Here is a 72,089-nt window from a genome sequence, read left to right on the forward strand (position 1 = left end):
AGTCCTCTGTCCCTCCCCAACCTTGTGCTCCTGGGTCCTGAGGTCTGTTTCCCCACCCCCCTCTAACTAGGGCAGTTCATTCCTTCACAAATACTCCTTCAATCCCTACTACCTGCTTGCCATTCTTCTAGGCCCTGGGAGGTAATGGCGAAGGAGTCTGATTTTAAGTGGGGAAAGTCTGAGGAAGTGACATTTGAGCAGGGCCCTAATGTTCAGGAGGGGGGACTAGAACAACAGAAGTGCAGGTGCAAAGGGCGTGGGGCAGGCTGCGATGCACTTAATCTGTGAAGGGAAGCCCAGGGATGGGGCAGAATGAGCTAGGAAAGAATGGGAGGGAAGCAGGTCAGATTACACACAGTTGGCAGAAGGTGAGGTACAAGGGTAAGAACAGGGAGACGGACCACAAGCCTGTGCAACAGTCCAGGTGTGTGACAGTTTTGACTTAGACTGGGATGGTGAGGAGTGGTCTTTCTTAGAGTTTATATTTCAGATACTCTGAACTCAGCTCTCACCACCTCCCTTAGCTATGGCTCCCCACCCCTAAAGCGATGCTGGACCCATCATTTCACATGCCCTCATTCCAAATATCTTCCTCATGTGGCTGAGGCTCACACACATGCAACCAGCCACCATCATCAAGGCTGCCAGGCCATCCTCGGGACGGGGGTCCAACCCTGCAGTGAGGCTGTCTGCCCCTCCTTACCACTTCTTTACATATTTAACTCAAATGATGCTTACAGAAAGCAATCCGAAACTGTGTCAGCATGGGGCTACCGTTATAGAAGAAGACATCGCAGTTTACCTGTGACAATGAAGAGTAGGAGGTGAACTCTGTGGCACTGAACTAGACGGTTGTATTAAACAGATCATACCACTTTTTTCCAATTATTTAGACTTTTTAAGCAGTGAGCAGGAACTGGATGGTGGCAGAACTCCTGAGGTGCCCACGGGCAGCCTCGCTTCTGGTTGTAGAGGAACTAGGAAGCCCAACTGGAGGACTCAGATCCTTTGTGTGTGTGCCAGGCCCCCCAGCCAGACGCCAGGCTCCTGGGCTCCCACCGCACCCTTCATCTCCGCGTCCTCAGCACCTGCCATAGGCAATGTTCTCACAGTGCCTGCCAAACCAGTGGAGGAATAAATGGACAGATGACATGAGCGCTGCCTTGCGCCCCCACCCCAGAACAGTGCCAGGAACACAGGATAAAGTGAATTGAGGATGGTTCCACTCTTTCAACGCTCTCCTCTCTGCTTCCAAAGGTGAGAGCCAACCAACCAATCAGGGAGGGGAAGGAGGCTCAGGTGTCAGGGCCTGAGAAGATGTCACTATTACCCCTTTAAGGCAACAGACTACCATGCTTTAATAGGTCCATTGTGGGGAGGCAAGCTTTGCTGGGCCAGGCATAATTTGGGCACTTTTCAAATCATAGGGTGACCGCCCTCCTGGCTTGAGCACAGATCTGCCCCTCCTGCAGGACCCCCAGCCCTTGGGCAAGGAGACCGGTGGGAAGCAGGCCTGTGGGGGCTTCTCTGTTCCAATAACAATGCAACAGTAACTACTAACATTCAACTGGCCCTCCTGGGCCTAAGACACTGTTATATACATTCTTTCTTTTGCCTCTCATTGCACCCTGGAGGGAGACAGACAGTGTGGATTGCCCCCAAGGTCCTGCAAGAAGTAAGAGCCAAGACCAGGTTTGAGCTCTGGTTTTCTGAATCCACATTCTCAGCTCTCTTCCCCACACCACACAGCTCCCCAGTAACAGTGTGGAGTTCAGAGCAGCAGGAACCATCAGTGATCATTGACTGTGGGCTCATCATTGCACAGTGGGGGCCCAGGAAGGAATGGGGCCTCCTGCACTTGGACCCACCTTTCACACACCAGGCTACCTATGCCTATTTTCCCAGGGGTTTTTGGTCTCTTGAGATTCTGTCCTGCTATCACCATTTTACTTTCTAGACTATTTCTTCTTCACCTCTAAGACAGCTGAGGCAGTTTACAGCTATTTACTAGCAGTCAGATAGAGGAGGAACTTAAGTGGAATATAAACTATTGAATTAAATTATCCTCTTCAAATGCCACCCGGTACTCGCTCTACCTGAGAATTTCAATCAATGCTGGTAACTTCCTTCTCTTTAATGGAATGCACCAGACAAGTTTTTTTGCCTGCCATTTGAGCTGGGCTGCTGCTGTGGCAGATGCTGTTATAGGGGACAGAGATGTTCATGCAGACATGCATGACAATGCATCACCTGAAAGCATAGCTTTCTTGAGCTCCCAGCAGTGCCATTAGCAGGTTGGGAAATTGTTTCACTCTTCGAGCCTGGGTGTTAGACAGAGGCATCCACAGGAGGGTCAGTGAGGCCCTCCAGGAGATGGGGTGTGGAGTTCTGTCCTTCAGGACACCTTTTAGAGACTCAGGGAAACAGTGGTGTGGGAGAGGAAGGGTAGCGGGGGAGGAAGACGGATTCCCTCCTAGCACCAAAAAATATGGGTAAAGCTCATAGCCATACAAACAACACCCACTAATTACAAGTCAAAGGGATGGAATGTTGTGCCCTCTGTATTTATAAAACAGAATGTCCCTGGGCTGGGAGTTCCTGGGTTCGAGTCCTGGTTCCAACATTTGTTAGCCATGCTGTTGGAAGCAGGCCTCTTCTCTGCGGCTCCATTTCCCTTTTCTGTAAAATAGCTTCCCTGCCTACATTATGGGGAATGCAAAAGCATTGACATCTTCCAAGTGCTGTACAATTGTGAGTTCCAATATATTGGGCGGTGGGAGGGGCCCTTTGAGAGATATCCCTCTGGACCCCCACAGACCTCTTAAGTGGCCTCTGGGCCAGGTGAAGAGGGGCCAAGGCCATTTGCATCTTGGAAGGAGGGCTCGGCTGGGACGGCCATCCTGGAAGTGACCTCTGGGAGGCAGCAGAGGAGGTGCTATGGAGCCGCCACAACTGGAGTTCCCAGCCGGGGATCCTCAGGGGACAGGGAAGGGGAAGGAAGCACTGAGACTGAGTGACTGGCACTGTTTCATAGATAGGGAAGTCAATGTGGGAGTTCCAAAGGGCCTGCTGGGCCCATGGTTGGGGGTCACCACCACCAAGCTGTGTCCTGATGCCATTCCTTCCCCAGGGGTTGGGCCCCTTCCTTTCTGCCCTGACCCTGGAAATAATGATCCTTCCAAGTTCACTCCTCAGCAAAATTTTCCATCCTCAGAACGGGTTTTCCAGACAGGACAAAATATGCTTTTAAGACTCTCTTCTCAAGGGCAATAGAAACTTACTTACTTACAGCACAAGGAAAAACGAGGCAAAAATAATTACTGAGCGCCTACTATGTGTCAGCGTTGTGCCTGCCGGTTTATGCACACTAATCTCATTTACACCACATACTAACTGGCTGAAGTGGGTTAGCCCATTTTACAGATGAGGAAACTGAGGCATGGGGAGTTAAATGACTTTGACAGGATCACACAGGTGGGTAAGTGATAATGCTGGGACTCAAACCTAGAGTTCTCTGACTCCAATGTGCATGTTCTTTCTACCATGTTAACTACATAAACATAACAGAATGGTCAAGGAGGCAGAGTAGACTCCACAAAGACAAAATGACAAAATATTTGCCATTTCTTCATGCTAGAAACATTTGAATTGCTAAGAAACAGCAACGATACAGAAGAGTTACAGGACCCAGACTTCTTACCAGTTTCCACCTCCATTTTGGATCTCTCTATAATCAGCTTCCTGTGGCCAGTCTCTTCTTCATTGAGAATCCTTTTGTTTTTGTTTTTGTGCTGTTGCCTTTGTTGAGAGCTCTTACAGAGCTCTTCCCAAGATGGTTCTCTGCTGATCTTTCACAATCTGGTCTATGCTGACTCCCTTAACTCTTGGCAAGCGCATGCTCCTCCAGGTTTTTTTCACTAGCAAAATTATTTTCCCTTCTTCATTCAAACCATGATGCTAGAGCTCCAATCTTGAGCTGGATGCTAGACAACGACCTTGGGACGACAGTGATTACCACTTAGCAAGCACTTGCTACTGGACAGGATTCATATATGCTGACTGTTAGCATGCAGTATCTCATTTAATTGTCTGGACGTCCTTAGGGTAGGTGTTAGTATCTCTGTTTGATGGATCGGGTAGCTAAGGCACAAAGTCACTGAGTAAGCTGCCCAACATCACAGACAGTCAGTTCTCAACCTCAGCTCTGTGTGGCCCAGAATCTCTGGCATTAACCCCACCCACAGGGGATGGTCAGGAAGATAACCCGCTTCCCCATCCTCTCTACTGTGGATCTTGATTCTTACTATAAGTTAATATAGATTCTCAATATAATTTAATATACCAAATAGATGACAGTGGGACTCTGCTGGGATAGAAGAGAAATATGTGATACGTCTGCTAGGATCTGCAGTCCATTTGAAGAGACTAACACATGAAATGCATTCCATGACCTCCCTTGGGTCCTGGGACATTCTTGTGTGTTCCTTCCCACCTCCCTAACATTCCCTTTGATCTCCTGCTCAAGCTGCCCTGTTAATGCTGGTGTTCTACAGGGCTCCATCTTCAACCTATCTCTCTTCTCACACCACATGAGGGCTTAGAGATTTGAATAACCACGAGGAGTGTGCAGAAATTCACCCAGCAGGCTGAGCATTAAACAATAGCTGCTTGCACAGCAACCAAACAAAACCTTTGCCTGGCTACAGGCCTTGAACCATACCCAGCCTGACAAAGCTTCCAAACAAAACAGAACATTTTGGCAACCCAAGCCATGCTCAGAGCTGCAGGGTTGTTGCTCTTATTTCTATTTTCCCGGGACAATTTCATCTATCTCAAGTATTTATCTATTATCTACTTCCTCCATGATGATAACATCTGCATCTGCTGTCTTCAGCCCAGGTCTCTCTCCTGGCTTCCAACTCTGTGCATGTGACGGTCTGCTGACATCTCCAGCTGCCTCTAGACCCAACTTGGCCAAACTTGAATGCACCATCCCCCATTTCTCTCCATCCTCCTACCTGTGTTTATCTCCCCCCTTTCCCTTTCCCATCCCAGTTTCTCTCTTTCTTGCTCGCTCTGTCTCTCTCTCTCCAGCCCTCCAGTACCTGCCCTAGTTCAGGCTGTTGCCCTAGTCCCCTTGAATATTGCTGTAGCCTCCTACCTAGGTCCCACCGCCCCCCATCCATCCTTCTCACTGCAGCCTGAGTCACTGACCAAAAATAAAAATCTAAGGCTACCTCCAGCTTGAAATTCATAGCCTGTGGGAAAAGACACAAACCCCTTAGCTCGGTATCCAAGCCCTCCCCAGCCGGGCAGCACATACGTCTAGAGCCACCCCTGGTTCTCACTTCACTCTCTGGGCACAACCAATTGTGTGCACTTGTCCTACATACACAACAGAGCACCATGCTCCAGCATCTCTAGGCCCACTGCTGCCTCTGCCTGGAGAACCTTCCTTTCCCACCCACCCACACTCTGCCTTTGCCGAGCCACTGCTATATATTTTGAAATTCTACATCGGTGCCACCGCCTCTGAGAAGCCTTCTCTGACATCCCCCAAGTCTGGACCAGGCACCCCTCCTTTTGAGGGGAGCGGTGCACAGTATCTGGTACCATGGCACAAGATTTCAATATTGCTTGTTTACTTGTCTGTGAACCAGAAGGCAACCGCACCTGGCAGGCACTGGAGTTGCCTACCCAACACCTAGGACCTTTTCCTGATTTTATTCAGGCAAGAAATTGCTCAGTCTTGAGGATGATGGTTATTTTTTTTTTAACTTTTAAAAATTTTATTTTTTATTGATACATAATAGTTGTGCATACATTGGGGATACATGTGATAATTTAACACATTTGAATAACTTGTAAAGATCAAATCATTATACTCGGGATATATATTGCCTTAAATATTTGTCTTTTCTTCACACTAGAAACATTTGAATTGCTATCTTCTAGCTCCTTTGAAATATACAATAGATAATTAGTAGTTAACCTTTACTAGGAGCCAAGTGCTGTGCTAAGCACCTTATGTACATTAAACATTTAATCCTTACATCAACCTGTGAAGTATCATTATCACCATTTTACAAATGAGAAAACTGAGGAACAAAAGCTTAAGCTCCTTGCCCAGGGTTATATAACTCAGAAGTGATGAAGCCATGATTTGAACTGTGGCCATCAGGCTCCAGAGCCTGGGATCTTAGTGGACATGATAGACGCACTGCTTTTCCCATGAACAGTACATCACAATTGGCCCAAGGTAGCCAGTTATGGCATCCCATTCTGGTTTGCCTGTGACTGGTCTAGAAACAGACATGTGATCCAGATACGGTCACTGGGTTATAATGAGAAGGCAGCAAGGCACTTCTAGGAAAGGTGTTCTTCCCCTATGAAAAAAAAAAAAGGAGCAAAGTGAAGGTCCCTGTTCTGTCTTTGAGCATTAGGATATTAGGATGTTGTTGGGGGCTGTGATGGCCATCTTGCCATCTGAGGAGAGATATCACTGATGCACCAAGAATGGTTCTTGATGGCACTGCTGAGCTGTGGAACCTACAGCCCCTAAGGACCACAGCCCTGGACTTCTTTCTTATTTTAGATGAGATAATGAATATCTGCATTGTTTTGTCAGAGGTGTTTAAACTGGAGCAACTCCATCTTGAATAGGGGCTGGATAAAATAAGGCTGAGACCTACTGGGTGGCATTCCCAGACAGGCATTCTAAGTCACAGGATGAGATAGGAGGTCAGCACAGATACAAGTAACAAAGACCTTGTTGATAAAACAGGTTGTAGGAAAGAAGCCGGCTAAAACCCACCAAAAGCAAGATGGCAATGAGAGTGACCTTAGGTCATCCTCACTGCTACCACTCCTACCAGCGCCATGACAGTTTACAAATGCCAAGGCAACGTCAGGAAGTTACCCTATATGGTCTAAAAAGGGGATGTGTCAATAATCCACCCCTTGGTAGCATGTAATCAAGAAATAACCATAAAAATGGGCCACCAACAGTCCTCAGGACTGTTCTGCCTGTGGAGTAGCCATTCTTTATTCCTTTACTTTCTTAATAAACTAGCTTTCACTTTACTCTGTAGATTTGCCTCGAATTCTTTATTGCACAAGATCCAAGAACCCCCTCTTGGGGTCTGGATTGGGACCCCTTTCTGGTAAGAGTTTAGGCCACTACTGGCTGAGTATTGCTACTTGCAGCCAAACCCATACACCCATCCAATGCCTAGAACAGGGCCTGGCACATTGTAGGCCCTTCATAAAGAGCTGTCTAATGAAGGAAATGGAAAACCATGTGAGCATATGTGGCGAAACAGGATAAACTCAAAGCACTACATGAATATGAAGAAAGATTCATTTTCTTGAGCCTCAGTTTCCTCATTGAGGGGGCTAGGCTCAGTGGGTTCACTTAGGCTCCCACTTTCTCTATTTTGAGTACAAGAAAAGATGAAGTTTCAGGTGTGCAGGACGGACAATAAACATTATGGGAGAAGAGACCCAGGGAATCCCTCACAACTGCTCACTGCTTATCCTTGGCAAGCTGAGGGAGCCTGTCAAAGGGCATCACTTTCTGTGGGAAGGCTCAAAGAAACACATCTAAATAGAAGAGAGTATGATAAGGGACTCGCCCAGGGGCCAGCCTCTGAAACAAAGAACTGCAAAGACCTCTGCTCTCTTGGCCTTTGATTTAACTCAATACAATCTGGAAACATCTGAATGACTTTCTTTGTTCACTGTAGAGTCCTGAGGGCCGCCCAGAGGCCTGCCTGTTTATCCACCACAGGAAGCTGGCAGTAACTCAGCAGGTGCAAAGCACACACCTTGCTCTACCTGTCAGATCAGCCACTAAGATAAGGCCACAGGGGTCACTCATGAGTCCAGGGGCATTGGCATGGGATCTAAGGCACCTGATGCAGTAGGCCAGCTGTTGGCCAAGTAACAAGGACCCTGAGTTCTACTCTGAGGCTTCCCTGGCTCCCTTTTGCTGTCCCTAGTCATCCTTTGTGGGACACTTTAGGAAATTATACATTAGTTCAATGTTCACTTCAATTTATCAACTAAAAATCTGTGTTCTGCACTCAGAAACATCTTAGTCAATTGCATGTGAGTATGAACTGAAGTCTTTCTCAGGGCTATTTGCTAACTAAATTCTTATCTCCCCTAAGATGCCTTTGATGTGTTCATCTTGCAAGCTTTGTACCAGTTTGTAACCATTGTTTTGCACCACTTATCTCTTATATTACTTAACGTTTTACCTATTTTCTAGTTCCCAACTCGACTATAAATACCTAAAAGACAGAGCCCACATCTTCTATCCATACTTAGGATTCAATTATTCATTAATTCATTCATTTATTCAACAAACATCTACTAAGAGGTGGGCTTTGTGGTAGGTCTAAGCTTTCAAAAATGAGTAAGACATAGCCCCTACTTTCAAGATCTGAAAGTCTATTTAGGGGAGACAGACTGTAGAAACAGATAGTTAGGTCCCCTCCTCATCTTCATCCTGGGGTTCATGTTCTGAGTGTCACAACCCCACTCAACCAGCCTTTATTTGAGCTACTCTGAGTAACTATGTTTCTTGCAATCAAGAGAAACCAATTACGGCATCCTCTAGGGTAAGAAATGCCTAAACTGACTCTTAAAGGATCAGTATAAGGGAAATGAGGGCATGGGGAGGATATTCCTGGCAGAGGGCACAGCACGAGCAACAGCATGAAGGCCAAGAACAGCTTGTTATGGGCAATGCCAAACACATGTGCATTCATTTCTATTTTTGATCCTTCATTGTGGAATGAAAGGCTTTGTCCACAGTAAAGCAATCCCAAACACCAAAAGACTGATAAAGGAGGTATTTTGGGACTTGCGTAGGGAGGAAAGTCCCTTCCCTGAGCCTGCAAAAATCACACTGTGTACGCAGCTGTCTCCAAACGCCAATGCTTAAAACCAATCCTGCTGATTCACAGCAGCTTCTTTGGTGGCCAAAGATACACGAGAGAGAAGGAGCAGCCCAATTGCAATGGCCAAAGTACTGGGAATGAGAGAAATGTCTCAAAAGAGAGAATGGCGAGGTTGAAAGGGACACTAAGAGATTACTTCATCCAGCTGAGTCCTGAAGGCCTCACACCAAGATGAGAGAAATGTAGAACCAGAATCCAGCCTCCCATCTCTGGAAAATCCCATGGAAGGTATTTCCTTCTATGCAGAGAAATACCATTTCCCCTGCAATTTGGTACTTACACATAAGAGGAATACAGACTCCCAAAGCTTAGGAGAATGGGGAATATTATTATGATACAAGGCTGTGTTCAGTCTACCCTTTAGCTTCCCAGAAAAGGCTGGCTCCAGCATACACAGCCAATGACACATGCTCTAAAAAAATCCAGAGCATCTAAACAAGGCAATGTTATCCCCCTTCCTCTGCCAGGGCTCCACTGGGCTCCAACTAGTCCTTCATCTCTCAAGATCCATTTCCAGGAGCCCACATCTTGAAAAATGACTGGTAAGAGTCATTTAATCCCACAGAAATTAAGTGACCTACTGTGTGTAAGGCCTTGTCATTGGAGAAGTGTGAAAAGCTCAGATTTTCTTACTTGGGACCTATCCCAATCCCCCAACGCCAAGGGATCAGATGTGGTTAGCAAGGACACCCTTGACCCATAAGGACATTCACTCCAAGCTCTGGCTTCCATCCAGCTCAGGGGATTGTCTTTCCATGACCTAAAGTGGCATCCTGCTTGCCTCTCATCTATCAGGAGCCACAGACCTGCTTTGCTTTCTAAAAAACTGGTGCCCCTGTGCTTACCTTCAACTTTAAAGATGGCTACTTAAGGGCAAAACATACTCAAATGCAAGTTCAGTGAGGGCAGTGGCTTTATCTTGTTCATTATTGAACCCCCAGAATCTAGAACAGTGTCTGGCACATTGTTATGGTTCAATAAATGTTGAATGAGTGAAAGCATTTGTTGGATGCCTTCACCACTAGACTGTAGCCTTGTTGTTTACCACTATATCCTCTGTTTAGAACAGCATCCAGCATGTTGTAGGAACTCAACAAGTATTTCTTAAATGAATAAGTATTAGGTTACTGATTTTTTTGACAAGTAATTTTTCTTACAATGTATTCAGTATTTATTCAACTAATTATTGAGTTTCTTCCTCATGTCAAGCCCTGGGCCAGGCCTGGAGATCCAAAGATGCCCAAGATAGAGTCCCTGCCTCTAGATAGTCACAGTCTAGTGGAACAGATAAATATGAAAACAAATAAAGTAGAGGCCAGGCGCAGTGGCTCACACCCGTAATCACAGCACTTTGGGAGGCCAAGGCAGGAGGATCACTTGAGCCCACAAGTTCGAGACCAGCCTGGGAAATATAGCAAGACCTTGTCTTTACAATAAAATAAAATAAATTAGTTAGATGTGGTGGCACATGCCTATAGCCCCAGCTACTCAGTTCGGCTGAACCCAGGATATTGAGGCCACAGTAAACCATATTCACACCACTGCGCTCCAGCCTGGTTGACAGAACAAGACTGTCTCAAAAAACAAAAAGTAACAAAGTAGAAGCCCTTGAATCTGGCAGGACTTAAACTCACAGTTTGTCAGAAAATCGAAAATATCAAAGTGGAGAATCATAAAAATTCCTACCATGCTAGACAACTTCCACTTGCCCCCGATCCGCTCTTCTCCACTCTGTCTGCTTTCTACACTGGGGGTTTCAACTCTATGGACTGCATCAACGGACTCCTGTTCCTTCTTCCTTCCTGTTGGGTTTGTACAATAAGAGACACTGGTAGAAGCTTACAGGAAGAAAGAAGGGAGAGGCCAGGGCATTTAATTCCGTTTCCCCCCTGCAGCACCTTGGCACACTGGCTGCCTCCCTCATCCCGAAGCTCAGCTACTGTCAGGAGTCCTTCTGCATTCCCCCAACTTGAGGTCCTATCCTATAGTTTTCCTAATTTCTACCCACAGTTTTATAAGCAATCCTTTTATTTTATTAAACCCTCTTCAAAGTATCTAATTTGAGCATGTAATTTTTTCCCTGCTGTGATTCTACTAACATACACCCCTTAAACATTTTTTCAACTTAAAAAATACACACACACACACACACACACACACGTACTAATTCACCTGTTCCTTAAAAGGCCAAGATCTTTTCTTTGGTTGTGGGTCTGCTAGTTGAATTTCCATGTCCTCTTTCATTCATAAACAACATCCATAACGTATAGACTGTGAGTTGCCTATTTCTTTTTCTTTAAATTGGAGTGAGAATTTAAGGACACTTGCTAATGCAATTCAAGTGCAGAAAACCTTGAGATTTTTACAGGTTGTTTTCTAATCTTTTACAGTTGTTTCACCCACACCTAATTTTCCAGCAGTTTGTTTTCATGACTCACATTTAGGGAGCCTTTTCTCCCTTTTAAAATCTCAACATTGATTTATTCATTTATTTCTTGATCAACATCCATTCATTAACTCCTACTCTGTCTCAGGCCGTGGGTTGGAACATGAGGCACAAAGGCGGGGCCACCATGGTCTCTGTCTTTGAGTTCAGTCTTGAGAAGATACACACATGACCACATAATAGCATCTCATGAAAATGAGCTTTCTCAAACTCCTTCAAGCATCAGCTTTTCCATGTGTCTTCCTGAAGCATTCAACTTTTAAGTTGTATAAAAACAACTCTCACTCTTTTTCCCCTGTATTTCATTGGTCTGTGCCGCACTCAGTTAGACTGTGCAACTACTATAACAGGTGGAATGAGGCTAGGCAGGTTTGGGAGCTCATGGTATGTGTCTAACTCAATAGGTGAGAGCAGAAGTGATAGCTAGAAGCCGGTCAACCGTAAAGGTTCACTGGGCTTCAGACATTGATTAGCATGCATCAGAGGGTGAGCAGAGAGCTTGCCTTAAGCCAGAAGTTTGGGCTTTAAGCAGATGCTATGGTATATGTGTGTGTCCCTACAAATTCATATGTTGAAATCCTAACCCCTTTAAGTGATGGTACTAGGATGTGGGGCTTTTGGAAGTGATTAGGTTATGGGGCCAGAACCCTCATGAATGGTATTCATGATCTTATAAAAGAGGCTCAAGAGAAACCTCCTCACCCCTTCTCCTTGTGAGAACACAGCAGGAAGGCACCATCTATGAGCCAGAAAGTAGGTCCTCACCAGACACTGAATCTGCTGGCACCTTGATCTTGGACTTCCCAGCCTCCAGATTGTGAGAAATAAATCTCTATTGCTTGTAAGCCACCTAATCTATGTTATTTTGTTACAGCAGCCTAAATGGAATAATAGCAGCAGAGGTTACTTAAGAGAAATACACTACACTTAATGTACAGAGGTATGAGAGAGAGGTATGCTAGGATGCATCACATACAAGTGCTAAAATGTATGGATGGCCATTGTTTTGGACTGAGCTCCTGCACTAAGCCCCAGGAGACCAGACCAAATCACAATGGACCACTCATGCTAGGTACCTTTAAAATGGGCTGGTAGTAAGAAAAAGAAGAAAGAGAGAGAGAGAAAGAGAAAGAAAGAGAGAAAGAGGAAAGGAAACGAAACGAAACGAAATGAAAGGAAAAGAGAGGAGAAAGAGAAAGAAAGAGAGAGAGAGAGAGAGAGGGAGGGAGGGAGGGAGGAAGGAAGGAAGGAAGGAAGGTTGATTTACAGCAACCAGGCGGTCTACTTGAGCAGGCATGATAAAGAAGTCCTCTCTGTGAACCCCACAGCTTTGAAAAAGTCTGCTTTTTGTTCCTTGGTTTTGGTTTCTTCAGCATTTTCTGCCTGTAAAGCCAACTCCCTCTACTCAGGTCATCAGAGCTGATGTATGTTTTCTAGAAGGGATGCTGCCTGATTCATGAATTGCTAATACAAGCCAATCACACCTTTAAACTCAATGTGTTGAAATTGTATCTTTTGACAAATGGTAAGTTTCAAGACATAGAGAGGAAGGCTTCTCAAAAAAGATGACATGAGAGTTGGTCTTAAAATACCAGCAGGAGTTTGGCAGAGAAGGAAGAGATTCCAAGCTTAGTAACAAGCATATATAAAGGTAGTGACAAAAGGCATGTAGATAATGTGTACACCTATGACTTAAGTGCATGTGGGCACATGAGTCCTAGGACACACATCCAAAGACAAAATGTTCATAGTGGCCCAGTTTGAACAGAAAAAAAAACAACTAGAAGCTACGGTGGGAGAATGTCTTTTTAAATGAGGTACAATTACATACTGGAATACTATACAGTAGTGAAAATGAATGAATTATAGCTACATACAATATCATGGATGAATCTTCAGAATATGAAATTGATTAAGATAGCAGAATTTATACAGCACGACTGCACTTCTAAAAAGTTCAAAAAGTTCTAAAAAGTTCAAAAAAACTGAATGGATTTTGTTGTTGTGGGTTTAATAAAAAATGGTAAACAGCAAAAAGGCCAGTGTGGCTGGAGCAGAGAGAAAGGCAGTGAGAGTGGTAGGATATGGCATCGGAAACATGGTGAGGCAGGCACATGGTGAGGCACCCACTGGCCATCATAGGCCTTGGGGTTTCCCCTGAGCGGAGTGGGGAGCCGTTACAGGCTTTTGAGCAGAGGAGTGACCTGATTCAACTAATGTTTTCAAAGTCTGTATGTATGTCTAAATTGTGTCCACCTATGAAACAAATATATTGCCTACATGATAAAACATATGTAACAAATTAGACATATCACACACTAATACACCAAGCCATAAACCATTCTTAGAGTGAAGTTCTTTGTTAATGACGGTGGATATACATTCACATTTCATATAGCTTTACTGATAGTTTTGAAATGTAGAAGCTGGCTCTACCACTGCTGTTGTAGTTTCCTCACACTGCTGACCAAGAGTTTGTCATGGGAGTAAGAAAATGCCAGTTCAGCTATATCTCACCACCCACTTGGGCTTGACTTACAGATATTATTTTGTTGTAGGGATATCTTTAAGCAGTTTGTTCTTTTGTGGGGGTTAGTTTAGGTGACACTTGATAAGGTAATCTGCAGATCTTCATCAGGGCACCCATATAACAGCAACGCACATGACTGGAAGCAAAGCCACAGGCGCCCTTCCTCTCCCTGATCTTCCACCCCTGTCTGCATCTCTGAGGATTCTATGGGATAGAAGGTGAAGTCCTCGGACTGGCTGGTTCCTATGGTACCTACAGGCCTGTGAACATCAGGTCTGGAAGAGAAAGGCATGTGCAGACAATGCTTGGTCAGAGGGATAGGTAGAGAATCCTCCTAAAGGGATGGTTTAGAGCTGCCATTCAATACAGAGGTCACTAGTCACATGTGCTATTATTGAACTCTGGAAGTGGCTAGTGCAAATTAAGATGAGCTTTAAATGTAAAAGACACCTGCATTTCAAAGATCTTGTTAAAAAAAAAAAAAAGCAAAATATCTCATTAATTTTTTTAAAAGTGTATTTTTTAGAGTGCATGTTAAAATAGTATTTTTATAATATTGGGTTGAGTTTAATAAATTATTAACATTAATTTTACCTGCTTTGTTTTTTCCCTTTTTTCCCTATTATTTGCTTAATGTGACTACTAGACAGTTTTTTATTGCATACATGGCTCATGTTTGTCGCTCACATTATATTTCCATTGAATAGCACTGGTCTAGACAGAAAACCAGTTCCCTAAGTTATGGAAAAGTCCAGATTTATCAACATTATCAGTACCTTTTGTTCCAATTGGTCTTGCCCATCATGTTCCCAATAACGGCCCCATTAGGTGAAGAAGCCTGTGGTGAATGCCTTTAGGGCACATTGTGAAGGTGGTGCCCTGTGATTCAGGTAGGCGATGACTGATGAACCAGGGCTCTGCCATGTACTTGCCAGGTGACCTCAGAAACATCACCGGCACATGGCTTTCCTTCCTTGTCTGTAAAAATATGAAGGGAATTCATCATATAATACCCCATCTTTCTGGCTCTGGGTGCCTCCTTCCAGAAGTATTTGCACTTTCAAAAGGGAGTCTCTAGAAGGCAATGCTCAACCCAAATTAAGAAATGCCAATGGCAAAACTTCAGGCCCCAGTGGAGGAGGAGTTTTGGAGTAGAGAGATCCCCCTGGGTCCCTGCAAATCACAGCTCAGATTCTATGTGAAACTGATAAACACATAGGAACTCACAGGACAGACTGGCCCTGTGAGAAGTAGTAGGCTGGGATGGAGATTCCAGATGGGTCTTCATTTGTACCACCAAGCATATGCTGTCGATTTAAGCTGCATGGTCAGGCTATTATTTCATGAGCACATCCTCCTCTGGCACATACACACACACTTTCATAAGTGCAAACATCCACATGCACACACAATGAGACAGCAGAAGGTGCTTAAGAAAGCAGCCTCCCAGTCCAAGAGAGGAAAGCATCCCTCACTTAGAGAGACAGAAGGACAGGAAGGGGTCTCCAGGAGCCTCAGGAAGCAGGTGGCATGCTGCCAGGTCATGCATAGGAGCCTGATCCAAGGCCAGTGAGACAGAGCAGCAGAGGCTGCAGGGCATCCAGAGACAAACAAATAATGAGCTGGCAGCTCCCAGAGAAGTGGCGAAGCTAATTGCGTACCTGACAATGGTAAGCAGTTAGGCAAAATGGAGAGTTCCAGCAGAGGAAAATCTAGTTATCACAGATGGCCTGGCTCTGAAAAGTGAGGGGAAAGGGCACTTAAGAAAGGAGAGATTCTTCCCCAAAAATGGCAGCTGTGAGATGGAGAAGGGAGGGGTGCCCACATTTATGCATTCACTTCATTCGATGCCATGTGAACAAACAGGTCATTTACATGCTTTGAACACAGAGAGATAAACTAAAATGGAGCTCCTCTTAAACCACCCTTATCCATCCAAGCTTTATCCAACTCCAAATTCTACCTCCTCCAGGAAGCCTTCTTTTCCCAGCAACTGCAGTCATAAATGGTCTTGCTATGAATTTCCAAAGTAATTTAAAGCAAATAGTCAGGGCCAGATCTAGGGGGAGAAATCAACTCAACACCTCACACACAAAAAGTCAACTTAATTTAAAACTGTTTATTTTTTGTTAAGAAAACATTCACTTCGTTTTTAAATTAAAAACAGTAAGCATCTAATTGTATGAAATTAGTACTAGATAGAATATATTAAAGAGTGGGAGAAAGAGAAAAAGCAATGAGATGGGAGGAAAAGGAAGAGAGTAACAAAATAAGTTAAGTGGAAAAGGGAGCAGTAGATGGGGGAGAGAGAAAGAGACAGGAAGAGAGAAATAATTATATGAATGAAGAGCTAAAGAAGAAAGAAAGGCTGGAAGGACCTGTTGTACACTCAGAATGTCACTTTTAAAAAGAATGTGTATTCTGCTATGGACTTTGTCTAAAAATGTTCATTAGGTCAAGTTGGTTACTAGAGTTGTTTAGATCTTCTATAACCTTATTGATTTTGTATTGTATCAATCATTGATACAATCATTGAGTTGTATCAATCACTGAGAGAGGCATGTCGGAGTCTCCAACTATGATGTGTTTTCTATTTCATCCTCCAGTTCTGTCAATTTTTGCTTTACTTATTCTCAGGTTTTATGGTAGGATTCATACATGTTTAGAATTGTAATGTCTTTTGGTGAATTGACTCTTTTGCTCTTCTGTAGTGTTCTTCTTATCCCTGGTAACTTTCCACGTTATGAAGTCTATCTTTTCTGATATTAATCTAACCACTTCAGCTATGTTTTTAAATTATGGTAAACTACACATGAAATTTACCATCGGCCGGGCGCGGTGGCTCACGCCTGTAATCCCAGCACTTTGGGAGGCCGAGGCGGGCGGATCACAAGGTCAGGAGATCGAGACCATGGTGAAACCCCGTCTCTACTAAAAATACAAAAAATTAGCCGGGCGCGGTGGCAGGTGCCTGTAGTCCCAGCTACTTGGGAGGCTGAGGCAGGAGAATGGCAGGAACCCAGGAGGCGGAGCTTGCAGTGAGCCGAGATCGTGCCACTGCACTCCAGCCAGAGGGACAGAGCAAGACTCCGTCACAAAAAAAAAAAAAACAAAAACAAAAACAAAAAGAAATTTACCATCTTAGTCATTTTTAAGTGTTCAATAGTGTTTAGTGGTGTTAAGTATATTCACATAGCTGCGCAACCCATCTCCAGAACGTTTTTATCTCGCAAAACTGAAACTCTGTACTCATTAAGCAACGTTTCACCCATTTTCTCCTCCCCACAGCCCCGTCAACCATTCTACTTTCTTCTTCTATAAATTTGACCATTCTAGACACCGTATACAAATGGAATTATACTGCATTTGTCTTTTTTGACTGGCTGATGTCACTTAGCATAATTTCCTCAAGAGTCATCCATGTTGTAGCATGTGTCAGAATTCCCCTCCCTTTTAAGGCTGAATAATAGTCCACTGTGTGGCTAGGCCATATTTCATGTATCCATCCAGCTGTCTATGCACATTTGGGTTGCTTCTACCTCTTGGCTATTGTACATAATGTTATGAACATGAGTGTACAAATATCTCTTGGGAAAACTGGCTTTCAATTCTTTTGGATCTATACCCAGAAGTCAAATTGCTAGATAATAATTCTATTTTAAATAGAACCACCAGACTTTTTCCATATTGGCCACGCCACTTTATATCACTTCAGTTATTTCTTGATTACTGTTTGAATGGTACATATTTTCCATTATTTACTTTTAACCTAAACCTATTTGTATTTTTATATCTAAAGTCTGTCTCATAGACAACATAGAGGTGGGATGTTGTTTTCTTGTTACTTTCCACTCTGACACTCTCGGTGTGTTAAGAGCATTTATATTTCATGAGATTCTATGTAATTTAACTGACATGATTGAATTTAGATCTATTGTTTCATTAGTTTTTCCCCTGTTTCTTGCTCCTGTTTCCCCTTTCCTGCTCTCTCTTGCACTATTTGAATATTTTTAGTATTATATTTTAATATACCTTTTAACTTTTTAGCTATATCTCTTCATATTATTTTTAATGGTTTCTCTATAAAGTATAATATACATGGATATTTTTTCACATTCCATTTAGAATTAACAGTTTACCACCTCAGGCAAAATATAAAAGCTAGGAATGTCCATTTTAAAGTGGCATCCAAGTGTAAAGGCAAGGTAAAGTAGAGTGTGTACTGTTTGTTTAGTGTTGAAGTGGTAAATATGAATGCGTACATGTTTGAACATGCATATAGTATTTCTGGAAGCCCACACAAGAAATCCTTAGTAGTGACTGGCCCTGGGGAGGGCAAGGGTAGGAGGGAGGACAGGGATGGGAGCAGAGTTGTTTCTCATGGTAAATCTCCTTATATCTTCATTTTCTTTTACCAAGTTTATCTATTGCCTTCTCAGAAAATAATCTACAGAAAGCTTTATCCATTTCTTACTCAAAAATATCTCTATAAATGTCAATAGTGACCTAATTGTTGAAGATTTTATGAAAGCTCAAATTTTTAAAAATTTAGGAGTTCTGCTTTTAAAAGAATAATCTAAAGCAATTGAAATTATACATCAGTGGCCACAGAAGTCACTTTTAAAGAGTAAGATGAAGTTCAATTAAAGGCCCCAGAATCTCTTTGTAGGGTCACTTCCAGCCTTTCTCATTTCAGTGGATGACACAACATCTAAGCTCCAGTGATTGGTCTTAGTGAATCAGGACTAACCTATTCTTCTTGCCAGTGATTGATTTACAGCTAAGCATGGGGCCAATGAAACCTGACAGAAGTTCCACTGGAGCCCTTATGAGAAAGTTTTCTTGCCCTTAAGACAAAGACCCCATTAAAGACAGCCCTATTTCTGCCTTTGGACATGACTGTGTTAGAATGTGTGGCCTAAAACTGCTGTAAAGAGCTGGAGGCAGAATCCTACCACGTACTATCTCTTTGTTGTGTGACTAATATATTCCCTTTCTGTTTGAGGTTTAAGAGTTTTTTAATTACTTGCAACTGATAGCTTTCTAACCAATATACCATCACTTTTTTTCATGTATTCATTATTCACATCCACATAAGCCCTTCTACATGTGAGAGCAGGCACACAGTATTGATAAATGCATGAGCCCTCGCTGCCTTCAAGGAGCCTATAGTCAAGTATTCCTGCATCTGTCATGTCCTTTGCTTGCACTTGTCTCTCATGATCATTTCTGACCCTTTATGGGTCACCTCTACAATATACACACCTAATTGTTTACCTTCCCTGTGAACTGCCATGACTGACAACCCTTCCTCAATGTCATACATACCCTATACTTTTGTTATAGCGCTTTTTAGACTGCCTTGCAATCGCCTCTTCATTAGCCTGTGAGCTCCTATTGTGAACCCCCAAGGCAGTCACAGGGACTGGATACTAATAATGCTTGGTCAGGCATCTGCTAACTAGCCACCCTAAGGACTGGGGGCACTGTGAAGGCAAGTTCAAATGTTAGGGAGAAGTCACCAGCTATTGCTTAGAAGCCAGAACAGGGGATGCATGCAGGTCCTGAACTACAAGTCAAAAGAGGAGAGAACAGAGAGAGGAAGGAGTGCCATAGAGGCAAAGGACAAAAACCCCTGCCCCTGTGGGCCCTTCCTCCAAGCCCCAAACTCCTTGACTTCTCCTCCCAGAGGTCACTGCACAACCAGGAATCCACCCAAAAGAAATATGAAGCTTTCATCTGTTTAGCTGTTTGGCTGGATGGGCCCTTGTTTTTATACTCACAGGTCTAGTTAGGTAACACTCTTCCCTTCCACCAAAGTTCTGCACCCCTCCACCTCCACCCTCCTTGATCTTCAGACATGGCTCATCATGTTTCTGGCCCTGCCTGCCTCCTTTCTAACCCATCCTTCTTAGCCAGTTCACCAGTAAGTGGTTTCCTGATCGATTCTTCTCAATGGGTTTTCTCAAAAGCCCTTTTAAATTAAATTCTATTATTTGTTCCAAGGTTACTAAAGCCAACATAAGCCAGCCCAGGTTCCAGTGCAGCTCAAACAGGTGACTTCTCATATGACACAAAAGTTCTTAATTGCAGACTACAGAATTCACTCTAGTGGATTTAAACACAAGGGTTTTTATTAGAGGTAAAAATAGTGAAGAAGGCTGAAGAAACAAAACTAGACGAATACTTCTCAACCCTTGCTTTACATTAGAATTGCCAAGAGAGCGTACAAAAATAAAATGCTCATGTCTTCGTTCAAGCCAATTAAATCAGAATTTGTAGTATTTTTTAAAATGTTCAAGTGATTCTAGTGTATAACCAAGATGCAGAGTTCTTACTCCAGGCCAATGGGTCTCAACCTTGGCTACATACTGGAATCACCTGCGGAGTTTTAAAGATGTTGATCCCAGGCACCACCCTTAGAGATTATGACATAATATGGGGTGTGGCCTTGGCACCTGCAGTGTTCAAGGCTTCCCAGGTGATTCTAATTAGAGCCTTGGCAGAGCTCCAGTAAAGTCTAAGCCAGTACTTCTCAACCTTGAATGGGTGTGTGAATCACCTGGAGATGATTCCCTAGGAGTAGCCTGGCACCTGGGATTCTACTCCTGATCTGTGGACAACAGTTTGGGATGCTAGACATTAAACTGAACTTCCAGGATTGGCTCCCAAAATTACAGCACAGAATTGGGCCACCTAAGGAGCTGCAGCCTCCCCTGCAACCAGGAAGCTGCAGTATCTGATATCTGCCACCAACAGCTGTCAGCAACAAAACCGGCACTCCTGTGGTGACGCCCACTGGCCAAGTAAATATCCACACACTCCACCTCTCTGCTCAGTGACTTAGATCCAAATCCAAATCTCACCTGACTACAGCTGCTTGGTGAATCCTAAGGTGACACCCTGAATCTACCTGCAAAGATTCCTGGGAAACACATTTGCCAGCTCTTCAGTCTCAGCACAGTAGACAGGGATTGAAAAAAGTGTTGAATAAACCAATCAGCAGTTACCGGAACAGTGCCAGGAGAGTCACCCTGTCTACCTTACTGAAGCCTGAAATTCTACCATTTGAAAATAATTTCTCAAAATGAAGCACTGTTGGCCGGGCGTGGTGTCTCACGCCTGTAATCCCAGCACTTTGGGAGGCTGAGGCGGGTGGATCACGAGGTCAAGAGATCGAGACCAGCTTGGCCAACATGGTGAAACCCTGTCTCTACTAAAAATACAAAAAATTAGCCGGATGTGGTGGCGCGTGCCTGTAGTCCCAGCTACTCAGGAGACTGACGCAGGAGAATCACTTGAACCCGGGAGGTAGAGGTTGCAGTGAGCCGAGATCACGCCACTGCACTCCAGCCTGGGCAACAGAGCGAGACTCTGTCTCAAAAAAAAGAAAAAAAAGTAAGCACTGTTGATAAATGCACAAGGTTATCCATGCCAGCAAAGGATGACCAAAGAATTCAAAACAGCCTTAGAAGACTGGCTAAGCCTGAAGCACCCTTATAGTAGAATAATACTATGCAGCTAATGAAACAAAAAATAAAAATAAAAATAAGGCAACTCTCAGTGGGCTGATATTGAAGGATCTACAAGGCATATTAAAAAGTAAAATGTAAAAAAGCAAGATGCTATAATTTGTGCAAAAGGGATACAAGAAATGTGTGTACCTTTAAGTTAATATGGACCCTCTGGAAGGATGCATACCAAATAGGACTCAGATATTGATTTCAGAGAAGGGAACTGGGTGGTTAGAGGATGGAGATGGACCACAGGCTTGGCACAATACATCTGTTCTACGTTTTGGATTTTGCAGCTATTATATAAATGAATACAATCTCCTTTATAAATGAATTAAAATCTGCTCTATGAAAACGCCCTGCAAATTGTGACAGATGCATGCATGCATTTATTCAACGCAGATGTATCTAACCCTCTCCCCATTCTGAGCCCTGTCTCAGTTCTGTGGAAGGGCCATGGCATGGTCCCCAAGATTGTAAGACCCCATGCCACAATATAGTGGGTGCAACAGCAGAGGTGGACACACAGAGCCCCAGAGCACAGAGGAGGGGGTGATTGGTTTAGTCTAAGGGACCCCAGGTATGTGGACTATAGAAGACATCATTTGAAGGGAGACTTAAGGAAGATGTAAAATTGTGCTTGGTGAAGAACATTCCAGACAGAGAGAATAGCTTGTGCAATGTGTGGCTTGACAGAAGGCACAGTATGCTCTGAGCAGTATGAGCAAATAAGATGGTCAGATCAGACGTCAGTGTGTCGGGGGTGTATACCCACATGCATCTCCCTGAGCTCCCCACAACTCCCTGTGTGCATGAGGATGTACAGAGCAAATCATCACTGGATAGACTTTGAGGCTGGGAAGCTTTCAGTGTGAGATTCCCAGCTGTAGAGTGGTTCTCTTCTCCTGACCAAGTCCATCTGAAAAATACCAAACAACAGGAACTACTAGGCTCAGAGGTAGACCTAGCTGCACTTGATTATTGGTGCACTCAAAAACACCTTGAACTAGGCTGGGTGCGGTGGTTCATGCCTGTAATCCCTGCACTTTGGGAGGCCAGAGTGGGCAGATCATGAGGTCAAGAGTTTGAGACCAGCCTGGGCAATATAGTGAAACCCTGTCTCTACTAAAAATACAAAAATTAGCCAGGTGTGGTGGCGCGTGCCTGTAGTCTCAGCTACTCAGGAGGCTAAGGCAGGAGAATCGCTTGAACCTGGGAGGCGGAGGTTCCAGTGAGCCAAGATTGTGTCACTACACTCCAGCCTGGACAACAGAGTGAGATGCTGTCTCAAAAAAAAAAATTAATTTAAAAAAGAAACACCTTGAACTGAGGCAAAGAAGAAGCTAGAAAACCTCTGCTCTTAAAAACACTATTGTTTTTCTGTTCTTGCGATAGTTTGCTGAGAATGATGGTTTCCAGCACCACATGTTCTCACTCATAGGTGGGAATTGAACAATAAGATCACTTGGACTCTAGAAGGGGAACATCACACACTGGAGCCTATTATGGGGAGGATGGGGGGAGGGATTGCATTGGGAGTTATACCTGATGTAAATGACGAGTTGATGGGTGCTGACGAGTTGATGGGTGCAGCACGCCAACATGGCACAAGTATACATATGTAACAAACCTTCACACTGTGCACATGTACCCTAGAACTTAAAGTATAATAAAAAAATTTTTTAAATTTAAAAAAACATTATTGTGCATGTATACATATGTAACAAACCTGCACGTTGTGCACATGTACCCTAGAACTTAAAGTATAATAAAAATTTTAAAAAATTTTAAAAACACTATTGTGCATGTATACATATGCAACAAACCTGCACATTGTGCACATGTACTCTAGAACTTAAAGTATAGTAAAAAAGAAAACAATAATAATAATAAACACTATTGTGAAATTTTAGGACCTTTATCTGAAGAAACTGCTTCATGCTTTGAAGGAGTAATGGGTCCTCCCACCACTGCCCACCGCCCACTCCCAGCTACTGCTGCGATGAACAAAGGCAGAATGCTGAAGCCCACAGAGATGTCTTTGTCTGCATTCTCTCTCACCTTCCTCTTCTTGGGACCCCCCTCTGCTGTGGGAGTTTAGACAGAGATACAAGCATTGAGAACACTGCAGCAGGCCAGAAAAGGGCAAAGGCGTATTGGACAGGATCATGAAAGACGTCATAGAAGAGGGCCATTTAGGCTGCACCTGATGGGCAAGAAGGACTCAGGTGGGGAATAGGAGGAGGACGTCAGGGACAGGGAGAGATGACACCACAAGAGCGTGAGAAAGGGAGATGGGAAACACAGAGACAAGAGACAATTTCCAGAGATGGTAGATTCACCTCCCAGGCTGCCATAGCAACGTACCATATTGGGTGGCTTAGAACAACAGAAACTAATTCTCTCATACTTCTGGAGGCACAAAGTCTAAAATCAAGGTGCCATCAGGGCCATGCTCTCTCTGAAGACGCTAAGGAAAGATCCTTTCTTGCTTCTTTCTAGATCCTGGTATTCCTGAGCTTATAGAGACATCACTGCAAACTCTACCTGTGTCATCACTTGGAAATCTCCTTGTGTGTCAAAATGTCCCTCTTCTTATAAGGATGCCAGTTATTAGATTTAGGACCCACCCTAATCCAGTATGACCTCATCTTCACATGATTGCATCGGCCAAGACTATTTCCAAATAAGGTCATACATACGGGTACCAGGGATTGGGACTTCAACATATCTTTTGGGAGACACAATTCAATACACAACAGATATTATTAAATAAGTATCCTCTTCTGAGAAAACTGTGGAAGTTTAGTTAAGAATTCTAAGGCTGTCTCCAAGCTCAGAGATAGAAAGTAATGGATCTGCAGGGCTCTCCATAGTCACTGCAGGGGAGTTCTGCCAAGCGCCAGCCCTGCTCAGTTTAGACTTGGATTGCAAGCAATGAAAAACAGGTGAATTTAATCAAAGAGCAGCTCTTGTCCCTTTGCAGAGTCCTTCAGACTATTATCAGGATGCTCCCAGCTCCAAAATTCCCCATCTGTACTGGAAGCTGGCCTGTCTTTCCCAGCTCATCCACTCGGTGTATCTTCTCCCTCCTACTCCCTCAACCGCCATCACCAGTCCTGTGTGCCATAAACTCAGGCTGAATTTCCTGGCTAATAAACTAGTCATTGCCAACAGCACACATAGTTTCGTGTGCCAGTTGGCCATTTGCTTCTTAATAAATGGGAACTTCTTGGAGACAAAATTCCTTAACACAGAGGACAGATTTAGCCCAGTGGGGCTTTATCATGTTCCTTAACCCACTAAGCATCAAGGAGAAGTGGGACCTAATCCTTAGAGTAATCCAGTGCTTTGGGGATTTGCTCCCCAACTCAGTGTTAACTGTGTGGCCTAGACAGACCTTGAGGGTGACATGGTGGAGATGGAAAAGTGTATAACCTACTTATGAAAAAGAAAAAATGCAATAACCCAGGAATCATCAGGCCCGAGCTTTAGTCCCAACTCTGCTCTCAGTTGCTGTGTGATCTGCAGTGAGCTCTCATGTCTGCAAAACTCATTCTAGTAATTACCCGTGTGACCAGCAGCAGATCCCTTCTCCCTGGGCCTTAGCTCTTGCTCCTCTCAGTGGCGGAATGAACAGAGGTCTCCTCTGGTTATGACATTTATTAGTGATTTTTACAAGATGGTTTGACTCAAATAATATTTTAAAAATTCTTGTCTGTGCTTGAACACTTCAAATGTTTTATTACTAGGTCTACAGTACATAACAAAGTAATTGTGTAATTAAGAGATAATGTCAATGCTGTAGAACAATGTTGACAAGATAATAGCCTTCTGAAACCACATAAATGCCAAAGCAAGTGTACAGACTGATAGGTAGAAAAATAGAAAAACAAGTGGCAAATGGCCCAGAAGCTGTTTGTAGTCCATGTTGGTTTATGTGCCTCTTTCCCCAGCTTCTGTCATGACATTCAAGTTCTGATCTCCATCATGCCCCAGTTCCCAGGCACGTGGGTCAAGACTGAGGAGAACAGGATTCATCTGCGACAGCTGGTCCCCATCGTCCCTTTACATGCAGACTCACAGAAAATGAGTCCCATTGGCCCCCACCTTTGGAGAGGCTAGAGGTCATGTAGTTCAGACTCCCCTAGTGCCTGCCATTGCCAGATAAAGATGAGACCAGAGTCAAGAAGGATTTGCTCTGGGGAACTTCTGAGCTGATTTATGGAAAAGGACTGGAGCCCTGGATTCCTTCCCAGTTTGCCACTTCTCCTTACTCTAGCCAGAATGCCTCACTTAGATGCAGTTTCTCAGCAGAGAGAAGGAAGCTGCAGGAAGTGGAAAAGGGATGGTTCACATGACCTGGAGGCCCAGAAGCATTTCCCTAAAAGCAGAAGGAGGGGATCAGGCATTGTCCTAACCAGGCAGCCTAGAAAGAGGAAAGTCATGGAGTGATACAACTATGAAGGCCATGAGTGTGGAGGAGAGCTTGTCAGCTACATGTTACAGTATTTGGTTTTCTGTTTGTTTGTTTGTATTGAGAAGGAGTCTCACTTTGTTGCCAGGCTGGAGTGTAGTGGCCCGATTTCAGCTCACTGCAACCTCCGCCTCCCGGGTTCAAGGGATTCTCCTGCCTCAGCCTCCTGAGTAGCTGGGACTACAGGCACGCACCACCATGCCCAGCTAATTTTTGTATTTTTAGTAGAGACAGGGTTTCACCATGTTGGCCAGCATGGTCTCAATCTCTTGACCTCATGATCTGCCTGCCTCAGCCTCCCAAAGTGCTGGGATTACAGGCATGAGCCACTGTGCCTTGCCTATGTGTTACAGTATTAAGAAGGGCTGTGCACCCTTGAATTTGAGGAGAGGTAAGAACGGAGCAAAGAGGGATGTGCTCCTGGTTCATGGGCATGGAAAGAGGCTAGACCACCCTCTTTTGGAAAAAGAGACCTCATGTGCTACAAAGACTACTGGGTTTAGAGCCAGAAGAACTGAGTAGAAGCTAGTTATTTGTTCAGTGACTTTGAATGAATCATGGACTTCCCCTTTCTAGGCTATAGCTTCCTTAGCTCTGAAATGAGGACAATGAACCCAATCAATAGTGCCCACATATGCTGAACTGAGGCTGACTTCCATTTCCAGCTGTTCCCTGGGTGGCTAGCATGATCAGGGGGCTAGCTACTCCTTGAAGCTTCTCCCAACTCTATCATCCATAGATTCTAGGAAAATATCAATTGATTCACAGTGGTTTTGATAAATTCCTGGATGCCAGAGCTATAACAGGGTCCTAAGTATAGTTGTGGGATTGAGTTGCACCAGAACTATGAGAATAACATCAGGTAGACATGCAATTCGTTGATCTCCCTGTTGGACACAGAAGCCGGGATAAATGGCCCACAGGTCCAAAGAGGTTTCAGCTCTGTCCTCCCACTCCTCCATGCCTTTGAGCATGCTCTTCCCTCCTCCCCACCTTGTCCCCCAACCCAACCCTCCTCTCCTCCCCTTCCTATTCAACTCGGGATACCGGGATACCGACTGGGGAAGCTCTGCTGACTTCTCTGAGCTGAGTTAATTACTTTCTTTGTCACATTGAATTATTTATATTCAGACCTGTCAGGATTGTTTGTTTTCAGATTTGTCTTGCAGGTTAGACATCTTGAGGGCAGAAACTGTCTTTTTGTCTCTCTAAATTGGGTGATGATCATAGTGTCCGCACAGAGTAGGAGCCCAGTAAACTGCTGTTAAATGACAGTGACACGGAAGGGGGCAGGGAAGTGCTGGGTAGAGAACGGCGGGTCCCTGGCAAGGGCTCCACCCCTGGTCCTGTGCCCACGGACCTAGGTGACGACAGACACTCCTGCCTTGGTGCACAGATGTTGCATTTTCCAAGACCACCCTGGCCCGCCACGCCCCCATCTTGTGCCTATAAAAACCACGAGACCCTAGCGAGCACACACACAAGCGGCTGGATGTCAAGAGGAATATGTCGGCGGAAGAAGACACAAGTGTCTGGACATTGAGGGGACATAGAGGGGAGCACATCGGTGGAAGTGCACACGACAGATGCCAGCACACCAGCAGGCCACTGACCAGCAGAAGGACGCGGAGTTTGGCCAGGGCGATCAGAGAAGAGTCCAGCCAGCCAGTGGCCGACTTCAGAGGAAAACCATCTCCTTTCTGGCTCCCCCATCTGCTGAGAGCTACTTCCACTCAATAAAACCTTGTGCTCATTCTCCAAGCCCATGTGTGACCTGATTCTTCCAGCACACCAAGGCAAGAACACTGGGATACAGAAATTCCTCTGTCCTTGTGATAAGTCAGGGTTCTAACTGAGCTGACTGCCACAAGTTGCCTACGGATGGCTAAACTAAAAGAGCACCCTGTGACACATGCCCACTGGGGCTTCAGCTGTAAACATTCAGCCCTAGACACTGCCATGGGGTCAGAGCCCCACAACCTGCCTGTCTGTATGCTCTCCTAGAGGTTTGACGGGGCACTGAAGAAGCGAGCCACACCCCCATCACATGCCCTGCCAGGGGACAAGGAAACTTTTCCCGTTTCAACAAGGAGGAGAGAAAAAAAGTAGAAGGGAAAAAAAGGAGGGGGCAGGCAATGGAAGGGAATGAAAGGAAGGAAGAAAAACGGTGGTTCCAAACTCCTTTCCCCCTGTAAGGTCAGTAGAGAAACTTCAACCCTCTTCTGTACCTGCATGCTTTAGTTTGCATCCAGCACTCAGCCTCGTGCTGCCCAAGGCCTTTCAGGTCTCTCTTCTCCTGGGTGTGTGGGAGCACATGTCCCTGCTCCCTGTGTCTGCCTCTACCCCTCAGGCGGGAGGGAAGCAAAACATTAAGCCCCCACTTAAGTCTCTGTCCCTAATTCCCCCTCCTGCCTCCCTCCCAGCACAGAAGCCAAAAGAAATATTAGATTCAAGCACCTTCACTCTGAGAGTGCATCCCCCTTCTTAAAACCATCAGTAACTGGGGGGTTAGGAGGATAATTATCTGCTCTACTTGAAAAACAAAATCTCCCTTCATTCCCTACCAGTTATTAACATGAAATGTAAATACAGCAGCAAATGACCCATTACCCATGGCCTGGGAGTTTCTTTTAAGCACAGTGTCTGCTTTTGCAGGCCACATAATAGAGTTCTGAAGTTTTTGATTTATAAAATCACGATTTCAATGATATCAACCATTATTTATTATAAAAACAATAGAACAACAATAAAAGAAGTTAAAGGACGCCATTCTTTCCCTCATAGGGAAAGAATGTTTACTCATAGGCATGTGGTGTTGGCTAGTGGCAATTATTGTGTAATCCAATTTTTTTATTCCATTTTTTTCACCTCATGTTAATCCATAAGCATTTTCCACGTTCCTACACGATCTTCATAATTATCACTTTAATGGCTGTTTAATATCCCATCAGGTTGATGTGCCGTAATTTACTTAACCATGCCCCTCTTTAGAACATAACCTTTTAAAACATTAAACATAAAGCTTATCAAGGTTTTAAAATAGATGGGGAAGGCGGTTTCTTGGCAACGCGCGGCATTTCTCAGGTGCGCATGCGCAGGCTGGAGCCGGAGCCCTGGCTGAGCTGGCAATGGAAACCTGGCAGGAAAAGGGGAGAAGGGAGTTCTGTTCCCAGACCAATGCTGCCAATGCATGCCTTAGCAGCAGTCACTCACCTGCTTGGAAGCTTATAATATTACTAGTAATAACAATGCCTAATACTGACTGGGCTCTGCACTAAAAACTTTATAAAATGCATCTCATTTAATCCTCACAATCAGCCAATAAAGTGATATTATTTTTTATTTTTCATTTTACAGCCAAACAGATAGACTCAGAGATTACATAGTGGGCAAGTGGTAGTCCTGCCCCCAGGGAGTCTGGCTTCATAGTCCCTGCAAGTCTGAGCTCCTCTCTCAGCTCTGCAGCTTCTGTGCACTCAATGGTTCCCATCCCACAAGGTCCTCTGCACAGCTTGGCCAGGCTTATTGTTACCACGTTGTATCTGGAGCTCTTCGGGGCTTCAAAACTCTCAGCCGTGGCCTGGACAAGGGTAGACGAGACTTTCTGAACCCACCATTTGTGAGTGACTTGCAGCTAACGAGCAAAGGACATACACTGATGACAAGAATGGACTTGGGCAGAAACAACCAATTTGGATTTGCATTCTGAGCTCTGGTATTTACTAGCAATGAGGCCTTGGGACACTTACATCTCTTGAAGCCCCAGTTGCCTAGTCTACAAAATGAAGATAATAGCATCTACCTTTCAGAGTTGTTGTAAAGATTCAAGGTGGCATGTGTGACACACATGCAGTACTCAATAATGGATACTGTTTCTATTATCTCAGCAGATAGATGAGGAACCAGTTTTAATAAGATAAATTCCTTAGGATCAGAAGCAAACTTTCCACTTCTACCCAGTATGAAACAGAGAAGAAAAATGTGAACATCAAAGGAAAACGTGAGTGTTTCATTTTCCATCAGCTTTAAAGGCATGGCTAGTAGGATGATAATAACGATAAAACAACAGTAGTAATACTGACATTTATTGAACATTTGCTCATGTCAGGCACTATACTGCCCACTCCACATGTGTTAACTCATTTCCTTTTCAAGCATCACATAGTTGAGGAAACCAAGGCACAGCAAGGGTTTTGTGGCTGCCTGTGGTATTTCCACAGTCTTTGCTGCGTGGACAATGACAGTGCATCTAGCATGAGGAGCAAGGAGCCCACTGTTCTTCGCTGAGCAGAGCCCCTTGGAGGACCCTTTTCTGTTCTCAGAGCCCTGAAGGCAGAGGGAGGAAGGGGGAGCTTCTGACGGGTAAACAGGGTGCTCTTGAAAAGAACCACCACAGTGAGTTCCTCTTTGAAAGGTCTCCAAAATGTCCAGTAAAGACTCCAGAAAGTTCCAGGATTGTCCCATTAGGGAAGAGAGGACGTGGGGAGGGCTAGCTGCCCTCCTCAAACACTGGGGCTCCATTTTTGCAACTGGTGCCCTGCCTGAGTCTTATTACTCTCTAAAACCCCACACCTTGCCCGGCAAATAACAGATATTTGCTACAAGTTTGTTGAGTGAATGAATGTGAAGGACAAGAGTCTGTGAGGTCTCAAGGAGTAGTGTTATACAACGTGGGGAAGCTACAGGGAGAGAAATCAGCTCAGTACAAAGAGGACATGTCCATCCAAGTGTGCAAAGATGGCATGGGTGACATCAGTTGATAGGCAGTGAATCTACTCTTGCTGGATTCCCTTCAGGAGAGATTGGACAATCACCCATCCCGGAGGCCAGCCACCATTAGAACACTGTACCACATGAGCTTCAGTGTCCCCTGCAGCTCCGGGGTCCTGAGACCTAGATCTCCACTAGTCTCCTCTGAAAACTCTCTCCTTCATTTTCCATTCCTGAGAAGGAAAGGAACTGAGAAGTTGACAAACTACGTTTTTTGGAGACTATATAGTGATAGAAAATTACTATGTGTTGAACCATGAATGCTTAAAGACTGATAATGCCTATACTTAATCCAGGGTGATACATCTTTAATGTTGGCGTCATCCCCAGAGTGCACTTCATGTTGGGGTGGGGATATCTTGGAGCCACAAACTGCCTTGGACATCTTGCTAAGACCTGAGGCCTTCTGCGCGGTAAATGAGTTACCTGTGGATGTCAGATCAGAGTTTGGTTTAGGAAGACAGCTCTGGCAAGGGAGGGACTATGGACCTCTCACAAACCCCCCAGAGGGGTCCTGCCCTTACCTCTGTGCAGACAGAGGCTCAGTCAAAAGTACTCAGGAGATAGAACAGTCCCACCCTCAGGACCCTCTGCCCCATGCTCTGGGAGCTTGCAGCCCTGATCCAAGCACAGATGGGGCTGAGCCACTCCATGCTACCTTCTGGCTTGGCTGTACCCTCTCACCTCAGCATGGAACCAAGGGGAATATCCAAGGAGTATGTTCCCCTGCACCTGAATTTCCTCACAGCAGACAGGTGAGCAGAAAGAGGCAGGCTGGGAGGGGGAAGGAGTGCCAATACTGGGGGCAGCAATTGTCCAAGCCAGAGAAGAGCCAGGATAAAGGGGGACCCAGCCCACCAGGTAGGGATCAGGAGCCCAGGCTGTAACAGGGCAGAGGCATTATAGTCTTGACTGACAAGGAGTAGAATCCAGGAAGGGTCTGAACAATGGACAGAGGCCACAGCAACAAAAGAGGCTGGGCATGGGACTGACTCCCCCTCGGGGGCAAGAGATGTCTGAAGACTTGCTGCCCAGGCCTGTGCTGTTGGAGAAGAAGCAATGGCTCTTGAAACCGGAGAAAGGCTATGGAGAGGGTCCCAGACCCAGAAGGAGAAAGGAAACAGAAAGGATGGAGAGGAAGCCCAGTCGGCCAACCTAGAACCCCAGAAAGCCCAAAGAGGAGATGGAACTGAATAACATTTCAGGCGATTCAGAGAGAGAACTGAAGAGACTGGAACTGAAAGAGAAGTCAGCGATCACTCCACCCACCCACCCTTCATCCTATACAAGGATGCTAAGACCCTGAGGGAGGGGGTGTCATCAGGGTACTAGGGCCTGGGTTCCTGTTTGTGAGCTGTTCTCACATCCTCAAAAGGGATGACTGGCAGCAAAGCAGGAGGCCATCTGTATTTGTTTTCTATGCTGCATACCAAATGACCACAAACTTAGTAACTTAAAACAACACCCGTTTATTACTTCATGGTTTCTGTAGCTCAGAAGTCCAGGAGGACTTAGCTGTGTTCTCTGCTTAGGGTCTCACAAGGCAGAAATCAAGGCATTGGCTGAGCTGGGCTCTTCCCTGCAGGTTCTGGGGAAGAATCCACCTCCAAGATCATACAAGGTGTTGGCAGAATTCAGTTCCTTGCAGTTGTACAATTGAGAGCCCTGTTTTTTCTGCCGGGTGCTAGGCAGGGGTTGCTTCGGTATCTAAGGGCCCCTCCTCGTCCTTTCCATGTGGCCCCTTCACCTCCAAAGCCAGCAGTGGCCCCTCAAATCTTTCTTGGGTTTCACAGCTTCCTAAAGCTCCTTCTGTGACCAGCTGGAGAAAACACTGATTTAGAAGGGCTCATGGAATTGGGTTAGACCCACCCAGGTGATCTCACATTCTGAAAATCAACTGATTAGTAACCTACATTACACCTGCAATATCCTATTTGCCATGTAATGTAATATAGTCACAGAACTAATGTCAGGGGCAGCTATGATGGGAACAGCATGGAATTCTGCCTACCACACATCTGAATAGATGGAGAGTGGTGTGCAGGCAGAGGTACTGGGGAAGGAGAGAGACAGAATGACATCGGGGCTGGTGCTCAGATGTGGGGACACAGGAACCATTGAGCACTGATGCTTTCTGAGGAAGAATCCACAGAGCTAGAGAGCCTGTGACCAGGTCTTTTTTCCTCTGCCAGTGTCTCCCACAAAGCCCCAAAACTGGATTCATAGGTGCCCTTCAAAACATACATGCCAGATCTGGGTCCACCCTATTTCCCAGACCAATCTGGCCAGGCTGAAATGTCAGTAGCAGCCTCAGCTGACACTGCCAACCACTCTCAGAATCTGTGAGGTGGGGAAGGCTGGGGAGCCTGAGACTACCACGTCACTGTGTCACACTGCGGCAACTGCATTCCCCAGTATCACCAGACACCAAGCCTCCAGCTGAAGGCTCCTTCCAGCATCCACCCCACCTTCTGTAGGCCAGGTCTCCCTGAGAACCACAGCTGCTGAGCTGAGTCCCTGACACCCTCCCCTAGAGGCAGGGCCTCCTTGCTTTTTCTCAACACTGGCTGGGGTCCTGGCCACACAAGCCCTAGAAGCATTTTGGTCTGTCCTTGGCTATCTCCCACCCATGTGACCAGCTCACCAGTCCTCCATCCTGTCTGCACTGCCCCATCCCATAGTTCATCCTCAGTCTTCACTTGTAGAAATGCTGATGAGCGAGCCACTAGATCTCACTCTACCTCATGCCAAGCTTCAGTAATCAGACTCTAAAACAGATCAGGTGAGGCCTTTGCTACACTACAAGACCATCTTGAGGGCAGGGACTGGGCCTTGTCATCCCCACGTCCTGAACACCCAGGACAGTGCCTGGCACAGGATAGAACTCAGAGCATTCTGATCAGTGGGTATGTAGCCCACTCGCGTTCAGAGTGCAGGCAGGAAACAATGGCACCCGGAAGCCTGCCTCTGCTTTACTGGACCAGGCTGCCATCACCTTGTAGATAGGCCAGGCCCAGGGAGATAAGTGAGGCTTGCAGTTGCTCCTTCATTCCTCTGTTTCTACAAAAGAGGGCAATGCCAGCTAAAAAGGATCAGCCGTTATTCTAATATTTCATATCCCACTGCAAAGTGGTGGTGAATCAGTGACTTGCATCCACCCCACCTCTTGTAGGCCAGGTCTCCCTGGGAACCACAGCTGCTGAGCTGAGACCCTGACACCTTCCCCTAGAGGCAGGGCCTCCTTGCTTTGTCTTCATACTGGCTGGGGTCCTGGCCACACAAGCTCTAGAAGCATTTTGGTCCCCTATTTTTTGGTGAGCTTCTATTGAGAGCGCATGCCATAGCATTCAGTCAGACCCTGGCTCAGAGGTGGAAAATCACACAACTTAGAAGTAGCGGGATTCTAATACCTGTCCTTGAATATGCTCTTGGGCTGGCTCAGAACCTGGGATGGGAGGGTAGCAACACAGCCATGACCTGGGACTCTGGAAACTGAAGTTCCTGGGTAATGTGAGAAACACCCTACATTACCTCATGTGCCATCTTTTTAATGTTGGAGACGAGAACATCCTTCTCTTTGCCTAATTAGGTTCAATTTATAGCAAAGATATGCAAGGAAAATAGCCTTTTCTGACTGAGTTCATAGCAGCTACAACCTCTGGGAGGAAGTGGTTCCAGCAGCTGTTGATGGGCTCGCTGCCATTCACAGCTGTTTAAGCAGCAGGTTGGGAAAAGAGGGTTCTCTAGCTCAGTCTCTCTGGGTTCATTGCAAAACATCTCCTGAATGCTCCAGGAATCAGGCTGGAATTTATCATACATTTGGGGAAAATAAGTCAACCCAGTGAAAAGATTTGCTGCAACCTCTGAGAGTTATAATAGCACAAGAAATGGCCTTTCCGATACAATGGCATAAAACCTGCAGTTTTATAGAAAAAAAAAACTTAGGTAGTAGGCATATTTACTCAGGCCATGCCTGCAAGCTGGAAGGTTTGGTTGCCTTCAGCATGGAGCTTCTCTTTGCGGACTTTATTGCAATTTTAATTGTTGCTTGTGCGGCCGTCTACTTCATGCCTCCTCTTCCCCCCAGGGACTGCAGGCTCCATGAGGAAAGAGATGCTTTCTGCCTTTTCACCACCAATCCCCACCAGAAAGCTAGTCCCTGACACAGGAAGCATTTATTAACTATTTGTGGAATAAATGAGAGATTAATGTTTCTCTTTAAAGCAGAATAGAAAACCAGAATAAAATTGAACAGCAATTGATCATATTTGGAATGGTGCAAAGCTATCAGTTGCACTTAGAATTTGTATTTCTCTAAGTCTTGCTCACAGCTCTAGCATGAATGTTAGTGAATAGGTGGTATTTTTAATCCAAGTGTTAGTTTCTATAGAAAAGATATAATTGCTTGTAATCATGTGCTATTAGATCTGAGATACTGCTAACCCTTCTGAGAATCCTAATCATTTGGGCCAGGTGAATACCATCCTAGACAGGCATGGTGCCCAAGGAAAGTGACAGCAAATGTCAAAACAGCTTTCTATCGCACCCCAGGGATGGGAAGAAGACACAACCTGGTTTTTGGTAGCAGTTCAACCTCAGGAGGAGCCAGCATTTGCTAAAATAGGAACTCACCTCCATCAGAGGGAGCGGACAGTGAGTCTTTTAATTGCTGACTCTTTTGAACACTGACCCACAACCTCTCTTTGACTGGGAAAATGTTGAAGAATTGCAGCATCAGGCAGGAAGTCCTTCCCATTCGATTCAAAAGACATCAAGGATATTTTTCCCTTTACCTTTTCTAGCTTCTCTTTAGGGGACTTTAAGGAAACCAGAATCTCTAATAGAAGTGGGTGACAGTAGGTTCCTATCCACTTTAAAGTCCGTAATGAGACACATTCATCTCCCTTCCTGACCCTCTTGATGGAGTCAACTAAGTTACTTAATATTCTAATGTCCTTGAGTCCCTTGCTTAGAGAATTTCATTTGTTTGCATAAAGGGAAAATTAAAGCCCAACAGTAGGCCTCATGAAAAATTGCTAGAGTTCTTGAGTTAGATTTGGAAGCAGGACACCTACGACCAATAAATACTCCATCCTCCTACAAACTAAAAACTAACACAGCCCCATGAACCTGAGCTTCCCTGATTCTCCTCATGCAGCACACAGCATCAACAGATGGCCCTTTACCCTTTCCTCCTCTGCTTCCTTACCCTGTGTTCATAAGTTTAGCCCTTCTCAACCCAGTTAGAATCTTTTTCCGGTATCCTGTGTCACCCACCCCACAAGAAGGTGGTGTGGTGGTGTAAGGATTAGGAGTGTGCCCTCTGGAGTCACACTACCAGGACAAACTTCCCAGTCCCACCTCTTACCAGCTGATTGACGTGCAGCCAATTATTTCACCTCTCTAAGCTTCAGGCTGTCATCCATAAGTTGGGAACAAAATAGCTGCAACCTCACAAGGTTGCTGTGGCAATCAGAAGACACAATCCCTAGTAAGCCCTTGAGAACAGTTACCTACTATTGATTCCAAAATGCTCTGGCCAAAACCCAATCCTTTCCATTTCCAAACATGCCCATGTTTTTCCTGCTTCTATGCCTTTGATCCCACCATTTTTTTCCCACCAGAATGCTCTTCTCCTTTTATCTCCCTCACAGAGTAGACTAAATGCCTCCATTGCCAAGAAGACCCCATCGTTTTCCCCAGCTGGAAGTTTGCCTCCCTATTTGGCACACTCTTGGCACTGCATCTCTTCTTCTCTTGGTATCAAAGAGCCTGGCCTGGGAGCAGGCAACCTGCCCTGGAGTTCTGGCTCCACCTCTGCCCAGCCATGTGGGCTGAACAAGTGTTTGCATCTGTGTAACAGGATTATTTGTTATATTATACTAGTTACATAAATAATTATATCCGTTATTTTATTATCAGTAACTACAGAAAGGATTGAATGAGTCACAAAAGCACTTAGTACAGTGCCTGGTGCATTTAAAAGTGCTAAGTATTTGCTTTGATTGTTCTGCCTCTCATTTGCAGGTGTCTGGAATAGAGCAGAGTTTTCACAAAGCCTTGCAGATGTTACTAAGGTGACTGTACATCCAAGTTTGCCTGTTGTCCCAGCACAGAAATTAATAGCACCCTCTTTCATCCTAAAAAGTACCACAGTTTGGCCAATAAATGATCCACCCAAAATATTACCCATTTGGTAAATTGTGTTGAGCTAGTAAAGAAAAGCCTGTGTGAGGCTTGTTGACCTAGGTCCCATGGCTCAGTTACTCCCCTAACTCCAAATGCAGGACTGACACTGAGAATGCCCCTTCACATCCTCCCTGGCCACACCTCCCCCTACCCCATGACCTCCAGGCACCGTCTGCCTCTAGCCTGACCCTGGCTCTTTGGAATGCTCCACTGCATCAGTGTATCCCAATTACTGCTGCTTCTTCTGCATCCCTCCTCCCTCTCATCATCTGTACACCTGAAAGCCTGTACAAATATATTTGCATAAAGATGATCATATGTGATAATAGTTTAATGTGATGGGTGAAAAGAGTCTTCAGTCTAACATGAAACAGTGCTTTAACCCCAAAAGAGAAAATTCGGGCATCAGAGATAGGCTGCGGCAGGGGCAGACATTTGTCAGAGGGAGTCACCATAAAACACCCTTTTAACGGATTTGCAGTTATTTTCCAAGGATTTGAATATCTGGACCCATCATCTCTGTGCCCCTGCCTACCCTCAGCTGATGGGGATGGCATCTTTTAGTCTAATGACATATGGCACATAAGCAAGAGTACCTTGCTAGGCTTTCAGGAACTCCACACTGAAGACTGTGACGATGGCCCAGGGAAAAAGGAGTAGCTAGTGCACATTCAAGGAGCAGCCATGAATGAAATATGAGCCTAGGGACAGTGACTGAAGAGGGAGATTCCAACGGAGGGGGGCTTCTAAGTGCCCACCTGGAGCTGAAAATGGGACATGGTGGAAGGGCCAAGCTCTGTTTCACTATGATCCAGACTCCAAGAGTAGTTCTTATCAGCCAGGAATAAGATGAATTTCCAAGCTCTAATAGCAGAATTAAATTGACATAGCCATATATTTAGCAAACTTCATATTGAGTGCCTGCTCTGTGCAAAGCACTGGGTGACTAGAAAAGGGTGCTGGACATTAGTTTCATAGGAAAAATAGTATGGCCTTTTCTCCAAGGATCTTTTGAAGTCATTGTCTAGGTAAAGCAGAAACAAGTAAAGCAAGGGTCTGCAAGTGTTCCATTCAGAATGGGAACCAAACCAGTTGGCACCAAGATTGCAAGTCACTCGGCAAAAGGCTAGAAAAGACCAGATTTAGGTACCACCCAAGGGTTCTTGGACCTAGGAAGTGGAGGTCCCCAGGTTATGGAGGCAGGAGAGCAGGCCCAGTGGATGGGATCCTTGCAAACCTCATTCCAAAAACAGAATTGAGCACAGAGCAGGGTTCAGGGTTAACTCTACCTCAGCTTTCCCAGGAAAGCAAGAGAAAAGCTATAAAGATTCAATCTACCATCAGTGTTGGAAGAGTTAAGCGCCATTCGAGAATTAACAGAGGAATTAACCTGAAGAACCACAGAAACTCATGTGACCTGACAACTTTCAAAGCGTGTAATATATCCAATTAAACATGTTATGCCACTGTAACTACAGGGTTTGTGTATTCATAACCCCAAAGGTCTTTACTTCTTAGGCACTTAGGTTTTTTTCATCTTTCTGCCCAGACACATCTGTCTGTATAATTATATCATCTAAAGCATAATATGTGGTATAATTGCATGAAATTTTATTTAACTCTTCATTTTCACCCTGTGGTGTGTATAATGCTCATGGTTTATATAAGGTGCTTGGAGATGGAGTTCCAGCTTTTGATAAAGCCCCTTTCCTATCTTATAGTCACCTCTTTAGGGCTCTGTTCAAGTCCTCTTGTCCATGAAGCTTTCCTTGACCACCCCAGGCCACGATGACTGTTCCAAGTTTCTACAACCCTCATCACTCACTTAACACTTGCCCCATATTATCTTGTCTTCCTAATTTGGTCTTGCATGTGGTAGAGTACGAACTCCTCAAAGGGAAGGACCAAGATCTCCTATTTCTGTTGATCACTTGTAGCATCTGCCCGAATGCTTTGGCACCTAGTAGATCCTCAACCCATGATAAATAGATGCTGATTCACTAGGGCTGGGATAGAATCCATGCTCCTTTGCAGAGGCACATGTTTTACAAGCTATGCACACTTCTTCTACCAGCCCAACCCAACCAAATCTATAGACAAAGAATGATGCTTAGTTCTGTATCAGTCAGGAGCTTTCGGGTGACAGAAAACCCAATTCAAATTGGCTTAAGCAAAATACCAAATTAATTAGTTCAGATAACGACAAAGCCCAGGAATAGTCTGGCTTCAGGTATTTTCGGATTCAGAGCTCAAGTTGTATTATTAGAACGAGGTTTTCCTAACGTCTCAGCTCCTTCCTCCTACATGTTGATCTTCCTCACTTTGCTTCTAGTCTCCTTCCAACAGAAGTTTCAGCCCTTTCAGTATCTTGGTCAATAGAAAAGAACAGTGCTATTTGCCCTAAAGTGTCTCATGACATCTCATCAGCTCTGATTTACTCACATGCCAATCCCTGGACTAGTTACTTGGGCCCCAGGGAGGCAGTATGCTGCTGCATGACATAAACCTAGAGGATATGTTCCAACCCTAGAGCCCAGGAATCTGTTTTTAACAAGTCCACCAGATTTTTCTAGTGCACATTAAAGTTTGAGGACCACTGATCAAGCGTCTGGCCACACGGGTAGGTGAGAAAAGAACCAAGAGAATGGGGGATAAGATCACTGGAGGCAGGAAGCACAGCATATTTGCTGGGACATCTATATAAATATGGAATTGCTTAAAATGGCATCAGGGCTTGGGGAGAGCAGTGAAAGGCCATCAGCCAGAGGTACTGCTCATCAAAGAGTAAATTTCACTTATAAGACTCAAAGATACATTTAGACTTTGGTCCCCAGTTAGATCCATCTGACTCAAAGTCATAAATTTGTGAAATCTCAACTTTGGAAAAGACTTTACTCCAGCTCCCCCCCCCTTTTTTTTTTTTTTTTTTTTTTTGAGACAAAGTCTCATTCTGTCACCCAGGCTGGAGTGCAGTGGCGCAATCTTGGCTCACTGCAACCTCCGCCTCCCGGGTTCAAGCAATTCTCCTACCTCAGCCTCCCAGGTAGCTGGGACTACAGGTGTATGCCACCAAGCCCAGCCAATTTTGTGTAACTTTTTAGTAGAGGTGAGGTTTCACCATGTTAGCCAGGATGGTCTTGATCTCCTGACCTCCTGATCTCCTGATCCACCCACCTCGGCCTCCCAAAGTGCTGGGATTACAGGCATGAACCACCGCGCCCGGCCCCAAACACCATCTCCATTTGATCCCAGAACCCCTTGGACATCATCCCTTATCCACTGTTCATCTAGCCACTACACAAGTACTTCCCCTGATAGAGATATCCTTACTGCTCAAAGCAGCTGAATCATCTTCTAATGCTCTAGATGTTTAAAATGTCTTACTCTGTTAGGCAGAAATCTATCTCTTTATAAATTCCTTCCATCAGTCTTGATTGTACTAGGAATGATACAAGACAACTCTATTCCTTGTGCCAAAAGACACCCCTTGCATATTTGAAGACCATATTATCCCCCCTGAATTTCTTCTAGCCTCCAGGATACACAGCCCTAGCGATGTCTGTCAGTCAACCCTTGGGTGTTGTGGAATCTAAGCCCCTACCTCTCCTGGTTGCCCTCTCTCCTGAAGGTACTCTAGTTGGTCTGTGTTCCTCCCTCTTGGAGTATGATGCTCAGAACACAACACTCCAATAGTGATCTAATGAGAGAAGAATAGAACCATTGTCTCATTCTAGACACTACTTTTCTATTATTACATCCCAGCATTGTGTTAGCATTTATAGCAACCACTTCTCAGTGCTTACTCATCATGGCTTTCTCCTAATCTCCTCCCTCTTTGCCCTTGTGCAGCTGCTAGGTTACATCTCTCTCATTATAGACCCTGTGGAGTTTGTTTGTGAGCCCAGGTTTATGACCTTAGAAATAATAAGTGAATTTCAGACAAGAAGAATAAGCCACACAATTCTATTACCACTGCTTACTCATTAACTATTGTAATCTTTTAAATAACATTCCAGGATTTAAAAGATAAAATTTAGCAAACATGGAAGACTTACCATGTACAAATAGTGAAAACATGGAGATGAATAAGTGAGGAGGGGAAGTGTTTGCTTTTGCTGGGACTCATGTTTTGGCCAAAGAAATAGAGTGAAACAACCAACCCCAGCAGTGGGTAGCAGTCGTCCTGGTAATGGTGTAATGGTAACTCTCATGTCTGCCTCGGGACTGAGGGACCTTACTCAAGAGCTGACAGGGTAACTGCAGTTGGAAGGGCGTGTCTCATTTCCACAGTCAACAAGGGAGAGGCCAGGCCTGCCAGGAAGCAGGAGCCGCATACCAAGACCCAGAAGCATAAGCACGATGTACGTTCTGGGAACTGGGGCTGGTCCCAGCTGGTTGCAACCTGTGGGCAGCGTGGCGAGGGAAAAGTGAGGTTCTAGCCAGACTGTCAGGGCCTGCAAGACCATATTGAGTCTGAATTTCATCCTGTGATCTCTGAGGAGAGAATGAAGATCCTTAAAGGAGGAAAACCGGCAAGTGGAATCAACACTGGAAAGCAAGGAGACCAGAGAAGAGGTCGCTACACTCAACCGAGGAGTGACATCTGGAACATACAAGTGTTTCCTGCAGATCGATTTTTAAAAAAAAGAAAGAAAGCAGAATAGAAAAGTAGACTAAAGATATGAACAGACAATTGGTAGAACGGAAAACACAAATAGCCGCTAAATATGTGTAAAGGTGAAGACCTTGTTGGCAATCAGGGAAATTAAAATGAACACTACAACATGTTGTCATTTCACAGCCAGCTGATTGGCAAAATTCGAAGTATGATAATACTGAGCATTCCTGAACTACTCACATGCTGATAGTAAGAGTATAAATTATAGGCCTCCTTTGGAAAGCAACTTGTCAACATCTAATAAAGTTGCAGTGTGCACATCGTTGCATCCAGGATTCCAAGCCACAGTATCAGTCCCATGTATTCACTGGAATATATACGAGGATGTTCATTACAGCCTTGCCTGTTACAGCAAAAGAGAATGAGAAAGAGACAGACAGAGCACACCTAACTGGCTGTTATGGGCTGAATGGTGTCCCCGCAAAATTCATATGTTAAAGTCCTAACCCCTAGGACCTCAGAGTGTGACTATATTTGGAGATAGATTCTTTAAAGAGGTGGTTAAGTTGACAGGAATTCATTAGGATGAGCCCTAATCCAATATGCCTGGTGCCCCTATAAGAAAAGGTTAGGACACAGGTAGGCACAGGGAGAAAACAGCCATCCACAAGCCACGGAGAAAGGCCTCAGAAGAAACCAACCCTGGCAACGCCTTGATCTTTTCTAGACTCCGGCACCAAGAAGAAAAAAAATTCTGTTGTTTAAGCCACCCAGTCTGTGGTACTTTGTTATAGAAGCCCTAGCAAACTAATACAATGGCCTTCAACGGGGGCGTAAGGTTAAAAATAATTAAATTAAAAGAATAAACCAGATCTATGTGTATCAACATGGCTGCAGCTTGACAACATAATGTCACATGAAAAATCAAGTTGCAGAAAGTACAGTCAGTGTGAGGGGAATTCTGTAACGTAGCTGGGAATTATACAAAGTAATTTCAGGATATTAGTCATGGTGGGGAGGGACAGGAGTGGGGTGGCAGGGAGGTGGAAAGAGGCTTCAACAGTACCTATAAGGCTTCATATACATAAATAGAGAGATACAGAGGTATAAATGACAGAAAGTAAATATTTGCTAATCGTGGTGGTAGGCACATGTTATGCTTTTCTCTGTATTTTATTTTTATATATGTTTTTAAATTGTTTTAGGAGGAGATTGGGAAAGGAGTGCTGAGGACCTGAACCAAGACAGCAGCTCAGGGGGAGGAACTCCCCAGCATCTCACTTTAAGAAACTATTTTTTCTCTTCACTTGTTATCTATTCCTTTTCTTCCAGGAGATGGTGCAGTGCTGTGTTCCAGAATGAAGATACCAGCTGCTTTCTTCCCTGGATGAGTCCTGGGAGCTGCAGTGTCATGAGACTTGACTCATGTTTTCCTTTTAAGTTCTTCCAGTTGAAAAAAATGGAAACCTCTTTTAGGTGTTCTAGCTAAAGCCTTTGCCCAAGGGTCCCACCTTTCATAATGACTCAGCATGTCCAGACCATGCCCTTGGTATTGAGCTTTCAGGAATCAAGTCACACACATGTTCAGTTTGCCCACAAAAGGCAGTGAAGCCAGGCCCAGCGATGTTCCTGAAAAGGGCACAGATGGGTTTCTGGTTCCACCCCTGCCTCTAATCAGATCCATTTCCCTGGGCAACTCTCTCACTCCTGAAGCTCAGTTTTCCTTCTGTGATACCAGGGGTTTGGACTAGATTTCACCCATCCCCGATGCCTCTCACCCTGTTTCTGTGGTGGAAGCATGGCTCTTACAGGACAGGACCCATTCAGGCTTGGCAGCCACCAAGTCAGGCTTCCCCCTGCCGAGCTGCCTGTAAAGTTGTTAATTTATCTTGTCCGGAAGAGGCAGCTCACTTGTGAATCTTGGCGTATCAATCAACACTTCCAGCGGAGACATTGCAAGATTCACAGCCTGCAAAGCATATCTAAGCTTGTTTATGGCTATCCTAAGGGCTATGCTAGTTGCTTGCAAACAAAACGCTCCAACTCATTGTGGATCTATATTTGGTTCCAGCATGAACATTGTAATGGCTAAAATTCAAAACCAAGCAGACAGTCGGCACCTTGGGACTTGTTTCTGAGGCTGAACTGGGCTATGCCAGAGGTAATCAACCAACTGATCCTTCAGTATTTGTTGGCTCCGTGGCCTGTACCTGTTGGCCCCATTGTGACTTGGGAAGAATTTGTCTTTAGTGCTTCTGCTCATCCATCCTAAAGCCTTTGCACCTCTGGGCCCCTACCTTGTTTCAGTACCTAGTACTCTCTTCTCCCTCCTCTACTCCAGTCACACCTCTCTCTCAGGGAAGAATCTATCCCACTTCTTGATCTCTTGAGCTTGCTCTGTTCAAAGAACATCCTTGTTCCTTTATAAGGACTTCCAGGTAACAGGGAATAAGCAGGTGGCGAACGTATGCTCTTTGAACTAACATCCTTCCTCCACTCCCCACCCATGGCTCCCTCTCCACAATGTGGTGGGAATAAATCCCTGCCTTAGCCCTTACTGGCCTGTGCTCAACCTTAAAGCAGGTTGCTCAACTCTCCAAGGCTCAATTTCTCATCCATAAAATAGGGAACAGAGTACCTACTTTCCAGGGCACTTTTCAGGAGTGATGCATTAAGGTATCTTAGGCCCCTGGTCCTTAGAAGATGTTCAGCAAACAACGGTTATTATAAGAGTCACGGGCTTAGAGGAGGGCAGGGGTTCCTTCCAGGGTTTCCAGCTCACAATGATATTAAGCACTGTGTTACGCACTAGGCATTTCAAAGGAAGACGCTCGAGTTCATGATGTTGAGGACTTCAGTTCTAATGGGAGTGCTAATGCCACATTACAGAAAATAAACAGTGACACACATAGCCGCACAGAGAGTAGCAAACCCCCCAAGCATGGCAGAACTAGAGATTTAGGACTCCAGGCCTGTAATGATGAGCCATGGAATTAACCCCACACTGAGCATCTGAGAGTGAGGGGTTCCAGTCCCAGCGCTTTACCCAGCTGCCAGAGAGCCTCTGCTTCTGCATTTTCTCATCTATAAATGAGACAGTTGGATTTGATTAATCTCTACGGTCCATTTCTGATCTTACATTCTAAGTTTTTTAAATTCTCTCACTTTAAACAGCTGCCTGCCTGCCTGCCTGCCTGCCTACCTGCCTTTCTTCTCACGAGCTGTGATTTTCATGCATTAAATAAAACAAAGACTCTTGCCCACATGGAGTTTACATTTTAGGGGAGACAGATAATAAAGATAAGCCCAATGCATAAGATGTCAGGTGGTTAGGAGTGCTACAGAGAAAAATTAGGCAGGGGATAGGGGATGATCAGGACAAGGGTGTGCAATTTAACTGAGGAAGGCCTCCCCAGCAGGTAACAAATGAGCAAACCCCTGGAGGAGGAGAGGGAATGGGAAACAGCAGGGCCAGAGATTCCCAGGGATAGTGAGTGGCCTTCACAGTGTGTGCAGGGGGCCTTGCAGACAGTGCTGCAGCACAGACGCAGGTGGGTGGGTACATGTGATGGGAGCACATGGAAGCTCTTTCCCCTCAATGGAGTCTGTCACAGTGAAATAGGAGGTGAGGTCATGAACTGAAAGGATAGGGATGGAGGTGTTAGAGGCTGAAGGAAAGGAGAGAAGCCATGAAATGGCTATCTGAGAGAGTGGGAGTAAGAAGGACAGGGGAAATGCTTAATTCCTTTCTGTGCCTTAAGAAACTGGTTCTCATGAACTAGCTGGGGGCATAATAGAGCATTTTATCCATTCACACATTCATTTGGCAAAATGTGGGTGAGTGCCATTGGCTGGCACCCTGTGAGGCAATGTCAGACCAAGAGACGTTTATATAGGTTCACCAGACCTCCCTATTGGCCCAGGACTGTCCCTGAGACAAAGATTTGAATGTAAGTTATTTATTGGGGAAGCAAAGGTTGGGGGTTAAGGAAAGGAGGAGCCAATCCCAGTTGTCACCATGAGCAGCTGGGGCTCAGCCCTATGGGGGCCTCCAGGAGACTGTAGAGCACTGCGTCATCATCCCCACGGAGGAGAGTGTGCGTCCACCAACTTCTGTCGTTCACTGGCTGTGGGCTGCTCCCCATAGTGTTACCTCTGGCTTTTCTAGCCTGCTCCAGTGAACAAAGCAAGCCTGCAGGCTGGCAGTGAGCACGTCAGAGGGTATAAGAGCAGTGAGGGTAAGAAAATATGAGCAGGCATCAGCAGCCTCAGTACCACTCTTGGAAATGTCTTGGTTTAGATAAAAGGTTATATGTCACCCTAAGTATAAGACACAGTCCTTCCCTTCAAAGGATGAATTTAGAAGGGAGGCTAAGAAAAGGCTTAAACCTAAAAAAGGAAAAAGAAACCATAAGAGAAGAAACAGGATGGCATAGGCTAAATGCCAAGTGAGTCTAGTCGTCAAGGAGTTAGGGGAGGAGGTGACCTCCCGGGCCTGGGATGGAGGAGAGGGCGTCTGAACTGGGTGAGCAGACAAGTAGCAGAGGGCATGAGCTGGGACCTGCTTCACTGAGATGGCTGTGTTTTGCCTTTGTATCCAAAGCTGACACAATGACAGGTGGCTGCTGCTGACTTAGAGACCCCAAGGTGTGGTAGAGAAAGACTGATGCTCGTCCAGTGCCGCCTCTGGCCACCTGCACCCTGCAGGTACAAGGCAGTCTTGATTTGCAGCTGAGGCTGCTGTTTGGGAAGCTGTCATGGTTCAGAGGCTCTTCTTCAGGGAAGCGTAAAAGAAGGAGCTGCTCTCAGGTTGTTATAAAGCAGTCTCAAAAATATACCTTTGATTTCCAGCCTTCCTGCACAGGGCAGCTGCCAAAGACACAGCCATGACTCACTGCAACAAATGATCCTGGCATCTTTCTTCCTGCAGCATTGTAGAAGTTTCAGAAATTTGGCCTGTGGTTCACTCTCGTTCTCCAAACTCTGAAGGGCGGGGTTAGCTGAGCACTTGGATTCCGTATTTTGATGAGGATGAATTAATTCATGCACAAACACACAATCACAGACCTACCACTTGGGTTGGGTGTTCTAATGAGGGAGGTGATTGCATGATGCTGAGTCAGGACAGGGTGGCCCTAGCCTGACTGCCTTTCACTCTAGGTCCGGAGACCAGTGCCTGCTGTGCTCCTGAGTTTAACCCTCTCCTTTCTCCAGCCACCTCCTCTGTCCCTTTACCCTGAGTTACGGACTCTCCCAGGTTCCACCCTTCAGTCCTGTTCCCACACTCCAATAGCTGTCCCCAGAATTACCATAAAAGTCAAAAATCTACTCATCTGCTTCCACACACTTCTTCCCACCCTGTGGTTGAGGAATTAATTGTTCTCAAACACCTCTTTGTTCTTTTTGCCCCATATGGTTCAGGAACATTCAACGGCTCCCTACGACCCACAGAATAAAATCCACATTCAAACAGAAGGTCCTCTACAAACCATCCCCTACTCCCTGCTTCCCATCTCAGCTCCTTACATCCCAAGACAGCCTATCTGCATTAGCCAAGTCCCTCAACTTGCTCTCCCTGCAAGACTTTCTAGTTCTGACTTCCCAGATTTCTACTTTCACATTCTCCCTGCCTCCAAGACATCCCTCCCCTTAGCAAATCCATTTCCATTGCTTGAAGCCAGAAGAGGTGACAACAGTGAACTTTCCCAAAGACTGAACACTCACTGCACACTGATCACCATGACTGATCAGTGTGCCCTTCAAGTCAGGACCCACACACTTGATGATTGAATGAACAAATGAAGAAGCCTTCCCGGCTGGGCCTCCCTGTTCAGATAATCCCCCTTGATACAGTGGGTCTCAGCATGAGTGGGTAGAATGGTTACAGCTTGAATCGTTTCCCTCTACCCCACAGCTCCCTATATGTAGCAATTTGCAATTTCGCTGAGGCAGATTTTAGTGTCTTGCTGTGAGGCTGATGCTTAAAGTGACTTAGCTAGAGAGAGAACCCTACAGTGCATTCAACCTCCAAATTTAAACTCGGTTCTGTTTTACTCTGCTCATCTGTCATGTATGCAGTTGTTGTCAGGAAGTAATTTAAGAAAATGTTTTCCTCCTGAAAATGACCACCTTTTTTCCCCAAGGGAAACAGAAGACTTTGGTAACGGTGTAAAGGCAGTCCCCTTGTGGTATTGGCAATGCTGGCCTCCTTTTTGATTTGACTGTAGGCTCCCCCTCTGTTTGGTTCATATTGGCTCCTCAGTGCCTGGCACATGGAAAGTGTTCAATGTTCATTTACTCGATGTGTAAATACATGAGTGGTGACTGTACTATGCAACTGTGCTTCAGAAACGTAGTTCTAGACAGGAATGCATTTCAGGGAAAAGCCAGGAAGCTGCACAAACGTTTTAGCATTCAAAAACATGGGGATTTACAATGTTTCCCAGATAAATCACTCACACAAGCCCACAGCTTCTCTTGCACATGGTCATCTGCCCCGCTGGAATTTCCTGCTGTTCTTTCAGGCGCACGTGGTTGTGTCCTCAACTTAAGCAGTTCCTTGAGGGCAGGCACCTTGTGTCATGTTTTCATGTTCCCTCACAGAGCCTGAACATTGCTGGCAAGATCACAGAAGGTGGAGGGTAAATGTTTGCTGATTAACCAATGGAAATGTTCCGTTGAGGAGGGGTGATTTGCAACTCCTCCCTTGGGCCCTAGAGCTGCCCATGTGGTGCCCCTTTCTCAGGGTAGCAGGCGCCTACACCTCCCCTCCTGGAGTAGCCACATCAGGGCAGCTTTAAGGCCAAAACTACCTTCAGTAGTACAAGAATCACAGACCATTAAGAATGTCAGAGCTTACAGGCCACCTCATTCAACCTCCTTGTTTTTCAAGTGAGGGAACGCTGAATCCAGGGAAAGGAGGTAATTCTGTCTCAAGCTCTCAATGCCCAGTGCCCACTTATCCTTCCCACACAGGATGCTCCTTACTGCTGACCTTCTCAAGCCTCCTTGCCCCTCTAAGACTGCTGAGGTCCCCATTGTCCAGGAGGGCCCAGGTTCACATTAACCTTACACATATGAAATAGTTAGTGAATATAGCTGTGAAATAAATGAATGACGTCTACAATTAGAGTATCACAACCTAATATTTTTGAGATGGGAAGCCACTCTGCCTCTCACCTGCAGCCCTAAGCTTCCCTGAGGCTTCTGGGAGTTCTGGTTGGACCAACGAGCTGGAGGTGAATGCTAAGGGGGACCTCATCTGCAACCTGCACGTAACTCACTCAACCCTCTTCCCATATCCTGAATTGCCTACAGGCCCACAGACAGGTGCCAGGGCTCCATGATTCAATCGTTTTAACTCGAACAGCATTTATTATTGTTTTTTATTTTTAATTTTTGTGGTATATAGTAGGTATATATATTTATGGTGTACGTGGGATGTTTTCATACAGGCATGCAATGTGAAATAAGCACCTCATGGAGAATGGAGTATCCATCCCCTCAAGTATTTCTCCATTGAGTTGCAAACAATCCATTTACACAAGTTATTTTAAAATGTACAATTAAGTTATTGTTGACTACAGTCACCCTGTTGTGCTATCAAATAGTAGGTCTTGTTCATTTTAACTACATTTTTTATACCCATTAACCATCCGCACCTTCCCCACAACTCACCACTACCCTTCCCAGCCTCTGGTAACCATCTTTCTACTCTCTATGTCCATGAGTTGAACAGTATTTATATTGTGTTTCTACTATGTTCCAGGCACAGAGCCACAGGCTTGGGTCCCTTTACATGAAATTTATAGTCCCTCACTGAACATCCCTGTTTTGGACAGAAGAACCATCTCTGATTTATCACTCTCTCTTGTGAAATACGTGGAAATAAGGTCTTCAAGTTACCATGTCCATTTACCCACCCCAGACATCCTCTCAACCACTGTGAACTTATCATGGAGTTCCAGTGTCCCACCACAAAGAAAGGGGAGGAAGAGTAGAAAGGGTTTGGCTAGAGTTTCCTGGCCTGGCTTTTCTATTCTACTGGGTAGACCCTCATGGGGCCCAGAGGATCAGCGATATCTGCCCTCCTCTGGCACTCATATAGGATGGAGACACTCCAGGTACAAGGCGGGTCCCAGCTAAAGGAGAGTCCGGTTGTACAGTCCCTAGAGAGAGTCTCCTAGGCCTCACTGGAGAAAGATGGCATCACCCCAGGGCTTCTGCCTGAGGACCAACTTATTCCAAGGCCTTTACTTAGTAGAAGAACACATGACACCATTATGTAACTTTGAAAAGTAAAATCCATGTTGATTAATAAAAGTGATTTTTCCAAAGCTGTACTAACTTGTGCTCAATTTCAAATCCATTTCCCTTGCTTAATAGACTGAAAAGGTTTGAGGGATGACTTTCAGTTAGGGTGCTTTGTCATGGTCCCCAAAGAAACTCATCTCTCCAGGGGCCAGCATGGAGGAGGAGAGGCAGGAATTGTCTGCTTTCCCAGCATAATCTAGATTCTACAGACCCTGAACACTCGGATATCAGCCCCACGGTGAAGCAGGATAAAAATTGAGGCTCTTTGGCAACATGTCCTATCTGGGGACGATAGCTCTCCTCCAACTTCATCCTAGGGGTTCTTCAAGAGGACCTTCCTAGAGAGCAAGATGTTGAAACTATAGTAAAACAAAACAAACCCAAACACACCATGAGCTGAAGCTTCGGGATCCTGAACTCTGGCTCAGGTCTCCCATTAACTTGCCATATCTCCTTGGGCACATAGTTTTACGTTTCTGCACCTTACTCCCCCCATCTATGTAATCAGAAAACCTAACAAGATGAGTGGTTCTCAATTGGGAGCTGATCCCCACCTAAGTGGTGGGGGGAGGTCACTACAACTTGTGGGGCTACTGGTATTTAGGGGGTAAGATCATGGATCCTAAATGACTTACAATGTATAAAACAGTACCCTATGATAAACAAATTTTCCCACCCAAAATGCCAGAAGAAAACTCACTGAGAAATCTTGAATTACATGATGTTCTGAGGTCTTCCCAACTTTGACAAGTCTGTGATTCTATTTTAAATATCCCTTTTCCACCTCTCTCCCGTTGCTTTCTCCATGTAGTAAATATCTACCAAGTGTCTTTCATGTGCCAGGCACTGTTCTATGTGCTAGAGTGGTCGGTGGGAGTAAAACAAAGTTCTGGCTGCCATGGAGCTTTTGTTTTAGTGAGGAAGATAGATGAGAACCCCAGATACAATAGACACATGATCTATTATCATGTCATGAGAAGTGCATTGGAAAAGGCAAGCCGGGTGGGGAAGGATAAAGATGGGGTATGCAGGTGCTATCCTCTGTCAGGTGGTCAGGGAAAGCCCTCTCCAACAAGTGACTTTTAGGCAGAACTGAAAGACATGAGGAACAAGCCATATGGACATCTGGGAGTGAATGTTACAGGGAGAGGATGTGTGAAGACCGCAACAAGTAAGTGAGCCTAGAGTATTTAAGCTTCAGCAAGGGGGCCAGTGTGGCTGGAACAGAGAGAGTGAGGGGGAAAGTAAGGAAAAGATGAGACTGAAGAAGGTATGAAGGTCAGATCATAGAGCACCTCTGCTAAAAGTCAGCATTGGCATAACCTGGGAACTGGTTAGAAAGAGTCTCAGGCCTCACCCCAGACCTACTAAGTCGGTATCTACATTGATCAAGGTCTCCAAGATTCTCAATTAAGGTTGAGAAGTATGGTCATAAAGCAGCAGGTCTCAACCCTGGCTGCTCAGCCGGGAAGTTTTTTAAAATGCTGGTGCTGGGATGGTTTAACATATGCAAGTCAATAAATGTGATAGATCACATAAGCAGAATTAAAAACAAAAATCATATTATCATCCCAATAGACACAGAAAAAGCATTTGGCAAAATCCAGCATCCCTTTATGTTTAAGATCCTCAGCAAAATTGGCACAAAAGGGATGTGCCTTAAGGTAATAAAAGTCATCTATGACAAACCCGCAGCCAACATTATACTGAACAGGAAAATTTGAAAGCATTCCCCCTGAGAGCTGGAACAAGACAAGAATGCTCACTTCTACCATTTCTGTTCAACACAGTACTGGAACTCCTCACCAGAGCAATTAGACTAGAGAAAGAAATAAAGGGCATCCAAATTGGTAAAGAGGAAGTCAAACTGTCACTGTTTGCCAATGATATGGTTGTATACCTAGAAAACCCTAAAGACTCATCTAAAAAGCTCCTAGATCTGATAAAAGAATCTAGTAAATTTTCAGGATACAAAATCAATGTACACAAATCAGTAGTAATGCTATACACCAACAGCGACCAAGCTGAGAATCAAATCAAGAATTCAACCCCTTTTACAATAGCTGCAAAAAAAATTAAGTATTTAGGAATATACCTAACCAAGGTAAAAGACCTCTACAAGGAAAACTACAAAATACTGTTGAAAGATATCATAGACGACACAAATGGAAACACATCTCATGCTCATGGATGGGGAGAATCAACATTGTGAAAATAACCACACTGCCAAAAACCATCTACAAATTCAATGCAATTCCCATCAAAGTACCATCACCATTCTTCACAGAACTAGAAAAAACAATGCTAAAATTCATATGGAACCAAAAAAAGAACCCACATAGCCAAAGCAAGACTAAGCAAGAATAACAAATTTGGAGGCATCACATTACCCAACTTTGAACTGTACTACAAGGCTATAGTCATCAAAACAGCATGGTACTGGTATAAAATTAGTCACATAGACCAATGGAACAGAATAGAGAACCCAGAAATAAAGCCAAATACTTACAGCCAACTGATCTTCAACAAAGGAAACAAAAACATGAAGTGGGGTAAAGGACACCCTAACCAACAAATGGTGCTGGAATAATTGGCAAGCCACATGCAGAAAAATAAAACTGGATCCTCATCTCTCACCTTATGCAAAAATCAACTCAAGATGGATCAAAGACTTACATCTGCTCAAGTGTGGTGGCTCACACCTGTAATCCCAGCACTTTGGAGGCTGAGGCAGGCTGATGAGTTGAGGTCAGGCGTTTGAGACCAGCCTGACCAACATGGAGAAACCCCGTCTCTACTAAAACTACAAAAATTAGCTGCGCATGGTGGTGGGCACCTGTAATCCCAGTTACTCAGAAGGCTGAGGCAGGAGAATTGCTTGAACCTTGGAAGCGGAGGCTGCAGTGAGCTGAGATCATGCCGCTGCACTCCAGCCTGGGCAACAGAGTGAGACTCCATTAAAAAAAAAAAAAAAAAGGACTTAAATCTAAGACCCAAAACCAAAACCATAAAAATTCTGGAAGATAACATTGGAAAAACTCTTCTAGACATTGGTTTGAGCAAAGACTTCATGTCCAAGAACCCAAAAGCAAATGCAACAGAAACAAAGATAAATAGATAGGACTTAATTGAACTAAAAAGCTTCTGCACAGTAAAAGAAATAATCAGCAGAGTAAACAGACAACCCAGAATGGGAGAAAATTTTCACAAATTATGCATCCAACAAAGGACTAATATCCAGAATCTACAAGGAACTCAAACAAATCAGCAAGAAAAAAAACAATCCCATCAAAAAATTAGCTAAGGACATGAATAAACAGTTCTCAAAAGAAGATATACAAATGGCCAACAAACATATGAAAAAATGCTCAACATCACTAATTTTCAGGGAAATATAAATCAAAACCACAATGTGATACCACCTTACTCTTCTGCAAGAATGGCCATAATTAAAAAACCAAAAAATAATAGATGTTGGTATGGATGTGGTGAAAAGGGAACACGTTTACACTGCTGGTGGGAATGTAAATTAGTACAACCACTATGGAAAACAGTGTGGAGATTCCTTAAATAACTAAAAGTAGATCTACCATTTGATTCAGCAATCCCACTCCTGGGTATCTACACAGAGGAAAAGAAGTCATTATACAACAGAAAAAAAAAAAAAAAAAAAAAGCACTTGCACATACATGTTTATAGCAGTACAATTTACAATTGTGAAAATATGAAACCAGTCCAAATGTCCATCAATCAACAAGTGGATAAAGAAAATTGGTACACACACACACTCACATATACACACCATGGAATACTACTACTCAGACATAAAAAGGAATGAAATAATGGCATTTGCAGCAACCTGGATGGAGTTGGAGACCATTACTCTAAGTGAAGTAACTCAGAAATGGAAAACCAAACATCGTGTGTTCTCACTTATATAAGTGGGAGCTAAGCTATGAAGATGCAAAGGCAAAAGAATGATCCAATGGACTTTGGGGACTCAGCGGGAAGTGTGGAAGGTGAGTGGGGGATAAAAGAGCACATACTGGGTACAGTGTACAGTGCTTAGTTGATGGGTGCACCAAAATCTCAGAAATCACCACCAAAGAACTTTTTCATGTAACCAAACACCACTTGTTCCCCAAAAACTATTGAAATTAAATAATGCTGCTACCCAGGTGCCATCCCAGACAAGTTAAGATTTCCTGGTGGTAGGTCCAAGGAAATATATTTATTTTAAAATCTTCCCTGGTAATTCAAAATATGCAGCCATGATCAGACTACTGGATCACACATGTCCACACCTTTCAGCCTCACTAAGCAACCTTGGTGAAACGGATGAGCCTCTGCAAGAGTATGGATGTCTCTGCACTGGAGCTCCTTGCTGCATTCTCTATCCCCACTGCTGACTGTCAGGTCCTCAAAGATAGGGCTATGCAGATTCATTGCTGTGTCCCCAGTGCCTAGCATGTAGGATCTGCCCTGTGCAAAGCTGTTTAAGAAATAAATAGATGAACATATGAATGACTAGAGAGAACTTGCCTGCCACACCCAACCTTACCTGTCACATAGGATTCCCAGCTGGGGGCTTTGGTGACTCCAGCCCCATCTGGGAGGGATGCTTCTCATGGTACTTCTCCTCCTCCTTCAGACAATGGCTCCCTCAACCACTAACAATTCTCACTCTATCTTCTCCCCTTGGTGATTCAGATAAATGGAATCTTAGACCGCTGGAGCCTAAGGTACCTTTAGAGGTTGTCCCTACACCCTCCCCCTGACATACACAAAGCTCTCACACAGGAGAAGAAATTCCAGAAAGGGAAATTGCTTGCACAGAGGCACAGAGCAAAATGAGCAGCAGGGCTGGGCCTTGATTGCCATCCTCCAGCTCCCAGTCCAAAGCCCTGCCCATTGCCCCCCACTTGCTTCTTGGCCTTTGCATCCCTCTTCCATGTTCCCTCTTCACTTCCTCTTAATTCCCTGCCTGCTGGCTCCAGTCTCTCTTCCTCCCTCATGTCTCACACCAGAACCAGATCTAGATTGGCCGGGAGCAGTGGCTCACGCCTGTAATCCCAGTACTTTGTGAGGCCGAGGCACACAGATCACCTGAGGTCAGGAGTTCGAGACCAGCCTGGCCAGCATGGTGAAACCCTGTGTCTACTAAAAATACAAAAATTAGCCGGGCATGGTGGCATGTGCCTGTAATCCCAGCTACTACAGAGGCTGAAGCAGGAGAATCACTTGAACCTGTGAGGTGGAGGTTGCAGTTAGCCAAGGTCATGCCACTGCACTCCAGCCTGGGTGACATAGCAAGACTCTGTCTCCAAAAAAAAAAAAAAAAAATCAAATGGAGCCTAAAGCTTGTACAATTTTAGGATACGTTTTAAGGAAAACACTACAATATTATGAACACAAAATAGGGTACAAAAGTAAATATCTTAAGAAAAACATTAAAGATGAGAAACTCTAAAAGCTGACAAATACCACAAATGTATCTACAATGCAGAAAAGTAATATCCTATCATTAACTGCTTGTCACAGCCCTCTAATGCTAAACTTATAATTTTATACATTTGATGACTGGGAGAATTTCCATCACCAGCTAGCTTCTGGCTCTATACTGAAATCTTGCTATTCCTCCACTACCCATATACTTCTGGTACTGGGAGCCATGGGTTCCGTTTGCTTGGTGAGGCAACTTGGCCTACATCACTACATAAGGTATAGGAGCGCCCCTGGAAGCCATTCCTACGTGGGGATGGTGTATTAGTCCATTTTCACACTGCTATAAAGAACTTCCCTGACACTGGGTAATTTATAAAGGAAAGCTGTTTAATTGACTCACAGTTCCATATGGCTGGGGAGGCCTCAGGAATCTTACAATCATTACAGAAGGCAAAATGGAAGCAAGCACCTTCTTCAAAAGGCAGCAGGAAAGAGAGGGTAAAGGCACAGAAAAAGCTACCATTTATAAAACCATCAGATCTCGTGAGAATTCACTCACCATGACAATAGCAGCACGGGAGAAACTGCCCCTGTAATCCAATCGCTTCCCTCCCTCAACACGTGGGGATTATAATTCTCAATGAGATTTGGGTGGGGACACTGATTCAAAACAGATGGGTAGCAAGATGTGTAGAAATGACTGTGAGCCATACCTATAACCCCCTGAACCCCAATTACATGCATTTCCAACTCAACACTGCATGGCAACTTGAAGGCCACCATGCAATAGAAAAGGCTGGAGGAAAAACTGCCATGAAGAGAGTCAGCAGTCCTAAGTGACTGTGGGTTTACCACCATTTGCAAATTTTACAGAAACATAGGCTCCTCGCATAAACATTCCCAGGACTTTGGAAGAGCCAGTTCAACTGAGGGCCCCAAAGCCTAAACCTCACCTGATTCAAGGTAATTCTGCCTCAGCCTTTATCCAATTTGCCCTCCTCCCCCTCAGGAAGGAGAATTTCCCACAGAGAGAACACAGAAGCACGGATTTTTATTTTTTTTTAAGACAGAGTCTCGCTCTGTTGCCAGGCTGGAGTACAGCGGCGCAATCTCGGCTCACTGCAACCTCCGCCTCCCAGGTTGAAGTGATTCTCCTGCCTCAGCTTTCCAAGTAGCTGGGATTACAGGCGCCCACCACCACACCTGGCTAATTTTTTGTATTTTTAGTAGAGATGGGGGTTTCACTATGTTGGCCAGGATGGTCTTGATCTCTTGACCTCATGATCCACCCACCTCGGCCTCCCAAAGTGCTGGGATTATAGGTGTGAACCATCGCGCCCGGCCAGCACAGATTTTTAAATGTGTATGTATCCAGTTGCTAGGGCAGCTGGAACAAAGTAGCACAGACTGAGTGGCTTAAGCAACAGAAGTGTGTAGTCTCACCACCTGGAGGCCAGAAGTCTGAGATCAAGTGTGGGCAGGGTTGGTTCCTCCTAGGGCTGGGAGGGAGAATCTGTTCCAGGCCTCGCCCCAGCCTTATACGTAACCATATTTTCCCTCTGTCTGTTCACTTCGTCTTCCTTCTATGGGTGTTTGTGTTCAAAATATCCCCTTTTCAAAAGGACACCAGTCATACTGGATTAGGGCCTACTCTAATGACTTCCTTTAAAGTTGATTACCTCTGTAAGGATCCTATCTCCAAATAATGTTACATTCTGAAGTAATGGATGTTAGGACTCTAATGTGTCATATGGTGGGAGGAGGATATGAGTCTACACATAACAGTGGAGAAATGCAAACTGGTATATGAATCTCTGCAGAAAACTGAGGGAGATGGAGAGAAACCCAGAGAGACTCACAGGGAGGGAGAGAGCTGTTATCTTGTTTACATTTCGCATTTAGAAAAATTACCTCATTAGCTGTCTGTCTGCATCCATGCCCAGCTGCAAACACTAAATCAATCATTTGGGGATCAGGTTGGCTTTCTTGGACACCATAAATGGCACACTTTTGATTCTGTTTTGATTTCAGTGGCTGTCGCAAATGTCAAAATGATGGAGGGGACAGAGAGACTGAAATCTGAGGACAGACAGAGAAGAGGAGGCTTCTTCGGGCTGGAAGAATCGAGACTGCAGAGTATGTGAAGGCTCAGAGAGGATGAAACAGAAAACAAGGACCGGGCCCCAACCCTGGATCAGCCCATGAAGGTTGTCCACTTCGCCTCTGAGAGAGGCAGGTTATGGACAAGTAAGTACTATTTACCCAGAAGGCAGTGAACCTAGGGAAGGCCCAAGAAGTGACATAAGGCCCAGGCACTGTGGTTTACACCTGTAATCCTAGCACTTTGGGAGGCCGAGGTGGGCTGACTGCCTGAGCTCAGGAGTTCAAGACCAGCCTGGGCAACACAGTGAAACCCCGTCTCTACTAAAATACAAAAGAAATTAGCTGGGTGTGATGGCGTGTGCTTGTAGTCCCAGCTACTCGGGAGGCTGAGGCAGGAGAATTGCTTGAATCCAGGAGGCAGAGGTTGCTGTGAGCCGAGATCATGCCACTGCACTCCAGCCTGGGCGACAGAGTGAGACTCCGTCTCTTAAAAAAAAAAAAAAAGAAGAAGAAGAAGAAGAAGTAGTTGCATAAGGGGAAAATATCAGTTCAAGAGGAGGTTCCATGCCTTATTGATAATAAAGATCCAGGCACTCGATATTCTGCCTGAGTGGTCTCCTCTAATTTGTTTCTGGAAGTCCCCAGACTCACAGGTGCTCAGGAGCAGGTGGATCCTAAAGCATCTCGGTCCTTGAAGGGAAGTTCACGGGGTCCTTCATGGACCCTACTCTGGATGTTGAAGTCCAGCTCCTGCTCCCTCAGGACTCAAGGATAAACTTCGTGAGGAGAAAGCGGAGGTTAGTCATCACAGCCCTACACTGCCCTGCCCCATTTTAGTTCCTTCCTCCCACAGCCAGAAGCTCCTAGGTCTACTGGTTCCTGCAAACTGAGCCCTGGAGGAAGCCCCAGGCCTCAAAATCTGCAACCAGCTGCACTCTGAGACTAGACTGGGTGCTTGTGGAGACCCAGTTACAGGAAAAAGCATGCTTACTTCCCAGGGTTCTCTTGAGGATCACTGCACTGACAAAGCCCCATTAGCATTAGAATCAAAGGGCACCTGGAAAAAGACAAACTGAGCTTACAACTCCAAATGACCATCATTACAGCAAAGCACTCAGAATCCACCCTGTCTACCATACAAGTATCTAGGCTGTGTTTTCTTAGGTCAGTTTTGTTTTTAACTGTGTAGTGAGACCCATTGCTGAGTCATAAAATCAGTTTAATGAGTCACAACCAGCATTTGAAAAAAATAAAACAGACTAAAAAAAAGTCAGAATGCAGCATGCATATAGAGCTTGATGAAACCTGTGGTTTCTTTTACATATATGTGCATATGCACAGAGACAAAATGTAAATGTTTTTTGTACTGTGACTTGAGGTTAAAAAAGAAAAAAAGGTTGAAATGCACTGATCTAGAGTATAAGCCCCTAGAATAGTTGAGCCTGAACCCCAATGTGCAGCAGAACTAGCTGGGGAGGTTGTTAAAATGCAGATTCCCAGGCCCCACTCTCCAGAGAGTGCTGAGGCTGTATCTTACAGTGGGACCTGGGACTCAACGTTCAACAAGCTCCCCAGGCGCATGCAATACATCTGGCCTGTGGAACACAATTCAGGAATCACGGTATGAGCAGAAGAAGCCATGTATTTGGTAGGACTGTAATATAGAAAGCCTGAGTGACACAGAAGGATGCTTGTTCCATCTTAACCCAGAGACTGGAGAAATAGGAAGAGGAGCAGATATCTGGGCGGGGATTGGGGGTGACATCAGTATCTGGAAGGATTCGTCACCCGTAGACCATGCTTGGTTGTAAATTATGCTTATAGGATTCATAGCCAAGCACAGGGAAGGGATAAATACCTTCTCATCAGATGGGTTTTATTTAGCCCTATATATTGTTACTTACTTTCCAATCTGACTCTGACATAACATTATGTGACAAAGAAGAAAATCAAAATATTTTATCCCAAAACCTGTTTCTTTGCCATATTTTGAAATGACCCTGCAAAGCTGTCCTTGGTGGAGGAAAATTTGCATTTGTAAAGAATCTATATTAACACTGTTAGATCTTTTTCTTCCAGGCCCTCCCAAACCTCCTAAGAGATTAACTAAGAGTCTAGCATCTTCTAACGGTCTGAATAGGAAACATTTGTCATCTATGTCTCTAAGGGCAGCCACTATAAGACTTCAAAAGAACTTTGGTCTCCACAATCCTTTATCTTAACCTGAACATTTCCATTCTATTAATCCCAGGTCTTCAGACAAACTCAACCAATTGTAAACCAGAAAATGTTTAAATTTACTTATAGCCTCAAACCTCCCCACATCCTTCGAATTGTCCTGCCTTTCTGGACCAAACCAATGTGTTTCTCAAATGTATTTGATTGATGTCTCGTGCCTCCCTCAAATGCATAAAACCAAGCTGCACCTCAACCACCTTAGGCACATGTTTTCAGTGTCTCCTGAGGGCTGTGCCACAGGCCATGGTCACTCATATTTGGCTCAGAATAAATCTCTTCAAATATTTTACAGAGTTTGGCCCTTTTCATTGACACTTTCATTTCTTATATGTCATGATTCTAAGAGCATCAGGATAGAAGGAGAGGTTGGAAGAGAGATTATCTCAATCACATCTGCATTGATTAGAGTAGTACTTTTCAAAGTGCAGATCATGGCTCATTAGTGGGTCATGAAATCAACTAAGCATTTTGAAAAATAGAATAGAATGCAATATAATAGATAACATCATGGTGCATCACTTATAATAAGGACGTTTGATTGCATATTGCCATAAAATAAAACAATCCAAAACTCAGTAGGCTTAAGACAACATTTATTTGTTCATGATTCTGCAATTTGGCAGGGCTCAGTGAGGACAGTTCATCTCCACTTCATGGGCATCAGGTGGGGTGGCTTAACTGGGGCTGGAAGATTGATTTCCAAGATGCCTCATTCACAGGGCTGGCAAGTTGTTGCTGGCTATCAGCTGGGAGCTCAGCTGGGACTTTGGTGCTTCTCCAAGTGGACTCTCCGTGTGGCTAGTTTGGGCTTCCCAGCATATGACAGCTTGGTTCCCAGGAGAAGCATCACAAGAGTAAACCTTCCAATAGGCTAGAGCTTACCAAGCCTTCATTTGGAGGCTTGGACCCTTGCTAATGTCTCACCAGCTGAAGCAGTCCAGATTCAATGTGAGAGGGGACTACAAAATAGCATGAATACTGGGAGATGGGGCTCGTTGCCGGCCACAAGCATAAGCATTATTTTCTCTTAAAGGGCCAGGTGCAGTGGCTGGTGGCTATAATCTCAGATACTTGGGAGGCCGAAGCAGGAGAATTGCTTCAGCCCAGGAGTTTGAATTCAAGACCTCAGTGAGCTATGATGGTGCCACTGCATTCTAGCCTGGGTGACAGAGCAAGACCTTATCTCTAAAAAAGAAAAAAGAAAGAAAAGAGGTGTGTGTGAGTGTGTGTGTGTCTGTGTGTGTGTTTAGTTGTATGTCTGTATAAGTAATGGGTAGCAACGGAAAACATTTTCCTAATAGTTAATCACAGTTCAGAAAGTTTGGGAAACCCAGTAGCAGAGAGCCTTGGGACACAGGTAGAAGAAAAATTCACTTTCCTTGGTTTCTTTTTCCCTGAGACCTCTCTGTATGTCTATCCCTACCTGTGCATTTTCCTGATAACTTCCCCTTTTTATTCTTTCTCTCTTTTAGTCCTTTCTCCCTTTCTCTCTTCTTTCTCAGCCCTAGTGTCTCTGTCACTGAACCCTTTTTTTCACATATCACCTTTCACATTCAAACATCTCCTGCAAACATATGCACACATAAACCTTGATAGAAGCTGGGATCCCATGTGACCCATTCTCTGCACAGCATCACATATAAATGAGCACAGTCCAGTTGCCAAAAGTAATTTTGCATTTATTTCAATTTTCCTGCAGCTCCTAAAGAATATTAGCAGAGATCCTATATAAATTACACAGACAAACTGTGAAATTCCTTTCTCTCCTCTCACAATCCCCACCTGGCAACCACTCTGGGGCCCTTCACTTGGCAAACCCACAAAACTCTCAACACTCACTCAGCCCAGCAGGCATTCCCCAACCAACTCCCTCCACTCACTCCCTCTTTCTTACTAGAGGCTAACTCAGCTTAGCCTCTCTGGTTCTAACTCTCTCCCCAGTGTCTTGATTCTGTGTCACAAAATATCTGAGAACTCAACTGAAAAATATTGAACTCAAAGAGAGAAGGAAAGACAGAATCTGAAGGAACAACAAGATTCTCTTTCGTTACAACGACTTGAAGAGTTATAAATTCCAAAAAATGTGGTGTCTTAGAAAGAGCCCTGAATGTTGAGTCAGGAGAAATTTATTTTAGTTCTGACTCTGCTGCTAATTAAATGCATAACCTTTGACAAATCATTCAGCTTCTCAGCCTCCAGCTTCCTGATCTCCGTGATAAATAATGATCTCCATTTCTGATGGTGGTTGTGAGGACTGAACAAGCTGCTGTGTGTGATGTGCCTGGCACACAGCAAACAAGTAAAAGGTTAATTCCCCTTGTGATTCCTCACCTGTAGAAGAGGGCAATGATGTATGCCTTGCTCACCTCATAGGGTCTCTCTAAGGATCAAATTAGAAAATGCATGCAGACACTCTTTATAAACCACAAAGCCCGGTAACGATAATGTATGATATTTTTGGCACTTTATTGAGTGCAAAAATCTCATCCCAGTCATATTTGTGCACAATGCCTTTTTCATTACAGGGCTCATAAATAGCTAACATTTCTGTATGCCAATTATAATTATAAAAATGCAGGGAAACTACCCTTCTTCACTTCCCACCACCACCACCACCAACATACACTTTGAAGTCAAGGGAATTCTCCCTTCAAGATAATGAAAAAGGACTATGTTAGTTAACCCAAGTCTGAGGGAAGGGGGCAAAGGTTTCTTTAGCTCAGTAGTTCTCAAAGTGTGGTCGCTGGACTAGCAGCATCAGCGTCCCCTGGAAAGTGTAAGAGCAAATTATCGTGCCCCATCACAGAGTTACCTACTCAGAAATTCAGAGGGGTGGAGCTCAGCTATCTATGTTTCTGATGCACCCTCAATTCGAAGTGTAATAAGGTCAGAGGAATGGCAGCAGAGGGGATATGACTCTCCTATGCAGATTTGATAAGGTTTTTGGCAGGGAAACCAGCCCTTGTGGTGTACAATGGTCTACCTGTTTTTAGACACTTAGGGACAAGAAAATGAAAAAATTCCAACTGGAGCACAGTATGAAGGAGCACCAGAAGGGGTTCCTTCCCCTCTGTGATAGACTGAATGTTTGTGTCTCCCTAGAATGCCTATGTTGACATTCTAACCCCAAGGAAATGGTATTAGGAAGTGGGGCCATTGGGAGGTAATTAGGTCCTGAGGGTGAAGCCCTCATGAATAGCATAAGTGCCCTCATAGGAAGAGATAGAGACAGCTTGGTGCCTCTCTCTCTTCTCTCTACCATATGAGGATACAACAGAAGACATCTGTCTGCAACCCAGGAAGAGGACCATCAGCAGACACCAGATCTGTCACTCCTTGATCGTGAATTTCCCAGCCCCCAGAACTATAAAAAATACATGTCTGTTGTCGGGTGCAGTGGCTCATGCCTGTAGTCCCAGCACTTTGGGAGGCTGAGGCAGGCTGATCACAAGGTCAAGAGATCGAGCCCATCCTGGCCAACATGGTGAAACCCCATCTCTACTAAAATTACAAAAATTAGCCGGGCATGGTGACGGGCACCAGTAATCCCAGCTACTCAGGAGACTGAGGCAGGAGAATCGCTTGAATCCGGGAGGTGGAGGTTGCAGTGAGCCGAGATCACGCCTCTGCACTCCAGCCTGCGTGAGACTCCATCTCAAAAAAATAAAACAAAATTAAATTAAATTAAATTTAAAACTATATGTGTCTGTTACTTAAGCCACTCAGTGTATGATATGTTTGTTATAGTGGCTGGAGCTAAGACACCCTCTTTCCTTGGGCTCAATGCTCTCCCCCAATTCTTTGAGGAAAAAATAGCTGTTGCCTAAGAAATATCAAGTGAGAGAATGGCTTTGATTCACAGACCAGGCCAGGGTGGTGAAAACTTATAAGACAGAAGCATGATCACAATGAGGATGAGGCAAGTGAGGTTCCAGGGTGCAAAATTTAAAGGGCACTTACTTCAAGTTTGTACAAGTACAAAGTCAGCAGAAGAGAGAGCTTCTGCTTGGAGGGGTAGAGAGTCCTGAAACCTGTGAGGCCAAGACTGGGGTGGGGAATTACATGAGGAAAGAAGGGGGCATATTTATAGAACACTCTGGAAACCTAAGGAATATTCATCATGGACCATCTCAAAAGAATAGGCACCAAGGTTTTCTTGTGCGTGGTCCAAGGGGACCAGTCTACTGGATTAGAGGGCACAGTCCCCATTGTCCAGCCCCTCTGCCAATCCTGTATGTTACAATTTGTCACTGAAGAGCTTGATTAAAGACAGATGGTTCTTCTCTGAGTGTGCATTTATGGGCATGTGTTTCATTTCAAACAAAGCAGTAACAGGAAATGAAGTACAGCTATGGTTGTCCCATTGGTGGCAGGCAATAGTGATATCTTCCATGTGACAAAGCAATCCACGCTGATATGACCACCCAGCTCGAGAAATGGCACACAAGACTGACATCCTCGACTTCCCACCACCCTGGAGGGAAGCTACAGTCATACCGTGTGGGTCAGAAGAAAGGGAGGCTAGCATTCATTAGGTAACACTAATAATGGTAATAACAATGATAACAAAACCACTTTAAGGACTACCACTTAACCAAGCACTTATCACGTGCTCTGTTGCTAGGTACTGTGTTATCACCAAATCTGTCATCCCACATGGTAGCACGTCCACTTTGATCAGAAGTACATGAGCTGGTTCACTACACTGCTTGACCCAGGAGCGTCATTCAATAAACTACATAGTCTGTAGCACCGTGCAATGCCCAATCTGAGGGCCTTGGATGGGCTCCCTGAGGCTGCTACTCAAAGAGGTTAAGTGACTTGCCCAGGCCACATAGTCAGTTGGTGACAGACCACCACCTGTGTCTGCTACAGATCTATGTGAAAAGAGGCCATTTTGTCCCATGAATGGATGGGCATGGCAGGGGAAGGGAGACACCAGCTACATAAGGATGGGAGAGTAAGGAGCAAAAGACAAACCAGTGAAATTGTAGTGGCCAGGTATGAGAGGTGAGTAGCAGGCAGCCAGTGAACCTCAGAGTGAAAGGTGAAGAGGGGATCAAAGGGTCCTCCTTGGCCACTTCCACCTACAGGAGGTCAAAACTGGAGACAGGGAAGGCAGGTTGATATCCTGGACCTTCTGGGGCTGGGCTTCATCCATTCATTTCATGAATATGCACAGACGTGTGCAAACACACACATACACTGAGCTGTACCATGAGCAAGGCACTGTGCCAAGTGTCAACGATTTTGAAAGATTTCGCCCAGCTTCTGCCTTTGAGGAGTGCATGGTCCAGAGGAGGAAGCATGTGATTGCAGTGTAGTGTGAATCATGCTGGACTAGGCTGATAGAACCTCATGAATGCACAGAGAACAGAGGTCTGGTGCCACTCAGTGTGCAGAGGAGGATGGCATGGCAGGACTGATAAGTAGCCAGGAGCCAGCTCATGAAAGGCCTTGTATGCTGAGCCAATGCTATTGAGATTGGACTTTGTCTGAAGAGCAATGGGGAGCAACTGAGCAGTTCTGAGCAGGACAGTGGCATTATAGAATTTATCCTTTGAAAATGTTCCTCTCGCTTCCACATGGAGGAAGGATTAGAGGTGGGTGGCCAGTGAGGGTTTTGCAGTTATCCAGCTTAGCAGGATGGAGCACTGCCAACCCAGCCACAGCAAAGGGGGAGGTCGCCAGCCTCACCCTGACCCTGGACATGCCAACCATGATGGGAAGACACAGACTGTTCCACAACAACTGCTTGGCCCCCAGCCCAGCCCTGGAAGAACCATGTACCTTGACTGGCAGGGAAGCCTCCACTCGGGCCCCTGGGCACACATGGGAGGGTAGGGCCCCAGGCTTGGTACGGGCTCAGGCTAGTGCTGCTGCCCTGGAGTCAGGGCTGTGGAGAGACGGGCAAGCCCCACTCCCAGAGAGAAGGAGCCATATGCTGTGATGGCAGGTGGTTGGTGCAGACCCTCAGCTGTCGGGGGAGTGGTCGGGGTGCCTAAAACGTCTGGGACTGAGGTTCTCAGTGCAGCCTAGAGAGCTGGAGTTGTGCGTTCTTATTGCCATTGTTACATTGGCTCATATTGCTGAGTCCTTATTCATTAGGCTGTTGAGTACTTTTAGACATACACACACACACACGCACACACACACACACACATGCACACACCCCAGTCTGGAGCACAGAGAAAACTGTCATAGGCACTCAAAATTAGAGCAAGTTAGATAAAGGGGCCAGTAAGCACAGACCTCAGATGCCCCCAGTGGTGGATTCAGGGGTCCCTGATTCTATCCATTTCTACAGATGAGCAGGATAAATATACCTCTGACCCTGTCCAGTTTTTCTATCCCATTAAATCATTCCTCAGCTGAGAAAACCAGAAACTCATTCCTGACCTGGCTGACAAATGCTGGGGAAATCTTTGGTTTTCTTAGGGTGAGCCTCTTTTTGTAACCAGAGAGCAAGAGAAGGAACAGGACCTTAAAATCGCCTCAAGTGGCTTGTGCCTGATCCTGAGGTCCAGAGAAGGAGAATGACTTATTCAAGATCACAGTTTAATTACACATGCCTTTATCCATTCACTCTCAGCAAACACAGGTCAAACACCTACCACTTGCCAAACCTTCTAGACAGTTATTACCAAGATAACCAAGCAAAGTATATGGAATGCCAGATGGCAATGGGTACTGGAGAGAAAAATAAATTGGACAAGGGGATAGACAGTGCTTTGGAGGCAAAGGCAGCTTTAAGTAGGGTCACACTAGAGTGAAGATCACAAGGAGGTAAAGCTTCTTCCGGGGGAAGTATATTCTAGGCAAAGGGGACAGTGAGTGCAGAGTCCCTAAGACAAGGCATGCTGGGGTGCCAGAAGAAAAGCAAAGATGATGGTGTAGCTGGAGGGGAGGCAGCCAGGAGATGAGTTGTAGATTAAGTCAGAGATGTGCAGAGAGTTTGAGGGAGAGGTTCTTTTGTAGAGACTTGGCCTTGACTCTAGTGGGATGGGAGCCCATGTGGGCTCTGAGCAGAGAAGGGACCTGCTCTGACAGGATTTAGTTGGCTGCTGTGCTGTGGATAGACAGACAGCTGGCAGAGTGAAATCAAAGAGTCCATGTAGGAGATCCAGGCAAGAAATAATGGTTGCTTGAACCAAGGAGGCAGTAGTGGAGGTGGGAAGAGGCAATAACACACAGTCTGGCCATATTATGGAGGTAAAGGCAACAGTAATGACTAAACAACCAGATGCAAGGTGTGAGAAGAACAGAGTCAAAATGACCCCAAGATTTTTGCCCCGGGCTGCCAAAAAGAAGACATTGCCCATTAGCCATGTTGGAGGAGACCACAGGAGAATGGGTCTCTCTTTGAGCATCTTATTGAAGATGCCATTCAACATCTAGTGAAGGTAGACAGGAGGCAGTGCACACAAGTCCAGACCTCAGGGACCAGGTCACAGGCAGGTAGAGCTAGATCTTGAACTTGAAGATTCACAGATCACACTGCTTCTGACTGAGGAGTAACAGAAGTTCCAGAGCAATCTCACCAGCTCTGGAATGTTCAGCACTTGACGGCAGGGCTGGCAATGAAGAAGCTCCATGCAGTCTTTGGGACAACCCTGCACCAAGAGACGACAGCAACAGAGGAGCTCACACAGTAGAGCACTGGCATTCAACCCAAAGCCTCACTGTTTCCAGATACAAGTGAAGGTAAATTCCCTGCCCCCGCCCCCGCCACATTCATCCATCCTTGAAGACCTCCTGGGAGCTCACTGGGAAACTCACTGAGCAGTGAGTAATATGGTTTTGCTTAAGCCTTGCTCAAGTAGCAGAATAAGCAAGTTTGACTAAAATTCTCTAGATTCGCAAACCCCAAAGCCCTAAGCTGCAGGAAACAGACTAGCCAAGAGAGAGGAAGCTGTCTGCTGGCTATTTATGGAGCATCACCCAATCAACGAACAAGTGGAGAGGGAGGGAAGGGTGGAGAGGGAGGGATATTTAAGGGATGTCTTAATTGGGTTTTCCAGAAGCAGATCCTGAGACAAGGATTTGGTTGCAAGTTGTTATTTAGAAAGTGAACCCAGGAAGCACCAGTAGGAGAATGAGGAAGCAAGACAGGGAATGAATGTATTAGTGAACTGATTACCTCTGTGAGCAATTAGGCTCAATTCCACTCTAGGAGGCTGTGCAGAATGTATCTCAGGGTTGTGCCACCAAGTGGCAAGGAAAGGTACTTATTCACTAACTCTCTTTTGTTGTTGAGTGTTCTTCCCACAAACCTTAACTTCCAGGCATTTCCAGTTTGTCCCTTTATTAAGCTGACCAATCTTCTTAGGCCAGAGAAAGCCTTCCAGCAGAGAGCAGCAGGTGTTTCCAGTAGGACACTGTCTGTGTGTACTGAAACCAGAGTGTCATGGGAAATTAGAAGGACACAGCACCGTCCATAATGGGTTTCACAGGAACTGCCTGGTCTCCACAAATAGGGACTCTATTTTTGGTCTGGACTCTAAGAACCACCTTCACCCCAGTAAATAGAACTGAGATGACTCTTACCATTCCTGTAAGCAGAGATAGACATGCCAGAGCAAAGTCTCACTGGTCCACACGGAAGGAAGGAAGCCTTGGTGCTCTTCAATTGGAGACCAGAGCTGTGGCAATTCCCAACCAGTGTCAGAATTTTGCAATGTGCTGGAGAGAGGCAACCCTTCCCTGGGAATCTACTGAGAGACCCAGATCTTTGGGCCCTTAGTGAGTGTTTGAGTAAATAGGTAAGCAGTGGCTGCAGCTCAGGAAGGAGGATCCTGGAAGTTAATGTCCCCAGCACAGAGCTTCAGACCAGACCACAGTGCTAACATCCTAGCCCTTCTGGTTAATAATTATCCCTAACTCCTTAGCATGGGAGGCCTGGAGATGAAAATCACAACTCTCTATGTCCTCATCAGTCTGTTGTATGTGCATGTGTACCAGATACCTAGATGCATCCTCGTGAAATTCCAGACATTCTCATCAACAAACCCCTTTGTCATCTTCATAAAATCCCAAGTTAAAGGGTCCACCCTAAGAATTGTGACTCATAGATTCCTGGAGAGATCAACTCTATGTGACTATTAGAGCTAATTTTTTCATGTCCATAGTGGGCAAAACCTGGTGAACAGCATCCATCTCTCCCTCCCCAAAATTCTGTCTGGATGAGCAGTCCTTTACGTAAAGCTAAAACCTTTACAATTGACCATATATCGGGAAACAGTAAGGTGTTTACAAGATACATGAGAGGGGATTCCCTGTCTTTCAAGAGCTCCTGAGTCCTGCCAATGAATACCTTAAGTATCTGCCCTGTAGAGGGAGACTTGCTGAAATCACTCCATGAATAGAATGTTAGAATGGCAGAATGACAGTGGCTGCCACTGATAGGTCAGAGCATTAAGGACTGGGTCTTTTGACCGACTCTAGGATCTCTCTTCAGTGGAACTCTGCCCGCACCAACGCCCTTCAGCCTCCTCCTCTATGCTCAGGCAGCTACTGCTTCTCAGCCATCAGTACAGGCTACCTCATTCAAGTTGAATTTGCAATGGCTGTTGTGGTTTTTTGTTTTTCTGACCACGCAGGGAACTCTCACATAGGCTTTGGAATTATATAGTCCTGGTTTGACCAAAGCACTCTCCACAAACAAGCTGTGTGACCTTCAAATAGCTGCTTAACCCCTCTGAGCCTGTCATCTGAAAGTGGAAATGATAATGATAACATGAGGGTAAACCACATGAAAGTATCTTTGTAGGTTAAAAATTGTTGAATATTGGCAGTCTCATAGCTTCCACCTAAAACCTTCCTTGTGGGGTTCTGGGGAAGATTCTGTAAGAGAATATATGTATGACTGCTAGGACCTCAGATCTAACTAGCTTAGGACCACAGAAGAAGGTCACATTCCCCTTAGTGTCTGAACCACATCTCCTCTCAAATATCTACAGGATAGGAGTTCAAAGCCTATTCTTCTTACAGGATTCCCAGTGATTTCAGGAATCCTTGTGGCCTCTTGTTCCCTCTCCTGTGTTCCCTTCATAAAGAAGCTGATATTTATTGTGCGTTTACTCTCTGCCAAGTGTTGTGCCAAGCTCTTTGTACATAAACACCCACCTACCTCTCTACCCATGTGAGGTGGGCGCTTCTACTATCATCCCCCTTTCACAGATAACGGAACTTTGCATATGGGCTAAGAGGAATGGAAAAATTAAAAATTAAAAAAAAAAAACAGATAAGGAAACTAAAGTGCAAAGAAGCAAAACGTTTTGCCAAGGTCAAGCCCCTCCCTTCCTTGCACCACCATGCTCCTGCTGCGCTGCCTTCTTGAGCTGGTTAATGCCAGGCTCCTACAGGCTCTTCTCTCTCCATGAACCAGACGGTTCCAAGTGTGGGCACAGCACTCTCTATTTCTTCAAAGTGCTGAGATTAGGCAAATTTGTCATGAGCCTGATTAAAGGGGGAAAAAAAAGAGAACAAAATCAAGCAGAATCGGGAGTCAGAAAAGAGACATAACCATAAATGGACTTGAGATTGAAAGATCCCAAGGGAATTCTATATCAACTCTGTGGCAGCAAAATGAAAAATCTAGAAGAAATAGATATTTTCCTAGCAAAATATAAATTACCTAAATTGACCCAAGGAGAAGCAGAAAACAAGAAGGCCAATTACAGCAGGAGATACTAGAAAGGTGATTAAAGATCTACCATTATAAAAGGCACCAGGAACAGATGGTTTCACAGCTGAGTTCTATGTAACTTTTAAAGAACAAATAATTCCAGTGTTAATTAAACTCTTCTAGATCATAGAAAAAGATGAAGCACTGCAATTCACTTTATGAAACCACATTGCCTTAGTCACAGAATCCTGATATAGATCATTTAATAAAATGCAACTGTAAAGCAATTGTTCCTATGAATGTAAATGTAAAAATCTGAAATAAAGCACCAGCAAATGAAATATGGCAAAATCTCATTACGATCAAGTTGGATTTATCCTAGTAACACAGATTTATAACAGGAAACCAATTAATGTAATTCATCACATCACAAATTCAAGGGGAAAAACATGTGGTCATATCAATAAATAATGAGTGTTTGATGAAATAAAAACTCTAAATTAAATAGAAATGGAAGAAATTTGTTTATTCCTTCAACAAATATATATAGAGTTCCTACTATGCATCCAACTGGGTTTTAAACCCCAGGGACAAAAACAACCATGACCAAAACAGACAAAAATCCCCTGCCTTCATGAGGCTTATATGCTAATGAGAAAGGCAGGTAATAAACAAAATGCATAAGGAAAGTATATACTATGTTAGGGATGTATGCTAAGGAGAAAAAAATTATAGCAGGAGATAGGATGTTAGAAATTTAGACAGGGTGGTCAGGGAAAGTGTTACTAAAAGTGACACTTGAAGAAAGGGAAGGGACAGCCACACGTATGGGATCATTCCAGACTAGGAGCAGCAGTGTACCCTAGAGAACAGCTTAAGAAGGCCAGGGTTCCATGGGGCAATGGAGGACACAGTATTAATTATCCAGTAGAAGCAACCAGAGTATGAGTGTTCAGCAAAGCTTCATTGAACACCTGTGAGATAACAAGGACAACACAGAGAAGTGACTTCTGCTACCTGTGGACATGGCTGCTCTGGGACTCACAGGCCCCCTGCCCTTACCTGAGGCTTTCTGCCCTTCCTCAGCAGGCACCCTGTGGCAGGCCAGCTGAGCGTTCTCACATCAGAATCCCTAGACCCCTCCATCCCCTGAGTCCAGAACCCAACAGAACCTGCAGACCCACTGACGGAGGAAGTCCTCCCCTCCCCCATCCCAAGGCAGGCTCTTTTACCTGAGGATAATGGCTTTCATGTGATGTCTCCTCTTCCACACAAGAGCCCCACACCTGAACCCACAAAGCTGGGCTGAATTCCAAGCCCAGACAAAGCCACCACAATCACTACTGGATACATGTTCCACAGCGTGGGTGACTCAGCCGGAAATCACACTTTGTCAGGGACTCCAAAGGTCTGTGTTATTGAGAAAAGACATTTTCTAATTCTTTGAAGGCACAGACTGATGAAATATACCAACATTTCCATGGCTATAGAGAGTGTATAGACAGATGAGCTCTCTGTCTGTTGAAAGAATGGGTAGTCAGACTTGGGCTGACTTCAACGTTTTCTCCAAGAACAACGGTTAGGTACTTGGTCTACAGTTCTCCACCTAAGGATTCAGACTGGCAGTTTTCCTAAAATAAGGGAAGACAGTTCCCAAATGAACCCCTTTCAACTTCCAAAGTCCTCAAACTGTCAGCTGCCCCCAAGTGACAGTTGTCCTGCTAAAAATTATTCAACTCTAGTCAGCTCCCACACCTATGAAACACATCTTGCAAAACGCCTGGCATGGAATGTGAAGCTCAGCCCCACCACTTTATTGGAGACACCTTTTGATGAGGTTAAATGGTCCCCTT

This window comes from Theropithecus gelada, chromosome 4, assembly GCF_003255815.1.
Source record: "Theropithecus gelada isolate Dixy chromosome 4, Tgel_1.0, whole genome shotgun sequence".
NCBI classification, from domain to species: Eukaryota; Metazoa; Chordata; class Mammalia; order Primates; family Cercopithecidae; genus Theropithecus; species Theropithecus gelada.